The sequence below is a fragment of the Durio zibethinus genome, chromosome 10, assembly GCF_047325235.1.
Source record: "Durio zibethinus cultivar Kanyao isolate XHJ-2024 chromosome 10, ASM4732523v1, whole genome shotgun sequence".
NCBI classification, from domain to species: domain Eukaryota; kingdom Viridiplantae; phylum Streptophyta; class Magnoliopsida; order Malvales; family Malvaceae; genus Durio; species Durio zibethinus.
Genome location: NC_143171.1, coordinates 25446779 through 25518867, shown reverse-complemented (window position 1 = coordinate 25518867; position 72089 = coordinate 25446779). Strand labels below are relative to the sequence as shown.

The 72089-nt window shown below is 31.8% G+C and overlaps 4 protein-coding genes across 4 annotated transcripts in view; 2 read left to right on the top strand and 2 right to left on the bottom strand.

The window, feature by feature from the left end:
* LOC149516600 (uncharacterized) overlaps window positions 1-1082 on the top strand; it is a 5516-nt gene extending 4434 nt beyond the window's left edge. Inside the window, exons 3-4 of the mRNA XM_089766294.1 lie at window positions 1-212; window positions 302-1082. The exon at window positions 1-212 is cut by the window's left edge and continues 90 nt beyond it. Coding sequence (XP_089622420.1) covers window positions 1-212; window positions 302-967 — 878 coding nt within the window. The 3' untranslated portion in view covers window positions 968-1082. The remainder of the gene's footprint in view (window positions 213-301) is intronic.
* Window positions 1083-5948: 4866 nt separating this feature from the next.
* LOC149516599 (uncharacterized) lies at window positions 5949-6455 on the bottom strand. The gene has a single exon (XM_089766293.1). The coding sequence runs from the start codon at window positions 6453-6455 to the stop codon at window positions 5949-5951; it is 507 nt and encodes a 168-aa protein (XP_089622419.1).
* A 135-nt stretch (window positions 6456-6590) lies between these two features.
* Window positions 6591-8779, bottom strand: LOC149516598 (uncharacterized). The gene is made up of 4 exons (XM_089766292.1): window positions 8208-8779; window positions 7923-8045; window positions 7704-7845; window positions 6591-7208 (listed from the first exon to the last, which is right to left on the bottom strand). Exons 1-4 carry the CDS (start codon window positions 8777-8779, stop codon window positions 6591-6593), a joined length of 1455 nt encoding a protein of 484 aa, XP_089622418.1.
* Window positions 8780-43491: 34712 nt separating this feature from the next.
* Window positions 43492-44826, top strand: LOC149516597 (F-box protein CPR1-like). The gene has a single exon (XM_089766291.1). The coding sequence runs from the start codon at window positions 43492-43494 to the stop codon at window positions 44824-44826; it is 1335 nt and encodes a 444-aa protein (XP_089622417.1).
* The last annotated feature ends 27263 nt before the right edge of the window (window positions 44827-72089 follow it).

The following is a 72089-nucleotide window of genomic DNA, read 5'->3' as shown; positions in this document are numbered from 1 at the left end:
AAGCCGGATTTTGGAAGGCAACTGGAACAGACAGGCCTATTTACTCATCTGATGGCACCGAGTGTATTGGTTTGAAGAAGTCCCTTGTGTTCTACAGAGGAAGAGCTGCCAAAGGGATTAAAACAGACTGGATGATGCATGAATTTCGGCTACCTTCACTCTCAGACTCAACACCACCAAATAAGCTTTTAAACAAAAGCCTTCCTGCTAATGTAATGATCGTTGAATTAATTGTCCAATGTTTTCTTTAATTATGAACAGTCTGAAATTATGAGTTTCTTTAATTTGCCTTATTCCACAGGATGCATGGGCTATTTGTAAGATATTCAAAAAGACCAATTCAATGGCTCAGAAAGCTCTTTCTCACTCTTGGATATCCTCATTTCCAGAAACTACAGCATCTGATATACTCCACCAAGGTGTACCTTGCACTAAGTTGAGTCAATTCAGTTCAGAGAACATTTCTTGCAGAACCGAAATGGGATCAGCAATACAGTTATGCAGCAATAGTGAACTACAAAAAGTCTCCAATGCTAGTTTTTCTGCTCCAGATATTCCTTCTTATAAATCATTCAATCCTACAGTCCATAGACCAACTTCACTTCCTGTTTCCAATGGAGACCTTCACTACAACTTCATGTTTTCACGGCTTGATCACATGCTATTAAGCCCACCATTGATCACTGATGTTAGCAAGGCCTCCGACAGTATAGATTTCGGAGGGCAACAACACCAATACAGCGGCTTCTTAATCAGTTTAACCCAAGATATGCAAGGCAATACAGGTGTAGGAGAAAGTGAGGAGGGCACGAGGAAGAATTCGAATGCAACCCCTGAGGATAACCGTTGGGGGACTATCCAACCAATAGGATTTCCTTTCAGCTTGTCTCCAAATCTACCATGGGATTCACCTCAATGTCCAAGTGAGATGTCAACTACTTATTCAACTGACAAATGCTATACTTAAACAGCTGTCTACTAGTTTTGGATTATTCAGTTGGAGCTAGTATGGGCAGCATACCTGTTCACAGTATTATTGTACAGTTTTCACATATTCCAACTATCTACACATCCTAGTCTAATATTTGCTCTCATTTATTTGTTTCCACTTATTCTTCTTTCCTCCACTTGCCAATACAGGAAATTTGTTATTTCCTTTGTCCCACCCACCTTCCTTATTTCCTTTGAAGGGGAATGGAGTCTGCCTAGATGCTATATGAGAATCAAATTAAAAATCTTTTTCAATTCAAACACCTTTAGTTTAAAGTATAATAATTTGTTAAAACACATAGAAGGTCACAAATAATAAAAATTATCCTCCCTTCAGTCTTCATTTCTTAAAATTGTAACAAAGCATTCATTCATCATGACATTATTGTAAAAAGTTGCAAAAATTTTGTCCTACATAAATCACGCCTGAAGAGAAATGGAAGAATTAAGAGTGGCTGCGAAGGCATATTATGAATCAGATCCGGAGAACATCAAGGAAAGGGCAAATGGATTTTTCGACGCCATGAATCCAAACAGAGATGGCAAAATAAGACGCGAGAATTTCATGGTGATGATGAAGCAAAGAAACCATGTACGGATGATGAACAGGGAGTTGTTCAATCTGTTGAACAAAGATGGGACTCGAAAACTTAGTTTTTGGGATGTTTTGACATTGTACTACATTAAAAAAAACTGCTGAAAGGCCATTTTCCGATGGACGGTGTTACAAATTTTAGTGAAACTTTCACTTAATACACAAATAATTCTTTATGTAGTTGGGGCCATCTTGGATGTATAAGATGATGAAAAGAATAGAATAATAATTATTTTATATTATAATTGATTTATATATAAAAAAGGGATAGGATTTTAAGGAAGATTAATTAATTTTTTGATATAAAGTGATTCAATGCTTTCAAAGTGAAGAAATTTAGTTTTAATCCATGAAATTAAATTTACATGTTTTATTATACCCTTAAAAATTACATTAATAATTTAAATTTTATAAACTTTGAAAAATGATAATTTTGATCAATAAATAAAATTATCTTATCTAAATTATTGCACATATTAAACATAAAATAAGATAATATTATTTAATTTAATCATATTTATAATATCAATTTATCCTATCCAAGGATTTAAATTATGGTCAAGGTTATATTTTTGTCGTGTTATGTTTATCATGGTTGCAAATATAACAGAGATCATCGTAGTTATTGTAGTCATGAATTTTTTTTAATTTACACAACTTGATACAAAATGAAGTAATTATAATTATAATTATAAAAATTCTTATTTTGTAATTTAAAAAGTGGTTTATAATATTTTATTTACTTAGAAAAAATTATTCATAATTTTTTTGAGACTATATAAAGTATTTATATTTGATTTAGTAACAAATCTTTCCTTAAGAAAAGTTCATATTTAGTATTAATTTCAGGCAAACTAAATATATATTAATAAAGTAAAACATATTAAATGTCAAGTATCATATATAATAATATTACAAATTTAAAAAATATAATTTTATTAGATTATAAAATGCTCGATTTATTAAGTAATTTATTTGTTTTAACATATTTATTAATTTAACATTTTTACCATAAATTACTTTTTATTTATTCTATAATAAACAACATTTTCAATTATTATTTAATTATACAAAAAATAATCAGAACTAATCTAATCTTAAAAAAATTAACAATAGAAAAATCATTACTAAAATTCAAATATAAAATCATAAATTAATAAATTTTTCTCTAAATAAAAATCCCTATTAGACAAAAATTAAAAAATTCCAAAAAAAAATCCACAAACCCCTTATGCCTTGCATTTTTACCATTAACTCTTCACTCTTTATTTTCCTTAACTTTTCCCCAATCTCCAACCCATTCTCGATTTCCCTCTCATTTTTCACCCAGGTTATCTCTCATCCCAATTCCCACAAACCCAAATACCGATTTCAACATTCCTACACACCCATAATACCAATTCCCACTCACAGTCTCTCTATTTGCCTCTTAACTCTCTTTTATCAAGAGTTTCAATTTAGCACACATAGCAACTTTCACCAACAGAGTCCAGTTTCATTCAACAAAAAATCACAAGAAGCTTTCAAAATTTTCAACAAAAAAAGTAATTTAAGTGTTGCATTGCTTGTGCTTGATGTTTTGTAAGGATGTATTTGTGGATTGAAGTCTCTACCAGCCTAAGATAATTTTTTATTTGAAGATTTTAACCTAAATGATTTTTTTTTTTTTTTGCTTTTTACATAGAATGTTTGAACCAAAAACGAAGTAGCGATTGATAACAGACCGATATTACCACTACTCATCGATTTGCCATTTTTCGTGGTGGCTACCTACCGCTACTGTCGTGATTCAAATTCTCGTCCTTTTTTCGTTAATAGCAGTGGCAGACAATGGCGTTACTATGAAATAGCGGCTGCTACATCGCTACTCCACCACTATTTGAATCTCTGTTCTTGTTCTATTATAATCTTATTCATCAAACACATTTTATAAGTTCTCATGTTATTGAATAGCATAATACCTTACCACTATCAAAAATATATATACCTTAATTTAGCATTGCTATTGCATTTCAAATATATATTTAAAAAATGTGATGAGAAAGTATAATTAGAAATTCTGAGTGTTTGGTGTTACATTGAAAAATTGATGTGAGTAATTGAAATGTTTAAAAATATATTTACAAAATAATAGGGTAAATTTTAGAAATATTCCAAGTGGTTAAGACCGAAATGAAAATTCCCATGAGGTTTAAAACGTAACACTTAACTACTTTTCAATATGTTGTATTATTTTTTTTACTCAAAACCATTACTTTTTTGTTTCTTTTTATTTTTTATTTTTTTTCTTCTTCTTCATCTCAATTCATCCTTTCTCTCTAAAAATTTATCTTTTCTCTCTAAAATTTCATTCTCTCTCTCTAAAATCAAACTAATTTTCTCTCTAAACGTAGACTAATCCACGAATAGCAACTTTCAAACTACCAAAACCTCTACACCACCACCTCCATTACAAGTTAATATCACCACCAGCCTTCATTGTTAACTCATTTTCTCTCACTAAAAATTCATTGGATGTGTGCAAAATGGTTCAACCCTAGAGGAGCCAAACTATAAGTTCTGTTCATTTGCAATGGATGGAAAAATATATAATTAGTTTGTCTGCCTTAATCATGCTTAATGAATTCTCCATATGTTTATTATATATCTCAACATTTGTTGGTTTTTAGTTCTTTATCGTTTTAGTGTCATTACCCATGTAACTATTGCTCGTGTGTATAATTGTGATGTTCATCAATGAAGAATTTGTCAAACTGCTGCTTTTACAACAGCTAAGGATTCATGAACTAAGAATACCATTCCTTAATCTAGAGGTGGAGAGTAAGCTCCTATTCTCCCATTTCGTTAGTAAGGTGAATGGGTTTTCTGTGTATTTCTAAATTAATCTAAAATTTTCCTTCATGGTCTACCCATATCTACTCTTTCCAGTCCTAGATTCTTGGTTTTATGGAGTGAAACATATGCTTATGTTGCTGGGAGCAGTTTTTGATATATAAAACTTTTGGACATACATAAGATGTAACAACTATCTTCATGTGATTATTAGTTTCTCAGAGGTGTTTTATTTTCTATTAAATTGCAGTAAAGCTTTTGGTATAAATTTGAAAATTGGTATGGGGATAACAAGGCCTCGAGCTTGATTTAATGTGAAAGAAATTGTCGGCAAAACTTGACCAAGTTAGATGACAAGTTGTCCAAATAACTGGGTCTTTTAAGTTGCCTCTTAAATGATGTTAGTAGCACCTTATCCATATTAAAAAAGGTTTTCATTAATGAAAGCTTTCAATTATATTTATCTACTTAGGTCAACAATGAAAATGGTGATAGGCTTAATGTATGTGAAATCAGGTGGTTTTGGGGAATGAATTTTTAGTGAGAGAGAATGAGTTAACAATGAAGTTTGGTGGTAATGTGAACTTGTAATGGTGGTGGTGGTGTAGAGGTTCTAGTGGTTTGAAGGTTGTTATTTGTGGATTGATTTGGGTTTAGAGAAAGAATTGGTTTTGTTTTAGAGAGAGATGATGGATTAAGATGAAGAAGAAGAAAAAAAATAAAAATAAAAAACAGAAAAAGTAATAGTTTTGGATAAAAAATAATAAAATAAATCATATGGTAATTAAGTGACACGTTTTAAATCTCTAATGGATACTTTTATTTTGGCCTTAACCATAGAGTATATTTATGAAATTTACTCAAAATAATAAAATATTAGAAATATAAACATGATAAAGTAATTTTTTATGCAAAACACACTTTTTCGCTGCAAAAGCATTTCTTAAGAAGCTTTTTGATTTGGGTTGGAAAATCAAGTTTTTGGATTGAAAGCCAAAAATTTTTATCATTTAGCATTGTGTTTACGTCAAAAAAAGCTTTTGAATGCAAAAACTACTTTCAATAGCAATGCTAAACAAAATCCAAATCACTAAATAAAATATGTTTATCAACTCATCTTACAATTGTTTTACTTTTAAAATATTAAATGTTACTGTTGACTGAAATTTGAATCAGTTAGCATGTTATTAAAATTAGTATTTAAAGGTTGTAAGTTTGAAAAAGTATAAATGTATAATATGTTCTTCAAATAAATAAATATTAAAAAATGATAAATTAGGAAATTTTAAATAAATTAAATGTTACTTTGCTATTAGGCCTACACAAAGAACCTAGTCCTTGTAACACTTTTATTTAAATCTAATAATCTAAAATATAATATAGTAATACAACACGAACACGATTAGAATAAAAGATACGAAAATGACATAATTTAAAATTTTAATAATAATTATGTATGGGTTTCAAAAAAAAAACGCATTTCGACATGAATTATGACATATAATTTTTTTTTTTAATATAAAATCTCCTTTCATTTATTTAAACTTGCAATATCCATTAGTACAGCTAAAGTTTTCGAATCTGGAAAATCCTCTACCCAAAACCTGTCGCTATTTAGCTGCAAACTATATTGTGCAAGTGAATGAGCTGCCTCATTTCCTTCTCTCTTCGTGTGTTCTATCATGCATATATCAAACTTCCTTACCCATCTTCTGCCATCATGAATAATTGGGCCTATGTTGGATAGTACCTCATCCTTTTTTGTCAAACAGTTTGAAACTATCCGAGAGTCTCCTTCAAGCAGAATCTTCCTGCATCCCATTTGTGTTGCAAACTCCAACGCTTTTACTGCTGCTATTGCTTCTATTACACAAGCATCTGATACTAGGTTCACTATGAATGCCACTGCACCTGCAACTTGTCCCCTGTGATCTCGTAAGAGAACTCCAACATCTCCTTTTCTGCTGTGAGAGTATAGAGCACCATCGAAATTGACTTTGTGGAGCGTTTCTGGTGCTGCCTCCCATTTCCTTACCATTGTGTTCCTTTGGTTATTTTTCTATAGAGACTTACTTTTGTATTCAGTCAACAATATTTTGGCTTTCTGCTCAATGGTGTTTTCCGGTTGTGATTGCCCCCTCTTCACATTCGAGTTTCTGTCTTCCCATAATGACTAAAGTAACATAAGAAAATTTTCAATGTCTGTATTTGATAGTATCCTTGCAGTAGTTTCCAGCCACTGTTTGCAACTTTGACTTGTTATCTGTACCATCTGTTTCACATCGTTGCTCTTAGACAGTATTCTGGATGGGTTAGAGCAGTCCTTTAAAGCATGCAAGACAGACTTATTTGTTATTCCACATCTTAGGCAGCACGGATTAACATTGTTGATTTTAGCTGCTAGTTTCTCCATCGTTGGCAGGATTTCGTGACAGGTTCTCCGTGCAAAGAGTTTTACTTTAGGTGGTATCAATGCCCTCCAAATTTTCCTCCATACCACGAATTGGTTTCCTGCATCTGTATCAACCTCGGATTGCACCCGGTACCTATTTTTTACTGTGTACTCCCCAGTTTTGTTAAAATGCCGAATTAATTTATCAGCCATAACCCTTCTACTTAGAGGAATCACACAGATTGCATCAGCTTCAGCTTGATTAAATTCCATCCGTATTAAGTTCTCTTTCCACCTTCCGTTCTCTTCATCGATCAGAGCCTCAATTGTGGCATCCTCCGCAATGCTGTTTGGTCTTGAAATAGGTTCAAAACTTCCTTCTATGGGTAACCATTTGTCCTTCCATATTCGGATGCTTTTTCCATCACCCACTCGTCATCTTATTCCACTAATCAACACCTGTTTCACCTCCCAAATACTTCTCCATATTAGAGATGGTTTGTAACCCAGGTTTGACTCTAGAAAACTATTATGGGGAAAATATCTGGCCTTCAAGACTTTGTAGCATAAAGATCCAGTATCATCGATTAATTTTCAGCCTTGCTTCCCTAACATAGCTTTATTGAATTTTTCCAGCTCGCGAAAGCCCATCCTACCCATAGTTTTTGGCATGCTCATTGTTGACCATTTGAGCCAGTGTATACCTTTCCCCTCTGTCTTATTTCTCCACCAGTATCTACTTATGATGCTTGTTAGTTCTTGCACTAGAGATTTTGGTAGAAGAAAGCAATTCATCGTGTAAGCTGGAATAGCTTGAAGAACTGCTTTTATGAATACTTCTTTTCCTAACAAAGATAAAAATCACCCACGCCAATTTTGGATCAGAGTTTGCACCTTCTCCTTGATGCTTCTAAAAGCTTTCTTCTTTCCCCTTCCCACTAAGGTTGGCAGACCCAAGTCCTTTTCTGAATTTGTGGTTGCATTGATCCCAAACAATCGTTGAAGTGTTTCCCTCTGGCCTCTAGTGGTGTTATTGCTGAAGAAAAGGGCTAATTTATCAAAATTAACTTTCTGGCCCGAGCTTTCTTCATATACCTTTAGCATGTTCTTCACCTTCTCGCCATCTTTTCGCTATCTCTAGCGAACATTAAACTATCGTCAGCAAAGAAAAGACGAGTAATCCGGGGACCAGATCTGCTTGACCTTACACATTGGATTTCTCCACTCCTTTGGCCTCTGGATAATAAGGCAGACAGTCCTTCTGTATATAATAGAAACAAATATGGTAACAAGGGATCACCCTGTCTAAGACCTCTGCTTGGGCAAAACTATTAGTGATGCTTCCTTTGTCTGGATTAGGAGACAGAGCAAACACAATTCGTAATAGTCGAAATCCACCTTGTCTGGAACCGCATTTTGGCCATAATAGCCTCAATGAAAGGCCACTCCACCCGGTCATATGCTTTACTCATATCTAGCTTTAGTGCAAAGAAACTGTTCTTCCCTTGTTTTTTATTCTTTATTGAATGTATAAGTTCATATGCAGCAAGCACATTATCTGTAAGTAGCCTACCACGAACAAATGCGCTTTGATACTCACTAATACACATAGGTATAACAAGTTTCATTCTATTCATCAAAACCTTAGCAATCAGTTTGTAGATCACATTGCATAGACTTATAGGGCGATATTGAGTCATGTTTCTGGGGTTCTTGACCTTTGGGATAAGGACATTGTATGTTTTGTTAATATCATGCAAATGCTGGTGACCATTTAAGACTTCCAAGCAAAACGAAATTATGTCACTGCCAACAACATGCCAATTTTTTTGGTAGAAAAGGGCAGGCATACCATCAGGTCCAGATGATTTTGTAGGGTGCTTCTGTTTGAGTGCTTGGACTATTTCATTTGGTTTGAACTCTGCTAAAAGGAGCTTTTTCATCTCGTCTGTAACTCGGTGGTCCCCCATCTCTAAGATATCTTATATGTTTTGTGATTCTTGGGATTCAAAGAGCTTTTCAAAGTAGTGTTTTGTGATATTGTACATTTCCCCCTCCCCTACACACCATTTTCTATCGTCATCTTTGAGTCCTGTAACTAAATTTCTCCTTCTTCGGTTGTTCACCTGTGTAGGGAAGTATGCAGTGTTCCTGTCTCCTTCTCTCAGCCAGTCCACCTTTGCTCTTTGTTTCTAAAAAATTTCTTCTTTCTCCAGCAAATAATCCAGCATTTTGTTTTTGCCCTGCTTTCCTCACCCATGATGCCATCATCCACTTTTTGACTTTTCAACCAACTTAGTTTATGGTTGAGTTCGTCAATCTGGCGGCTAACATTTCCATAGTTTTGGTCATGCCGCCTCTTCAAAGTGTTGCCTACCTCATGAATCCTCCTTTCCACCGTTCGCATATTGTTGGCTTTCCACTTTTCTGCCGTATTGTTCGTTTTCCACTTTTCTGCTACCACCTCTTCACATTCCAGCTCCCTACACTACATTTCTTCGAAATAGAAATGGTGTTTTTTCGTGCCATTGCCTTGTTTGTTGCTCCCACTTGTGTTTAACAATAATGGGCAATGGTCCGATCTTGACCTTCTTAAGTGTTCTACCCAAAAAATGTGGGAAGATATCACACCATCCTTTAGTAGCTAAACATCGATCAATCCTCTCTCTGATTAAGTCTTCAGCCTTCCAGACTTTTGTCCATGTAAACCATGTACCCATGAAACCCAAGTCTACCAAATTACTATCCTCTATTGCTTCTCTGATGCTGTGATTTGCTTCTCAGGTCGCAAGCACTTCCCACTTTTCTCACTATCATTTAGAATCTCATTGAAGTAACCCACGCACAGCCATGGTCGTTGTGATTGCGATGCTAGCTCCCTTAGAAGCGCCTAGGAAATGTTTCTCAATTTCGGGTTCACCAAAAAAACCCGTTATTCTCCATGTTGGCTTGTCATCCTCAATAAATTCCATATCGATATGGTATCTGGAGAAAGTTCTTAGTTGAAGTTTGTAGTCAGCTCTCCACATCATAGCTAGCCCACCGCTTCTACCTATGCGATCAATTACAAAGCTGTTAGCCATCCTGCATTTCCTTCGGATCCTATCAAACTCAATTGAATTTAAATTTATTTCACACAAAAAGACAACATAGGGACCTTGTTTCTGAACGAGCTTTTTCAAAGCTCTGACTGTCCGTGGGTTCCCAAGCCCACGGCAGTTCCAGATTATGGTTTTCATGACGATTGGCGGGACTGGGAACCAATCACCGCCAATGTCTCTACAAACAGGTTATTGCTGCCCTCATCTGTTTTAAATTTTTTCTCCAGCCCATCAACTTCCATAAGGTCCATTTGGTCGAAGAAATCTTCTGTTTTTCTTTTGTTTCCAGCCGAACCTTTTGAGCCTCCACGTGCGCCTTGTTGCCTTGCTATTCTTTTCCTTTTTGTATTTGTCACATTTATTTTACATGCCCCATGAGCCTTGTTGGTTTCTCCGTGCACGTGAGTTTCCCCTGTGTCATTATTAACATGCACATCCTCTTGTCTTATTCCTGCTTTAGATTGCTTTTCCTGTTTCTGATTTTCCTCCAAACTCTCTGTGGTCTTAGCATTAATTTCTATGTTATTATTGGTTGACATATAATTTTTATTTAAAATATAATATAAATATATAAATTTTAATATTTTATATAATATTAATACATGAATCGTCCTATCTATCTTTATTCATAATCTTTGAAAATATTAAAGAACAGCTAGCATCAATTCTCAAGACTTTAGCTTCAAGTACTACCTAAAGTTTCTCAGAAATATGTACTTTCTTTTAATTGCATGATTGTTTACATGATGGAACAAAATTTGAGTACTACACTCTTTATAGCTTCAAGGGCTGCAGTCTTTACTTCTTCAACTATATTCTGAAACATATAACAACAGCAATGTTTTAAAACACTAAATTTTGCCACACACGCAATGCGTGCGTTGCAGATGGATGTATAAGAAATATGAAATTATAAATATATTTATAAAATATGAAGCAATTAAGAAAAAATACCAAATGAAATTGTGTTCAATTTATTATTAGATATTCAAACGCGTTTGATTATAAGTGATAGCAATATTACTTTACTTATACCAACAAATTACAATATTATAAGTTATTGTCTTAATTATAATAGTCATTAATATATTTATAAGGGATTAACTAAAATTATTTTTAATATGGAATTTTGATCTCTTAAAAAACCAGTAATTAAATATATAAATAGTACTCAAGGATATACCTCATCTTAAATCAAATAATTGTTTTATGTATTTTTTTTTTTTTAATATTGAAGTACTCCCATCAATTAACTTTGGCTTATTATTAGTATTTTTCGTTAAGAATGAGATATAAGAATGAAAATTAATAAGATATGACACACCTTAGACAACTATCAAAAAGATATTTTTATATCTCAAAGGTAAAATTTATTCTAAACCCTTCTTTAGAATTCAAAATTTGATGAACAACTTCGTTATATAGTATAAGTTATCTAAAAACATTCTATCCTCTATCCCATATTTTCTAAATTATATAGAATCCATACTATTATAAAATTATGTCATAGAATTATAAGTCAAAGGATTCATCCTATAATTTATATTGTTTTCATTGATACTATAATTCTTGCTATCGTTGTTTTCATTGATACAATAAAATTGTAAGTCATTTTTAATAATTCTATATTATAAAAACATATATAGTTAATTATAAGTCATTCATATTGTTCTAAATTTTGATATATTTATAATTTTATAGGGGTATTTATATATGGAGTTATTATTTGATATACTGTCAATAAATTTTTTTAATTCTACAAACAAAATTTAAAAAAAATTGACATACATCTTGTTTTTCATATGTTAATTACTTTTAATACTTTGGGATTAATACTTTTACATATAGAAGATATAAATATAGATAAGTATATAATTTCTTTTTAAATATGTAAAAGCAATCAAAGCATATAAATTTCTTATATAGTATTTCAATTAATAATACAGCAAAAGAAGAAAAATATCTCACTTTTCCACGCCTTGGATTTGCTGGAACAATTGCATTGGGTGTGGAGGCCGGAGTGTTAACACTATTTACCAGACGAGATGGAGAGGTACTGGCCTGCATCAAGTCAAGCAGCTAATGCTTGTTATTCTTTATTTAAATGTAGAAACTAGGAAGTTTTGGGTGTTTCTCTTTTTTCTGTTGGAATTCTGTATGGCATTTTCCATTTTGGGATCCGTGATGCAATTTTGATAGTTTGATTGGATAAAACAAAACACAAGGAAACTTTCAAAGCCATCATATATTAAAATTGGTATATATAGACATGGTTGATTTCGACCTATCATAACATATTAAAGATTTTTGAAGTGTGATTATACTTTAGTAATTCAGTATTAGTATATATGTTTTTGATAGTGATGAGGGGTTATGCAATTCAATAACATGAGAACTTATTGTGGACTATATAAAGAATTATTTATGTATTAAGTGAAAGTTTCACAAAATATGCTATATCCTTCTTATAAAAAAGAAATAAAATGTTATTCTAAGTATGTATTTGATGCTATATATGAAAGTCTGCTTAATTTATATTTATAATAAATTTTTTAAAAAAAGTTATATATTTATTGATAAAGACATAAGTTTCTTGAGAAAAGGAGAGTAATCTATAGTATGTGTTTCATACTACATATGCATTATTCGACCAACAAAAGTAACAAAAGAATATATCTATGTTTCTTATTGTGTGAGACCCTTGAAATCAAAGGATATAATATTTAATACCTTCAAGGACTTTCGACTGTTTCTTAAAGTTTTCGTTCAATGTTAGCTATTTTGAAATGTCACCAATGATCATGAATGATTCAATCTAATGAAACATCTTGATAGTAGTTGAATTGAAATAGAGAGATTATAGAAAAAAGGAAAATTATTCTGGTGTCACATTTGGTTGAATTCACAGGTCGACCAATTATGTTTGAAACATTAAACATAATTATGAATGCACAAGTATATCATGTAATGTGATAAAAGAGAAATTGTGAAGAACTTAAAATGTGATTAAATGGATCTAAAATGCTGTATGCTTACTCTACTTATACTTAAGAATTACTATGCATACCTAATAGTTGTATAAGTGATTAAATGTGATTTTGAGTTGCTATATGCACCTAACAATCATATAGCAATTAAGCTCTCAAAGTAAATTGATCGCACAACTTATTTCTATATATAAACCCATTGCAAATAGTAGAAAAAATGATATCTTGATCATGAGGTTTGCTACCATTTTATACAACCGTGAGATGTAGGAAATATCCATCTACAATGGGTGGATAAGTTCCTATATCAAATAACTACCATGAACAGTTGATTAGAGTTGGTTTGAATTTCAAACCAAGTAAAAAACTAGCAATTTCAATGGGTAGGATATGAGATGGGTTGAGGATTCTCCATCTTTATCCTCAATTTTTTATATTATACCCATTCTCCGTACCCATACTCAACATATGAAAAAAAAAAGGAATAGCATTCATCCATAAAATGAAATAAGTGTTATTCATGTGGGACTATGTGATGAGTCACATAGAGAATAAGAAAGAAAAAGAAAGAGATCAACAGAGAAAAAAAAACTCTTTAAAGAATCTATTACATTGGTGTTTAAGGATTTATGCTGTGAACAGCAGACAATTTTTGAATGAGTGATGTGTCCCCAACCAAAATCAAGTCAGCATAACTTTCACAATGCTTTTGTTGTGCTTTTGTAAATCAAATAAATCTTTTGCAATATTTCAATATATGATCATGTTCATATTAATCATCCTTCAAACTTTTATTTCATTGTAATTATTCCTATTAAATCTCAAAAGTGGATGAATAATGTCCAATTGAAATAATTTTTAAAATATTATTCCCTCAAATATTTGTCATTCAATTCATCCAAATAAATCTAAGTAAGAATTTTCTATAAATTAAATTATTAAACTAAAAAAACTTAACAAAAGATTAAATATTTTACAATATCAAGGATTTAATTACAATAAAATAAAAGTTTAGACCATTAGTTTAATGCAATAAAAGATAATTGATTTATTTTTATTTTTGAGTAAAGTTCAATGACTCATTTGAGTATTATCATTTTTTTGTTCATTTATAATTTATAATTTCTCTCAGGATATGTGCATATATATATATATATTTAAATGATACGATTTTCGACAAAAGAAATCTTAACTTAACTCTTCAAGTGATGCATGGTGCTAAATATTGAAGAATATTTCACTTGTCATTTTTTTGTTACGATTTTTTAATTGTTCAATTATAATAATAAATTTGTAGTCTTATATAATTTATAAATGTAGGTTTTATATAAAATTTTGATTGACTTCATATAATTTTGAATTATAATTGATTAATTGTAGCACTACTAGAAAATGAGATTTTAGCAATGACTAAAAATATTGTTGCAAAATTTTTTTATATTTGCAATGATTTTTTATAGTCGTTGTTTATTTGAATTTTTTATATTTTGTACGAAGATAATTTTTGTTATTGTGAATATCTATAAAATTGGTAATGATAAAAAAATTGTTATGAAATCCTATTATATTTGCAATGAATTTAAATTCTTATTCCTAATTAACATTTTAAATATTTTATAGAACAAAAAAATTGTTATGATATCCATACCATATTCATAGCAAAAAGTTATTTCGAAATATTATTAAATTTGCAATGATTTAAAATATTATTACAACGTCTCATATATTTGCAATGATTTTTTATATTGATGCCTATTTGATTTTTTTTTTTTTGTATATTTTATACAACAATAATTTTTGTTGTTTTGAATTCCTATAAAATTGGTAATGATAAAAAAAATTTATGAATTCCTATTATATTTGCAGTGACTTTTTATTATCATTGCCTAATTAACATTTTAAATATTTTATACAATGACAATAAAATTGTTATGATATCCTTGCCATATTCATAATGACAAAAAAACAATAATAATTCATTTCAAAAAATTATTAGATGTGTAAAGACTTTTTTTAGTCATTGTTATATTACACAATGATCAAAATAGTTGTTACAAAATATCTATCATTTTCTTAAAAACAAGAAAATTGTCATTACAAAATCTTTGTAGACTTATAATAATTTTTTAAAAATTTTGCATAATTAAATGGTTTTAATGTTTTAAATACAGACAAAAACAATTGTAAAAAAATTATATTATTTTCTTAATGATTAAAAATATCACTAATAGTAAAATGATGATAACACTAATGTGTTACCTTAGTTTAATATGTAATTGAATCACGATTAACATTTGTTTTATTATTATATGAAAAAACCATATTTTTATAGCTTTTGCCATGTCAATCGTTTACAAAAAAAGTGACATATTTAGTTATATTTTTATTTTCTATTTTTATGTCTTTCTTTTATATTTTATTTGTTCAGTTTTTATAATTGTGAGTATTATTTTATTTTAAATTATAATGCTTAAATGAGCATCAAAATATTTGGATCTTAAAGTTTATTTAGTTGGTTATAGTAATTTAATGTTAAAGAGAATATATATATATATATATATATATATTAGTGACCAAATTACCAAAGTAATATTTGTTTTAAAACTAATTTAATTTATTCTCAAGAGTAAATATGAAACCTAGATAAGAAAAAGACCCATACATGGAATTTGTAAGCAAAGGATAATCAAAATTGTGATTGTCTAGCTCAAAAAAAAAAAAATGAAGGTTGGCTTTGTTTGTTGTTTTGAGTATTTTCTTAGATATGGGCATTTTGAGGCATATATGACTACTAAAAAAGCCAGTCGACTTAAAAAATTTATTCGATAGTCTCTATGGGTGTCTATGAAAGAAAGCAATCTTATGAGCCTATAAGTGAGTATTGCCTAAGGGTTACATATAGAGGTTCCTTTGAGGCCTAGATAGTCATAGTTTAGTCAGTAAAGTTCATTCGGAAGTGGAAGGGAGTTATCAATGGAGAAGGATTTAGAAGGAATGTGGGATAAGCTAAAGTTAATGGAGGAAAAGCGTAGAGGTGTTGTTACAAAAGTGGATGAAAACGAAAGGGGAAGGGAAGAAAGGAAAGCATAGATTGTCGGAACGTTGCTCACAACAAGGCCATATAATAAAAAAGCAACGAAAGGTGTACTAAGACTTCTTTGGAGGGTAGTAAAGGGGTTTGAGATTGTAAATCTAGAAGCGAACATTTATCTGTTCAAATTTGCAACGATGGCCTATAAAAAAAGAGTCCAGGATGGTGCACCGTGGTTTTTTGACAAACAACTATTACTCTTCAAGGAATAAGATGATGGGCTAAGCCCCAAGGATTACATTTTTAATAACACTATTTTTTGGATAAGGGTATATGGCTTACCCTTAGGTCTGAGGGATCAAGAAACTGCACTGAGAATTGGGATGAAGTTGGGGTCCCTAAAAGAAATGGATTTAACTTTGGAGAAAGGAGGATGGACATGCTTTTTGAGAACAAGGGTGGAGGTGAATGTTAATAAACCATTAAGGAGAGCCATTTTACTCACAAATAAAGAGGGTATGAGTAAGACATGGGGACAGTTGAGTTATGAAAGATTGCCAAGTTTCTGTTATAAATGCGGTAGACTCGGACATTTAGAGGATGATTGTGAGAAAAATCCATGCCTTGCTAAAAAATCGAATGTGAAACAGTATGAAAGGTGGCTAAGGGCATCACCGATAAAACACAAACAATTAGCATGAGAGAAAAGAAGCCAAAGACTGAGAGAAGAAATGCATAGAAGAAATCATGAAAAGTAACACAATGAGGGAGGCAAACATCCAAAGGTGGCGGTTGATGGTGGCCTGACTCAAAAACTAAACATGGTCAATCAACGTAAGGGTAGGGATTTAAATAGCGATCGCGATCATGTTTTCAGTTATATCATATTTATCATGTTTTCGGATATAACGGAGATCATTGTAGTTATCAAAGTCATCACGGTCGTGAATTTTTTTTAATTTTGCACAATTTTTTATAAAATATAAAAATTATAAAATATAATTTTTTATAATCATAAAAACTCTTATTTAATGATTTTTAAAATATATCATACTATATTTTTTATTTTTTTAAAAAAATTATTCACAATTTTAGTTAGATTATAATAAAACATTCGTATTTGATTTAGCAACAAATTTTTTGTTTGAGCCAAGTTCATATTCAATGTTAATTCTAAACAAATCAAGATATTAACAAAACATAATATATTAAATACCAAGCATTTATATTTAATAAAATTACAAACTTAAAAATATAATAATTTCAAATTCTATCAACTATAACTATTAATATATATATATATTTCAAATTTTACCACATGGTAAAATGACGAGAAGGATCAAATTCTCTATTTTCATTTTGAGAATCAAGTTGACTCAATTCCCATCCCTGTGGCTTGCCCTTGTTCTTGATGCATTTGAGGTGGAGGATATATTTGAGGATGATACATTTGAAGTGAATGATACATTTGAGGTAGATGATACATTTGACGTGGAGGATACATTTATGGTGGATAATAACTATATAAAGGTGGATAACCATGAGAATGTTGAAAATTAGGTTGTTTCAGTGGATAGTAACGTCCTTGAGTACTAGCAGATGATTCACTATACTCAAAGTTACTAGAATTTAGTCTCCTACCTGAAGATGAAGAACCTCTAAAAATATCATAGTGGTGCTTCTTAGCTTTTCCTTTTGATCGAGTTGTATGTGCACTTTGACCCCTATTAGATTCAGTAGATGGATTTACTCCATATTCTGCCATGTTAATAAAAAGTCTACCAGTAGCAACAAGGCCAAATTTTCTTCCAAGTGGGCTATAAGGTTGATTTGCATCAATATTACCACTAAAATTTACACCATCACCATCACCATAATTTGAACTTAAATCGCCACCATTATCACTCTAACTTGGTGTTGGACTTGAATTTGAATGAGACACATTCTTTTCTTGTGATTGGTGTGACTATTTAACATTCATTTCATTATTAGAATTATTTCCAGGTAACCAATTAGAGTTTTGACCATCTAACTGAGGATTTTCTTTCTCTTGCAGCCATTCTATTAGTAGATCATCATCTTTAAAAATATGGTCAAGGCTAACAGGATTAAAACTATTATTTATCTCATCAATGCTCATTCTTTTTTGATGTCTCATCCTCAACCTCATGTTGTAATGGGTATATACAAGTTTCTAAAGTTTTTCAAACTTCAATCTGTTTCTTGCTTTGGTGTGAATATAGCTAAATGTGCTCTAGTTACGTTCACAATTTATTGCAAATGTTGTTTGACTAAGCACTTTGATTGCTCGTTTTTGTAATTCAACAACACAAGTGCCATATATCATCCACCACTCAGCTGTATAAAATTATTTAAATTAAATTTGAATGTACTATTCAATTAAATAATATAAATAAATTATAATTATTTAATTTATTAATTACCTAGATTCATTTGCTTCCAAGCTCTTTGTGCTTGTGGAGTACCAAATGTTTCATGCTTGTCTCGAAATAATAGCAATTACATCAATTGAAAATACAATAATAAATGAATAAATAAAAAATAATTTTATTTTTAATGCATAAAATAAATGTCAAAGTTAGAAAATAGTATTAAATACTAACCTAATTAATCATTATGATTTGAGTATCTATATAAGGTTCTAATCTTTCAATAACTACTATTGTACCATCAATGTTTCTTTAAGTACATTTTCAAAATGCTCCACTCCAAATTAAAATTATAAATTTAGATAGTAACTTGCCAATAATTCATAACAATATTATATTAAAGTAATAAAAAATAAATATATAAGCAATTTAAGCATAAAAAATAAATATATTTTTTTTAAATACAATCTATATTCTTGGTTTACTTACTAGCTGAATATAAGTCAGAATGCATGAAACTCTATCTATTATCAATAATCTTTTTATATTCAGCATAATAACAAAAATTTTGCTGAATTGCTTGTTTAGCTCTATCCATCACCTCATAAATAAATCTCATTATTGGTTTTTCATCACCATCAACAAGGCACAACACTTTTACCAAAGGCTCATAAACTTTTATTATATCACTTGCTTTTTTACAAAAATCTTTTTCCAAAATGATTTTTCTGGCTTCATAAGTAGGCCTTGATTTTTGTTGTCTCCATTTTGATTCTTTAAATTCGTATATATTCAACAATAAATTTTTAGAGTAATATATTTTAAATTAATATTTTAAATAATGATATCATAAAAAGATGCTAGATTTAAATAGTTATACTAATTACTAAGTATTAATCTTTAAATTGAACATCTCTCTCAAACCTTGCTTTTGCCTTGTTATTTCTTCTAACTATATGAAATGAGTGGCAAATCGGGTAAGAGCAGAATGAAGTATTTGCTTCCCTTGTGTATATTTCTTCATCAAATTAACAGTCCAAATGTGATTATATATAAAATAAGTCACTTTTTTTGCATCATCCAAAATTTTTGCCACATTTTTTTTCTTGCCAATATCCTTAAGGCACAAGTTCAAACAATAAGCTGAATATGCTGTCCAATACAAATGTTGTCTCTTCTTCATTAGTCTTTTTCTTACAGCCTTAAGTGTTGCCTCATTATCAGTGACTATTTGAACAATGTATTTTTCCCAAATTTCTTCCATAGCTTCATCCAATAATCTGTAGGAGAAGTTTGCATCTTTATTACGAACATTTGAGACATTTATAGATTTCCAAAAAAATGGTCCCTTTATTACAGTAAACAAGAAAATTAATGATATGCATTTGATTCAACCTGTTAGTCCAACCATCACATATCAAAGTGGCACCCAATTCATTCCAATGAGCTTTTAATTCATTAACCCATTCATGAATTTATTGATACTCAGACTCTAAATACACATCTAAGACTTCATAAGGTGCTGGAAGTTTCGTATGTTGGCCAATTTTTGCTGCCACAGAAATTAAATTATGCAACCATGGAGAGTTTGCCAACTGAAATTAGTGTCTTTAAAAATGAATCACTTATTTTTGGTTGCTTTGAACTCTTGCTTCTAACTAATTCAGGTATAGCCCCTCTTAATGAAAATTCAGACTCATTTGGAGTTGATTTCCTTGTTTTTTCCTCAAAATATTTAGCAATTGAGCCATGATAGCTTCATCCCTCTTCATGTATGTTACTCCAACCACCAGTTCTTTGTCTGAATTCTTGTCTTTGGTGCCACTCATATTGTGATTGGATACTATCTCGCATGGCTTGTCTAATAGCGATGTCTTCACCAATAAAACCTTCATAGTCATAGTCTTCTCCTCTTAATTGTGATAAGAATTCATCCTTTCTCCTTTTGTTCTCAACTTTCTTTGATTTGCTTTCTTGAAGAAGTTCATCATACTTTCTCTTACTAAACCTATTAATAATATAATTAAGGAAAAGAAAAAATTAGTTGTACATGCTTATGTAATTTTGTAATTTTTATTGAGAAATTAACAATAATATTTTCAAAGAATTATAAAAACATAACATACCAGTAACGTTAGGGCATGGTGCAACATTGCCAGTTTTATAAGCAATGTGTTCCTTGAAACGTGTTATTTCTCCTTTTACAACTTTACCACAAAGTTTGCATAAAACATTTCCTTTGATATTTGGCACAGGTGTTCCAAAATGCCAACCTATATCATCACTTGGTGCACCCTCTATTCCTTTGCTTGGGAACTTTTCACGTGATGGTATGCTTACTATTTTGTATAAAAACAAAATAAACTTATATTTAAAAATATTAATATTACTTATTTCATCATTAAAAATTAAATCTACATTAAATTTTTTAATTTTTAGTTTTTAATCTTAAAAGTAATAGATCATAAAATGCTAAATTTATTAAGTAATTTAATATTTTTTATATACTAATTGATGTAAAAAAAATTTTATCACAAATTACTTTTAATATATTATATAATAAATAGAATATTCAATAATTACACAAAAATAAAAATAAATTAATAAGAATTAATTTAATAGCAAAGAATTGACAACAATATAAATACCAAAATAACAAAAAAATTATTAAATTTCAAATATAAAATTATAAATTAATAAATAATGAAATCAAACTATAATATTTAATTTTAATTATTTTTCATCTAACTTACACAAAAAAATTTATTAAAATTTTTCATCTAAAATCCCTATATATTTCATATTAAATTATTAATCTCTTAATTTTTTCAATTATAAAATATCAATCCTCTAACTAAATTTTACCTAAACAAACTTTTAAAATTACAAAATTTTAAATTTTAATTTTAATAAAATTCATTATAAAATTAAATAAAAAACACCCACCCCACCCTACCCTCCAAGACACCCCACTTCACCCAACCTCACCCCACCCCTCCACTTTACCTTCCAATGCACCCGACCTCACCGAATCCCACCCCACCCTCTCACCTTACCCCCACCTTACCCCCCCCCCCCCCAAACACCCTACCCCACCCCACCCCACCCTTCACCCCATTCTAAGATAAGAAATTAAGAAACCCCCCTATTCTCTTTCAACCCTAAATTTTTCTCTACTCCTCTTCATGTTTTGATGGCATCGACGATCGATCTCTCAAATCAACTCAACCAAACTTCTTATTTTTTCTTGATCTCTCTTTCTCACATACTCTTATCTCTTTCACTCAGATCATATTATCACAAATACAAATATTAGCATTATTCTACAAAAATTTTATATAAAAAAAATGTAACTTAATTTTTTCTTAACTTTTTTTTATTTTGATTATTGATTAAGGATTTGAAGCTAATTTGAATTTGAGTAGTTATTGATTGAATGGCTGATAGTATCTAAGATTTTTTAGATGAATTTTGAAACTGAGGAAAGAAAGAACGAGATTGAGTTATGGGCAGGGATTTTTTTCTTTTAGCTTTTGTCTTTATTTTTGCTTTTACAATCTTCTTGTTTTATTCTAATTTTGGGGAATCTTGGTTGTTTAGTATTAAAACTTGAAAGCTTTTTTTTATTATTATTATAATTTGTGCTAAGTGTTAACGAAAAAAATGGGATAGTGGTAATAATGGTCCGTTGTACACCGTTTTGAGTGTGATTAAATTTCTCAATCATTTTTTCCTTAATAGCGGTGGCGCTACCGTGATTTCACGGCCTCTATTCCACTATAACATTGATATTTGAATCCCTGCGTGGGGGAGAGGGTAACGGTCTGCGGATGGAACAGAGTACTCGTCAATACTATCCCGAGAATGGAGGTGATGAGGATGAAAACGGGCAAAATCTTAGGAGGGAATCTGCAAAAAATAAAGATAATCAATGACTATGATTGATGGTCATAACATGTCTGGTGGAGCCTAGGGTGGAATGGAGTCATTTGACCAAACGGGGGCTGGGAAAGAGAAATGGGTGGACCTTTTGCGAACTAATAATGACTTGCATGGGAGGGACATTCCTGTCGTAGGGCCAAACGGGGGCTGGGAAAGAGAAATGGGTGAAGTAGAAACAATGAAGAAGGCAGAACTGCTAGGCAATGTTTCTGGATCGAGCAAAGATGGGAAGGCAGATTACTGAAAGCATAAATGGAAAAATTGGCAAGAGAACCTAGGGTTGAACAAGTAGGGGAACCATGTGATTTAGGGAAGAAAAAGAATATGCATGAGGAGGAAACTGAAATGGAAATAGCCACAGTGGGGAAAAAGTGCAAGTTAATCGAGGAAATGGATGTGTAGGGTAATACAGAACAAACGATGGAGACTGAGCACCGGTCCCGTCGAGAACAATGAAGTGCCCAGCCTAGAATTGTTGAGGGATTGGGAACCTGGAGCAGGTCGAGCCCTTCAGGACATTATGAGGAAAGAAGATCCCGAGGTAATTTTCTTGTGCGAAACTATCTTAAATAATACAAAGCTGGAAAAAATAAGGGTGAAATGTAAAATGTACGAGACTTTTGGTATGGAAGCACGGGGTAGGAGTGGGAGTTTGGGTATGTTATGGAAGGAGGATAAAAGCATTAAATTATTGGGTTTCTCGAAGTATCATATTGATATGAAGATAAAGGATAAAAAAGGAATGGAATGGAGGTCTACGGGTTTCTATGGAAAATCGAATGTGAGAGAAAGGAACCAACCATGGAACATACTTCGACGGTTGACGTAACAAAGCTTACTTCCTTGCCTATGCTTTGGAGATTTTAATGAGATACTCTATGATAGTGAAAAGGATGGGGGTAATGTAAGACTTGAATGGCAGATGAAAGCTTTTAAGGATATACTAACAGATACGGGATTCTTTGATCTAGGTTTGAAGGTACCGAATATACATGGGCAAGGGAGTCAACAACTGGGTCTGTAATACATCAAAGATTAGACCGAACGCTAGTGAACAGTGAATGGGGTGACTTATTTACCGACTTCATAGTACGGCACCTAGTAAGCCCCATATTACACCATTGTCCTATTTTGGTGGATACGATAGGTAAGCATAAGAGGAAAGCAGTTGACACCAGGAGGAGACGGATGTGCCTGGAGGCAATATGGTTGAAAGACCCAGACAGTAAGAGGGTCATTGAAGATGCTTGGGAGGAGAACCGGGAAAAGGCACTGAATGGAAAACCGAATGGGGCAAGACAAAGGCTGAGGTTGTGGGGGAGGCGAAAGTTTTGTGGGATGCATGAAGGAATCAAAATCCTACACAAACAGCTGAGGGAAGTCAGTGGGCAAGTGCCGGACAGCGAGACCTTGGCTCAAGAATGGAAGTCAAAACAAAAATGAATGAAAAGCTTGAACAAGAAGAATTATTTTGGAGCCAACGTGGAAGAGTGAACTAGCTAAGAGAAGGAGACAAGAATACCAAATTTTTTCATGCACATGCCACCCATAGAATAAGAACAAATCGGATCAAAGGTTTAAATGATGGAACGGGCATGTGGCAAGAGGGAGTTCATGAAATGGAGCACGCAGCTGTGGAGTATTTCTCAAATCTCATTAAGTCCCAGGGGCCCACGAACATGCAGGAGATTCTAAAAGCAATCCCCTCACGTGTAGCAAAGGAAATGAATACTCTACTCACAGAGCATTTTACTCCAGAAGAGATAAAAGTTACCATACAATAGATACACCTTACAAAGGCCCAGGGCTTAGATGGTACGCCAACCCTCTTTTATCATAGATACTGGCACGCTATAGGATCGAAAGTTACAAATTTCTGTCTATCTGTTCGTAATGAAGGAAATAGCTTAGCAGGGTTAAATGATAGTCAAATAGTTCTGGTCCCTAAAACACCCAACCCAACAAAGATGACGATGTTTAGGCCTATTAGTCTCTGCAACGTCCTTTATAAAATTATTGCAAAATCCCTTTCCAATAGATTGAAGTAGATTCTACCCCATTGTATTAATAGAACCAAAGTGCTTTTATCCCAGGTAGGCTTATAACTGATAATGTTCTGGTAGCTTACGAACTAGTACACTCCTTGAGACTTAAATGTAAGAGGAAGACAGGTTGGGCAGCATTGAAATTGGACATGAGTAAGGCTTACAATAGGGTTGATTGGGATTTCAACGAGTCTGCTACGAGGAAATTGGGCTTCCATGAAAGATGGAATTCTTGTATAATGCATTGCGTGAGAACAGTTTTTTACAGAGTGGTGATTAATGGTAGCTTAACAGAGACTATCATCCCGAAAAGAGGATTGAGACATGGGGACCTATTGTTGCCGTACCTTTTTCTCATTTGCACTGAGGACCTCTCGGCACTGTTAACAAAATATCAAGACAATGGTCTGTTGCAAGAGGTGCGACCTAGTGTAAGCGGCCCGAGGATAACACAATCTCTTTTTGCCAATGATAGTTTGCTTTTCATTAGAGCAAACAACATTGAAGGTAAGCGTGTAAGGAAACTACTAAAGACATATGAAAACGGGTTGGGACAAAAGATAAATTATGAGAAATCAGATGCTTTATGCATTATTGCCTTCCCAAGCTTTTTATTTTCCATTTAATATAGACATCTATTTTCAAGCCACATGTGAAGCTCTAATCTATTTCCCTTCTTTGCCATTTGTCCATAATTGTTGAAATGTGATTCTTGTGATCTTGCAACCGATGCTCTAATCCTTGGATCACTTGGCAAAGTGACTCTTTTTCATTCAACATTTTGAGTTTTTTGTTTCTCTTTTCAAGCTCGACTTGCAACCTTTCCGTTTCCTTATGACATTTCACTAATCTTGTTGAAATGGTTAAGTATAATTTCTCCCAATTTTGGCACTCTTGAGAAATTCTGACAACCTCTTCTTGCCTTTCTTGAGCCTTGCCTTTCTAATGATTCATTTCTTTTCAGAACTCATCTATTTCACAATTAAGATTTGGTAACTTTTCCAGTTTTGAGTTGGACTCATGATTTTTTTTTTCTTGGTACAACTCTTTTAAATCATTATTAGCCACATTCCTTTCTTTCCCAACCTTTTTCAATCTATTCCCTCATATTTCTACTTTGTATCTCAGTTGTCCCATTTTCTCATGAAGCTTCAAATTTTCTCTTTTTATTTTCTCTTTTTCAGTTTCTAATTCTTTTCTAACAAGCTCAAATTATGATAATTATGGTTCTACCTAAAGGTTAGCTAATTGATGTGAGCCATCATAGGGAGGAAGTACCATATCTCTAAGCTATTTTGCCCTCAAAATCTAGTAATCAAGGTTGACCTTGTTGAGGAAAGGCCCTAGTCTCAACTTTTGTGTCTTTTTTTATACTTAGATTAAATTTTTTGATGTTCTTAGTGCATTGGAGCCCTTATAATTGAACTTTACTTTAGCAAGGTCGTGAGTAGTAAGAATAAACTATTTTGCACCAAAATGCCTTAGCAACATTAATAGGGCATAGCTCACCACCCCCGTAGTCCCAATAGTGGTATCCATGGCTCATTTTCTCCTCAATATAGTATAAGCACGTGAGGCATCCCAAGCACCATCCATTCTATTTCATCTTGGGTAAGCCTTTGTAAGAATGTGATCCATTCTTCTTTGGTCTTTAATGTTGGCCATTGGCTTTTACAAAATTCTTTAACCAGTTCCTTGCTTCGAAGATATAGCATTGAGAATGCACTTTTCTCACACTTGAACTAACTTTTTAACCATACTTACAACAATAGTGCACATCCTATAAAGCACTTATTCCTATTTTATTGATAGAAGTTTAATGACGTTATGGTTTCAGTTAAGATCAATGGTGAAGGATTGATTGTTTAGGTTTTAACTTACTTGAAAAAGTCCACCACAGTTTTCTCAATATAGCTTAAAGTTTTTAGGAAGACCACCATGCCGTATATTGCCAAAGCAAAAATAGTTATCCTCTTATCATCATCTAAATGCCATTAAACAAAATTACAAAGAAAATCCCGATGGATATCAAGATGTTTGCCTTTAGATTTTATGAAAGAATATATAGTTTCAACATTGAACCCTATAAGTTTCACTAACTTTTTACGGTAACTCTATTTCGGCTTCTAAGTAAACACCTTTTCTGGACATTTTAGTTTTATCCCAAGCAAAATCGAGTATTCCTCAATGGTCGACATCAAATCCTCTTAGTTAAAAGTGAAGCATCTGTAGGATGGATCCCAAAACTATATAGCTGCTTGAATCAATTGTTCCTTAATCATCACCGAAATTAGGGATGCAATCTGTTGATACTTTTCACTAAATCTTTTCTTTCTCTCTTCACTTAGTTAACCCCAAATGACAGACAAATCTTTTAAATTGTTTTGTGTAAGATCCAAATGCACATTTTCAGGCAACCTTGCACATAACCGATAGGCAAACAATCTTCATTCTTTTACTGATCTTTCTTTAACCAAATATACACCTCTTTATATGACTCATATGTGACTCTTATGAATGATGAGCAAATTTGTAGCTCTACAAGATCTATGAAAAGAGATTTTCGGAAGAAAAATGTCTTTGAGCAAATATCTCAATGGAAAATTGCATAATGTGGTTTATGCAAAAAAGAAAGAAAAAAGAAAAAAGGAAACAAAATCGAATTAGTATAAGGATGTTATTCGAGATTAGAAAAAAAATTAATTTTCCCTTAGTCATAAACATTTAGGGTGCTACATAACCAAACAAAATATTAGTGTTTTTACTAATTGCTTGTTATTTTTATGTTCTAAAAAAATTTTTTTTTTGTAAATTTTTGTTTTGTAACAAAGCCCTTTTTTTGTATTTTTTTCGGTTTGTTTGAAACACACAATTTTTTTCTATTTTGCACATTTTAGAATTATTATGATCCTTAATTATTCCAAACTTTGGTGCCTTCTATAATTGGATTGGCGAGGCTCTACCTATGGTTGATCTCTTATGGCGTATTATATGCTTGGTTTGGATCGACACACATCTAAAGGTTTCCAAATTATTCCTTACTATCATCTATATTGGACTAGTAAGACATCTCGATTCTCACCCATTACTGACTATGAATGAAAATGGTTCAGTTTGAGTGAAAGTATTTCACTTACCATTGCAGAGGTTATCACCTCACGAAGGCATAAATACTTTACTTCCTCCTGTAAGGGATAGAAACCAAGTATAAAGCTCATGCATGAGATGCAAAGTTTTATTGTGTGAGGGAAATTAACACAAATGCCTTATAATTTATTGAGAATCATATACATAAAAGAAAATAATTTAAAAGAGATGTTAATTATTCATTATTATTATCATATTGGTTTTTTTTTGTTTTTTATTTTTTTAAACAAATTCAAAATCAAGGGAGTTAATGTTAGATACTGGTTAAGATGTTAAATCATAATTAATTTTTGGCCTAATTCTTAGAAATACTTCCCCAACGAAGTTGTTAAACTGTCATAATAATTTTAAAGCCACTTGACAAATTTAAAAATAAATGGAGTTTCCACTAATCTTTTTTGGCTATGTGTAATTGGTTACGTTTTAAAAATTAATTACAATTTATTAAAAGATAATTTTTAGGTTTGTAAAAACAGTTTAGGTTTGAAAGTTGATTATACATAGAGAAGAATTAGTACCCCCACAGCGCCTATTAAAAAATGGTACCAATTAATTATATGTTATCCTTTAATTTTCAACAAAAAGGTCTAAATTTTGGTATTTAAAAATAATTCCCTTGACTACCTTTATTAATTTATTTTCATTTTTATTTTTGTTATTTCACCCCTTTTTTCTTTTTTAAAATTTTTTCTTTTTTAAAATTTTTTCTTTATTATTATTATTATTATTATTAATAAATTTTATTTAAAAAAATTAGAACCTTATTATTGAAAAAAACTCTAAAAATGTTTCAGTACGTTAGTAACATTGAAAGAATTTTTCTTACTTAAGGATTTCTTAGGAATCACTATTTGGATTTCTTTAAAATCTTGTCCTCGGAGGCTTATGTCTATTTTTTAAAAATTAAATGATATGCAAGTGATGCAAATGATTAAAAATTAGGGTGCATGTTTTATTTATTTCTCTTTTTTTTTTTAAAGAAATTTGTTTATTGATTTTTTATTATATATTTTTATAGATTTTTTAAAAGAAAAGAAATATTTTTATTGTATTGAAATTTATTTTTATAAATATTCCAATATACTGGTAGTATTAAAAAAATATTTTAACCTAGGGATTTTTTATGTATCATTATTTGAATTATCTTAGAATCTGATCATTAGATAAAAATTTTTCTTTTTTCTCTGTTTGTTTACGAGTAATTTTTTTAGAACAAATATAGTTTTTCTTTTAGAAAAATTTGTTTATTAGTTAATGCATTTTTATTATTTACTATTTATTTTTTTAAGTTGAAGAAAAAGGAATTTTTATTATTATTTAAACCTTTTTATAAATATTCTAATACTGTAGCAGTATTTAAAAAAATCTTATCACATAGAGATTTCATAAGAATCAGTTCATTAATTTCCTTAGAATCATATTGTTGGATTCCTTTTCCTCAATTTTTATTATTAATTTTAGTTAAACTTTTTTTATTTTATAGAAAAAAAAAAGGAAATTTTCATTATTATTTTATTTCTTACTTTTTCATTTTTCATTTTTATTATAAACGAAACTTTTATTTTTATTTTTTAATGAAATTTAAAATTATAAAAAAAATTTAAACTCTATTTTTATATAAAGAATATTTTGGAACATAAAAAAATACTATAAAAATATTAATAAAAGAATAAAAAAGTAAACACAAAATACAAAAAAAAAAACCTAAACTAGACCGGTCAATGATCTAAAGCGGTTCAGGTTCAACGGTCTATAGCTGTTGCCTGTGATTCAAGTGGTCTGGAGTTGTTTTTTATGGTTCAAGCTGGTTTAGATATGATTTTTTGAGGTTCAAGCCAATTTAATACCAATTCAGTCAAACTGATCAAAATCTAGTCAATTATCACATTTTTTAATTGAGTCACGCAAATCTCGGATTGATGTCATAACATATAGATCCGTGAACTTACCGTTAGATATAGATTAAAAGAGTCGCTACCAATCTTTTTTGTTTAGATATGATTGGTCACCTGATAGAATATATCATATTTAAAGAGAAGTCCAAAAATTCACTTAGGTATTTTTAAATAATAAATTCTTGTCCATAAAATCATATTTTAGGTTCAGAAACACAGTTACACGTGAAGAAGGTTATAACATCCATCCAAAGGATGATATTAGTTTAATTTCAAATTATCCAAACCTTAAAATATTCTTATAATTCTACCAAATTGTTTAATTATTATAAACTAATCCTAAATTTGCTCTAATAGTTTGATAGCAATTTAAAATAATTTTTTCACCTTAAGAGTATTCATAAAGACTAGTGTCACATTCTGAAGAGGTTTTATTGTTGGGTTCATTAATATATTTTTATTCAAGAAAATAATTAATAAAATTTACCAATAGTTTGATAAGATTTACTTTGATGTAGATCTCCCAATAGTTTGATGAGATTTTCTTGTAAATTTATTTTTAGAAAATGTATTAAATCTTTCAATAGTTTGATAAGACTTAATTTAAGATGCAAATCCTCCAATAATTTGGTAGGATGAAAACAATATATTTTATTAGTAATTTTTTTTATAAAATTGATTTATGAGGTTCTCCAATGATGTGGTAGAATTCATAAAAAATTTAAATTTATGAAAAATCCTTCAATAGTTTAGTAAGATTCATGAATTTATTTTAGAAACATTTTTTGGTTATTATTTTTAAATAAATAAAATAAAATTCATAAAGGTATTTTTAAAAAATAAATAATAAAATTTTCAATTTAAAGTAATGACTAAAATAGTAATTAAAGATGAAAAAAAATAATAAGTAAAAATAAAAATTCTAAAAATAAAATTAAAATAAAATAATCAAATCAAATCAAAATAGAAAATAGGATGAAAGAAAAGAAAAAGAAAAACCTGCGATTGGGTTAAGCTTGAAGCGTGGATCTCTACGTAGGTCACCGGGTTCAAGCAAAAACTTCAAACTTCAACCAAAAAATTCATCCTAAACCTAGAAAAGTTTTCAGATTCTTAAAAACCCAATAGAAATTTCAAAATAAAAAACCAACAAAAAAACCTCAGCAAAAACTCATAAACTCAACAGAATATGGAATCAAACTTAAAAATTAAAACCCAAATTTAGGAAATTGACAAATCAAATCAAATTCAAAATGAAATAAATTCACAGAACCCAAAAAAAAATCTCAAAAATTGCTTGAATGATTTCTGTTAAAAACAGAAAACTAAGATCCCTAGTATTTTTCCCCTTTTTGTGTGTGGTTAATTAGTATTTATATGGGGCCTTCTGCTAAGAATTTTAGGGATTTGCATTGAATGGAAAAGATTGCAAATTTGATTATGCTTTGAATTGATTTTTTTCTTGATTCTCTTTAAAGCTGATTTAATTAATTTCTAGAATTGTCTTGATTTTCCTTGATTTTTAGAATCCCTTAAAATTTCTCCAAATTAAATCTAACTTTGATTCTCTGATTTTGTTTCTTTTCAATCCTCCTTTAATATCTAAAGATATCGTGTTTAAGTTTTAATTATCGAGATCATCCTTGATTAGTGCTCAAATTACTCCACATGATTAATGATTTATGATAAAAATTTAGAACCAGATATATAAAATACTAAAATATAAAAAAAGAGAAATAAATAAATAAGACAAACAAGATATAAAAAAGAAATGTAGGAAATTGAACTATTGGGCTTGGATTAGATCTAGGCTCAATTGGTTTGAGTCTCAAACTAAATAGGGTGTCTACAGCTGGGTAACAAATTCACGTGGATCCTTCCCTAACCAAAATAACATCTTTTTAACTCTTCCCTCTCCTATGAGAACCAAAATTTTTTTCAACTAATTTCTTCCCCCCTTTTACAAAAAAAAAAAAAAAAAAAAAACAAACCTCAAAACCAAAAAATTTCTTCCACTTTTTTCCCAAAAAATGATGGGTTGTCGTCATGCACTTTTGTTCATCGTCATCATCGCCAATCACCAAAAAACTTCCAAAAGTCACCAAAAAACTCCTATCAACCTCTTGATTCTCATTTTGAGCCCCGTTTTTCAAAAAACTCTCTCCAAATACCAAGATCTGTTCTCAAAGTCTCGGTTGAAAACTCCTTTTCTTTTTGTTTTTTCATTTTTTCATTTTTTATGGTTTGTTTTTTTTTTTTTTAGTGTTGATTACCTGTTCCAAAGGATGTGGATTTTGTTTTTTACTTTTATATTAGGAAAAGGTTTTTTTTTGTTTGACAGAAGATTTCTTTTATGGGTGTTTTTTTTTGGTAGAGTTTTTCCCTTATTCTTTCTTCCTCTTTGTTTTTTGCTTGATCTTTAAATTTATAGAATTGGGAGGGGAGATGAAATCTCATAATTTTTGAGATTCTGAAGGGTTTTCATAGGGTCACCAGTGGCCTATGTGCTACCTAAAAAACTATCGATGTGACTTTTTTTTTCCATTTTAGCTTAAACTAGATTTTTGAAGACTTGGCCTTATTTGCCATGGCTGAAAGGGGAAAGGGGTACAGGCAAAAGGGTAGGGTGGCTCATGGGTTGCCAATGCCATGCACGACACCCATAGTCATAGGCCCTTTTTTTGTTTTTAATTACTTTTTTATTATTTTTATTTTATTTGCTCTTTTTTAAAAAATAAAAACTTAGCAGCTTAACTGGATTTTGGGCCACAACTTTGGGCCAAAGATAAAATTCTAGTCTTAAGCCCAATTGAAATAAAATTTGGGCCCAATATCCACTCAATTGAAATCAAGATCTGTTTTAGACAATTCGAACAAAATTGGGTGTTTACACATTTCTTGTGCAAACAAACCATCTATTAATTTATTTTATTTTTTAAAATATCTTTTAATATATTGGTAAGATTTTCTATCAAAGATTCTCCTCCAATATATTGGTAGGATCTTACGGAAACTATTCTTTTTCTTTTAAATCTTAATTAAAAATCATAAAGTTCTCTAATCTATTAGTAAAACCTTATTTTTAAAATCACAAGCTCTTTAATATGTTGGTAAGGCTTTTTGAAGACTATTTTTTTATTTACCTTGAAATTTAATTTTTATGAAAAACTCATAAGGTTCTCCAATCTATTGGTAAAACCTTATTTTTAAAATCACAAGCCCCCCAATATGTTGGTAAGACTTTATTCTATTGAAGAATTCATTTCTTGGGAATTTAAACCCTCCAATATGTTGGTAAGGTTCATTTTCATTCAAAAATTCATTTTTTTTTTAAATTTGAAGCATATATTGGCAAGGTTTATTTTTATTCAAAAATTCTTTTTTAGAAATTTAAACCACCCAACATGTTGGTAAGATTCATTTTTTATTCAAAAATTTATTTTTAGAAATTTGAACCCTCCAATATGTAATAAGATTCATTTTTATTTGATTTGATTTTATTTTTTTATAAAAATTATTTACAAATAAATAAATACATAAATAATAAAATAAATAAATAAATAAATAAAATAAACAAATAAATAAACTACTAAATAAATAAAAATAAATAAACAAATAAACAATTAATAAAGAAAATATACAAATAAATGAAAAATAAATAAATAAATGAAAATGAAATTATACCAACAAGATTGACTCGGTTTAGTGGCTGAGAAGGTGCGGCTATAAGCACAGAGGATAACAGGATATGGCACGGCTAAAGACTAGTTGGCTCGGCTTAGAAGCTCAATTAGCTTAGGAGGATTGTGAGTCGTTGGGTAGTGCGGTATGGTTCGAATTGGGTCAATGCAAAACACACGGATCTTAGGGTTTAACCTTACTCAAAACGACACCGTTATAGGACATTGTAAAACTTGCAAATTTGTTTTTTCTTTCCTTAGATTTCTTTTTTCTTTCTCTCCTTTCTTTCCCTTTCTTTGCTTCTCTCTCTAAAGCTTATTAACATCGATCAAAAGCTTTGTCAGTTTTTGAAAAATATTGTTGAAAATTGAAAAAAATTGTTAGAGAGTCATCGAAAAATTTGAAGTTTGTCGAAATTTTGGTTGGGTTCTAGAATTTCTAGAATAAATCTTAGAAATTTAGAAAAATTTGCTCCAAAACATCAAATTAGACTTTTAGCTCCTGAAATCCTTAAAAAAATACCAAATTAAGTTATCGAAAAATTTGAAGTTTGTCGAAATTTTGGTTGGATTCTAGAATTTCTAGAATAAATCTTAGAAATTTAGAAAAATTTGCTCCAAAACACCAAATTAGACTTTTAGCTCCTGAAATCCTTAAAAAAATACCAAATTAAATTCTCTCAACTTAAAAACTCTAAAAAATCCTTCTGCTAAAAACTTTTCTCTTTTTCAAAATTTTGGATGCTCTTTATTTTCTCTCTATTTGTTGCTGCTATCTTTCTTGTTAAAATGCTATCTCTTATTGTTCACTATGCTTATTGTTGCGTGTGATTGTTGTGTGATGATTTCAAATCTATTTATAAGGGAAGATTTAGCAAAATCTCAATTCAATTAGGATTAAATTTATTTCAAATAAACACCTAGATTATCTTTTGAAATCAATCCTATTGTTTATCACCTAAGAAAATATCATCCAAACTTCATCTATTTGATTTTTTTTAAAAATAATTAGATAATTTAAAGAAAATATAAATGGAATTTGAAGATAAGGATATCAAAGAAATTAAATAAAATTAAAAATAACAAAAAAATAAAAATAGATAAAGAAATAAAAAATAACATATGTATATATAAATTTAATAAAAATAAAATAAAATAAAATAAATAAAAAATTCAATTTATAGGTTCGGACTTTGAGTAAAACAAGATGTTTGTAGTTATATAAAATAAAAAAAAATTACTATCACAATGAAGGTAACTATTGCTATTGTATCCGTTACACCGATAATTATTATTACATTCACAATCATAATAAATTTAATGTGACCGAAAACGTAACCATGACCTTAACCAAAATTCTTCTCCACAACATTTTCAGGCAACGAATGGGTGATTGTTACTGCAGCCACTAATAATCTTCCTCACTGTGTGTAAGTAAACGAGAGATTGAGTATCTGTATGCCACCTAGATCCAAGTCAAAAAATTCCAAGAATACTCATGGCCGATTAGCTGCCAAAACCAACAAAAATCTCTATCTTTTACTTTTCTCATTTATTGCCTTTTTTACTTTTGATAGTGTATTTTTTGGGTTTTAGGGAAATTAGTTTCTTTTTGGTTTTTTTGTGATGGTTTTCGAATGAAAATAGAGTAGGACTTTTTTATTCCAGATGGAATTTGATGAAGGTTCTGCGTATTTGGCTATTTAGGTGGGTGTGGTGGTTTCGGTGAGCAAAGTGTTGAAGGGGTTTTTTGTGTTTGCTTTTGGGTGGATGACGGTGGTCATGGTATAGCTTTGATGGCTTTTAGATGAAATTGGTGACGAGTTTGGGTTCTTTGCTAAGTGGGTGTGCTAGTAGCACAAAGGTACTGTTGGTGATGGTAACAGATTTTGTTTTTGAAGTTTTTTTTTTTTTTTTTTTCAAAATTTCCCCCTCTGTTGATTTCTCTGTTCACTTTTATAAGTAGTTTCAAATTTTAGGTTCATGAGAAAAAACGAAAAGTAGGTAGAAATATGCGGGGTAAGAAAGAGGGTTGTTGGCAGCTTAATTTCGACTGCAATGATGGCTGGTAGGGTGGCTTGACGATTCAAGGGATAGGTTGGCTGAATTGCAGGGCTGGTAGACATTGTTGCTGGTGGTTTCATGCACGGTATCTACTTGTGATTTGATTTTCTTTCAATTTGTTCATATATTTATTTTATTAAAATTTTTATTCCTTTTTTATTTAATATTCATTAATTAATTAAATTATTTATTTAATTAAAATGCTATAGATCTCAACCTAACTCTCGTAAAACGAGAAATTTTAGCATTGTATTATGGAGTTTGCCTCTTACCTTTCATTTAATTAAAGCATTAATTTGATTGCATGAGTCTGGAAGTTTGGGCTTTAAGCCTCAAATGACTTTAACTTTTAAACACAAAAGATCCATTTAATTAGAAGTGGATTGAAATTAAATTTTGGCCCATGTGATTTTAGATTGGAAAATTTGGACTCAAGATTATCAAGTTTGCACAAGTCCAATATCAAACAGCTCTGATTAGAAAGCTCAAATAATCAAAATTAGGAACATCCGAATAAAACTCGAAATCCATTTTAATTAATCCGGATGTTTAAACAACCGCTTACTTAACAGTTAAGCAATGACGTCACTTTTCTTAAATTTAATAGTTGGTACAATAAATAACCCAATAGAATGCCAGACGACTTGCAAGGGGCGTTACCTGTCAAATGTCAGTTACCATTTACGCTGCATAAAATGAAATCACATGAGTTTTCCCATCCCTTTGAAAGTATTGCACATACTCAAATCTCTCGTTTACACACGCACAGGGGGACACCGTCAAGGAAGATCATCAATGGCTGCAGCCGCGATCACTCATTCGTTGCCTGAAGATATTGTGGTGGATATTCTGGCAAGATTGCCTGTCAAATCTCTAAAGTGATTCAGGTGTGTTGGTAAGTCTTGGTGTTGCTTGATTCAAAGCCCTCAATTTATTACTGCCCACTATTCTTTTAGTAACAACAAGACCTGTCTCCTCATCAAACAACTGAATTTTATACAGAGAAAGACTATGGTCTCTTTTATTTCCAATCAAACTCTTGATGTTGTTGCCAATCTTGATATACCATCCTTTACCGATGATCCAATGAGTATAAATATCCTAGGTCATTGCAATGGCATAATTTGTCTTTGTGACTGTGTTAGTGGTATTCTTCTGTGGAACATTGCGACTAAGGAATTTAAAATTCTCCCTATGTGTCCTTTTGAGTGTCCGCCAAGCTATGAAAATACCATTGATGTTATCCTTTGGAGTGTCCGCCAAGCTCTGAAAATACCATTGATGTAGCTGGTCTGGGTTATGATTCCAAGAGAGATGAGTATAAAGTAAATAGGATTGACACATTTTGGGAGGGTGATTTCGACAAAGTCCCCCGAGGTAACCGAGTTGCTTTGTACGACTTAACTACTGATTCTTGGAGAAAGTTGAATGACAACTTAACTGCTGAATTCTTCCATAGTTGTGGGAACGATCAAGTCTACTCCAACGGATTTTATCACTGCATGGCAGTTGTTGATAGTGAAGAATTGCTCCTCTCATTTGACATGAGTGATGAAGTTTTCGTCACAACACCATTCCCTGATGGGAGATTGGGTAAGAACTGTAGAACAACACGCTATCTTACCTATTTATTGGAAATCAACGGATCACTTGGTGGGTTACTTTGTCATGATTATTATGTGACAGATGGCTGCTATGATTTATGGGTGTTGGGTGAACTGGGTCTAAAGAACTCTTGGACAAAATTATTCACCATTGAATCTCTTCCTCCTGCCACTACACCATTAGAGTCGGCAGCGATGGTGAAATCTTCTTTGTTAAATGTCGTAACGGTCTTGAGACCGTCAGACGTAAAAATAAGTTTAAAATCGAAAAAAATAAAAAAAAGAGGGAGTCGTCATCAATCTTTATTAGGGTGTAATTGGCTACCCAAAAGTTTATCTTTTTAATAAAATTATAAAAACGAGTTTAAAGTCTATCAAAAAGATAAATTTCGGTCTGCGAGAAATCAGGTTGGGTCCGAAAGTCAGTTACGCGTGGGGAAGGATTAGCACCCTCACAACGCCCATAAATTGGTACTATTTAATTATGCGCTATTTTCAACGTTGGATAAAAATGGTTTTAATTTGAAATTTAACATTAATTCCCTACATTTAAAAATATTTTTGCTAAAATTTTTATTTAGGAATATTGAGAAAATCTTTAAGTTAAAAAATTATCTTAAAATTCTCCAACATCTGGGCAGAATTTAAAATAACCATTTTCGCTTAAGATTTAACACAACAATCCTTAAAATGAAATAACACTCTTTACAAAAAATTATTGGTGACTCTCCAACATCTAGGCAGAGTATCAAGAATTATTTTTTTTTTAATGTTATTTTATTTTATTTTGTAATATTTCAAAAAGATTTTTTTTTTAGTATTATTCCTTTTTTAAAAAAAATATTTTATCAGTAAATTAAAGAGAGAATAATGCAATCAATTATCAATGATAACATGCTAATGTATATCATGCTAATGAATGTCATGTAAAATGAAATGCAATTTAAGAGTTGGATTCTTAAATATAATGAGATCATCCCGACTCTCCAACATCTAGGCAGAGCTTAGGTTCGACTGTTTATATTTAGGATCCCAATTTTTATTATACTTTTATTTATTAATCTTATTATTAATGCGATTTAAGAAATCGTGTGAAAAGACTTCACAAAGTAAAATTTCCTAAATACCCCATCATCTAGGCGGTATTCGGGAACAAATTGCTTCAAATAGAATTTTCACACGTGTCCTTAGGATTTTTTTAGGACTTTGGATTTCAAGGATTTTGAATTTTAAGGGGTTTTGGATTTAAGAAGATTTTGAAAATTAAAAATTAGTGTTTAAGGTTTAAGCAAAACACGAACATCTCTAAAAAAAGATCCCCATCATCTAGGCGGACTTTCGGAGCAGGTTCAATTTTTTTATAATTTTTTAAAAATTAATCAAAAAATTTCTTATGTTTATTTATGAAAAATTATTAACAATAATTCCTCAACATCTAGGCGAAATTATTTTTTTAGAAAAATATTTTTATTACCTCCAACATCTAGGCAGGAAAAATAATAAAAATTATTATTATTTTTTAAGCATTTTAATATATTTTTAATTATTATTTATTTTTAATTTTATTATTATTAAAACAATTAAACATTTATTCCACCAAATTTAAGAATTTATCATGCATAAATATAAAACTATATTTAAAATAACAAAAATAATAATATATAAAAAATTTTAAAAATTCAAAAAAAAATTTTTTTACCTGAACCGGACTGGTCAACGATCGGTTCGGCCGGATCGAAAAGGGATCGGTTCGACGCGCGGTTTAGCTGAACGGTCTACGGTTCGATCCGGCTCAAACCGGTTCAATTGGACCGACAGCAGCTGTTGGAAGAGCAGGTCAACGAGTCGGGTTGCGCGGATCCCGGGTCGAATCCGGGTCCACGCGCGGATCTCCCTAGCCTAAAACGGTGTCGTTTTGGCTTGTTGCTTCCTATATAAGGTTAAAAAAAAAATTTTTCAAGTCATTTTCTTTGTTTCAGAAACAAAAACGGGGAGAGAGAGAGAGATGGGGGGAGAGCTGCTGTCGCCGCCGGACTACCGCGTCGGCCGCCGCCTAGGTTACCGCCGGCGGTGGTCGCCGGTGACCGAAAATGTCAAAATGCTTCCAGAAACTCCTTTCAACGAGATTTTTCTAGATCCGATGTCCGTTTTACCAGAAACGGCCCCGATCAGCGTAGATCGGGGCTCAAAGTTTCTGTTTCCTTTTTCTTTCTCTCTCTTTTTTTTTTATTTTTATGAAAAAGACACTGATGATTTCTTTGCTTGTTTACAGGGCTTTCTGGCGCTGAGGTTCCTCCCTACGGGAAGGACTGTTTGACTTTTTTTTTTGTTTCTGTTTTTGTGTTTCTGTTTTCGTGGCTGGTGTGGGTTGAAGGATTTTCTTTGGTGTGTTTGGGTGTTCGAGAGGGTATTGTAGGCAGTGTGTCTGGAGGTGAAGAACTGTCCGAAAGATTACGAGAAGGGATCTCTGAGAGAGAGGTTGAAGGAGGTTCAAGAGGGCCTTAAGGGGGTTCGAGAGGGCTTCCTCCTTTTTTTTTTTTTGAAAGGGTTCAGATCCGTATTTGAATGGGTTCAAAAGGAGATCTAGGTGGCTGTAGGGTAGTTAGTTGGTGGCTATAGGGTGGCTATAGGGAGGCTGGTCGGATAGTTGGTCAGGTTGTTGGTTGGGGGTTGGTTGGACCAATTCGACGTCGTACCAACCCCTTGACTTCTGTCTTATTTTCATTTCTTTTGTTTGTTTATTTTTTGTTTTTTGTTTGTTTTGTTAAATATTATTATTATTAAAATAAAACAGTAGACCCGGACAAAATTGGTGTCTACATTAACGAAGAAAGCAACTTTCTGGCGTGGCATCATCGAGATAACAAAGAGATAAAGACACTCCAATTTGAAGGAACTGCATTAGAGCTAGCAATGTATACAGAGAGCCTAGTTTCTTTCAGGGGAGGAACTGCATTCAACCATTAATTTTCATTTGCTGATACTTACAATTTAGTTATGCTTTTACACAATGTTCAACCTTTTACTATCAAGATAAACTGTATTGTTACCTTTGCATTGAGAAACATCTGTTAGATTTTCTTCTCTCATTTTCTTTTATCTTACATGGCATTCAATTTTCAGTCTTTGGTTTTCTAATGAATATATAGACGTAGGCCATTGGAGTTTCTTGCTATTGCCTAAAGATGGTAACGTCAGTGGTTTTTAGATGGATTTCATGGCTATTACAAGGGTGAATGCTACCTGGAGTCGATAGAAAAGTGCCAATTTGATTGACGGAACCTCACTTGTGCATCTTTGACAATATAAACAGTACAACAGGTTTTGTTGTTTTCGAATAAACTTGGGGGATTAAGTACAAATTTCTTGGTTGTGCTTAATTTGTCCTAGTTAACGCATCTATTTTCTTCGTTTTATGTTTAAAGTTGATGGTTTTGATTAAAACAATTCGTGGTGGAGCTTAATTAATCTAACTTTGGCCTTTTCTGGCTTTGTTGAGTTGTCTATATATCAAATTTCGTGGTAAAACTTGAACTTTATAATTAGTTTTACACTTGTAAGTAATTTTGATTGAGAGAATCAATATATTTGTATATGTTTAATATTTATTTAGTATACGTGAATCAATAAATTGGCTTATTACTATTTAAGGTAATATTGCTCTAGAGAGTCAAAATAATTTTTCGAACAAGAATTCCTTACAATTGCATTGTGTATAAAATTAATTTTCATTGGAATACAATTTGAGCTCAGGTTCAGTTTGAATTATAATAATTTATTAAAAATTATTTTTAATTTAAGTTTAATCTTTTTGAAGCCTAGGATCATGAAACTAAAAAGGTTGGATTTATTTATTTATTTGGTGCTAAAGGTTGGATTTATTTGCATCGCTATCGACGCAAGCAACCGGGTGAATATAAATCCTGTGGTAATAATTACCTTATGTATGGTAATAATGCTATTGATAATTGAGATATCTAAAATCATTTTCAAACAAGCGAAATCGTAGGCTTGCACTATGAGTAAATTACTATAAAAAACAATAATTTTATCCTTTTAAATCAGGTTTTTTTAATTTGATGATCGATAGAGTGAATAGATTAATTTTGATTTTTTTTTAATAAAAAATTTTCTTTGTTAATGCACATATTGTGATGTTAATTAAGGGGTATTTTTTTGCTCCACGTCATTTCAAAAGAGTAGCTCATTAATCAAGTAAAGCACCATCAAAATTTGCCAAATAATTTTGCTAGTCGTTAGTATTAACATATATAAATTATAAATGATGTTCAAATTTTAGAGCTCTCAGTAGGAGTACTTACATGATATCTAGTAGCAAGCTATTGACCAAGAATTAGACGGTCCAAGATTTATAATTACATATTTTAATTCCAAATATATATCCAGATAAAAAATTCTGTACAATTCTTATATGCATTATTATTATTATTATTTTGGTTACACTTATATGCATTATTAAAGATTACATAATAAATGCCTCGTGAAAAGGTTATTTTACAATAGTATCCAACAGTTGGCCTCCACCAGCAGCGTTAGCTTGAGTTTAATTAGACTAAATTAGACTATAGGCCCCACCCTACTAGAATATATCTATTTTCCCCCCTATATTAGTCACTTAAATGAACTTTGATAAAAGGGACCATAGTCTTTCCATGTATATAATTTTCATATTTGATGAGGAGGCATGTATTGTTTTTATTAAAAGAATTGCGGCTTCTATTTAGCAGTAGCGACATTTTCTGCCACCATTATTCACCTACGATGGGGTTGTGAACGGTAATTACACTCACAATGGAGTTTTGTAACATCAAATAATGGCATAACGATCAATAATAATTATATCGAGATGCTATAGTAATTTTTCATATTTTTTAAATCAACTCATACAATAAACAAAATCAAACCAAAGAAGAAAACCCACCCTAACTTCAAACAATTAAATTAAAATCCAATAAATTTAAGCCTTAATCAAACTTTAAGAAAAAAGAAATTAATTCATGGCAAAAACACAAATACCCATTTTTAAAAATTTGAGTCGCGGATGGTTTAAAAAAAAAGTTCTCATATAACCTCCGTACTCGTCGACTTTCGGCTATGCTCTGTGTTGTCTTATCCAATTTTGATTTTGAGAGGGATAGATAAATGAGACATGTCGGTTTAAAATCTTTCCAATGAGAGACAGTGAGGATTTGAGCAAGACATGAGGGTGGTCGGTGACTCAAAATGGGGAAGAAAAGTAGAGACAGAGGAGGAACAAGAAACAGAGAAAAATGGGATTGGCATTTGGCAAGCTGAAAACTATGCTGGCATGCTCTACTACTAGCGAGAAAAGAAGAAAATGGGTTTGGAAGAATTTGGTAAGACTGATATATTTCACATGGTTTTAAAGGTTAAAATTGATTTTTTTTTTCGATTTTGGTGAATGATTTGAGGGAAAAGTAAATATGGATGGGAAATAGATATTTGAGAAATTTTTAGTAATTTAAATAAAATTTTAAGAGGAATGTTAACTTTTAATTAGTTAATTTAATTTTGTATAATTTAATACATGTATAATAATTTAATTTTAAAAAATTAATTTTATTATGTAACTAAGTTTTTATGTCGGTGCTTTGCACGATTAATTTTGTAACATAAAATCATAACAAATGTGCAAATGGAATTGACAATATGGTTTCAAGAGTTGTACCAACAAAAACATAATAATTTATTTATTAAAGTTTATAATAATTTGTTTTTTAATACATGAAATTGTAACATGAAAAATGTCAAACTAAATTATTTGTGAAAATATACCATTAAAAACGTTTTCATACACAATGTTTTATATATGATATTTAAACCTATTAACGTTTTTTAAAATCACAATTATTAACTCTTATGGTGAAATCTCACAAAAAAGGCCACATACAATGAGCCATGATTGAAAACTTTCGACAAATATAGGTCAACATATTTCGATGATTGTACTTGATTTTTATGAATTGTCATTGCGTAGCATGGCTTCTGTTGATTTCTTTGTTCACTTTTATAAGTAGTTTCAGATTTTAGGTTCATGAGAAAAACCAAAAAGTAGGTAGAAATATGCCGAGTAAGAAGGAGGGTTGTTGGCAGCTTAATTTCGACTTCAATGATGGCTAGAGGGTGGCTTGGCGGTTCGATGGATTGGGTGGCTGAATTGCAGGGTTTGCAGACACTGTTGCTGGCGGTTTCGCATCCGCGTTTAATTTTATTTTATTTTTCAAAATTTTCTTATTTTTATTTTATTAGAATTTTTATTCCTTTTTTATTTAATTTTCATTAATTAGTTAATTAAATTATTTATTTAATTAAAATACTATAGATTTCACATCAACTCTCATAAAACGGAGAGCATTAGCTTTGTACATCGGAGTTTGCCCCTTACCTTTCATTTAATTAAAACACTAATTTAATAGCATGAATTTGGAAATTTGGGCTTTTAAGCTCCGAATGGCATAAGCTTTTTAACTTTTAAGCACAAAAGACCCATTTAAGTAGAAGTGGATTGAAATTAAATTTCGGCCAATGTGATTTTAGATTGGAAAATTTGGACTCAAGACTACGAAGTTTGCACAAGTCCAATATCCAACAACTCTGATTAAAAAGCTCAAACAATCAAAATTAGGAACATCCGAATAAAACTCGAAATCCATTTTAATTAATCCGGATGTTTAAACAACCGCTTACTTAACAGTTAAGCAATGACGTCACTTTTCTTAAATTTAATAGTTGGTAAAATAAATAACCCAATAGAATGCCAGACGACTTGCAAGGGGTGTTGCCTGTCAAATGTCGGTTACCATTTACGCTGCATAAAATCAAATCACATAAGTTTTCCCATCCCTTGAAAGTATTGCATATACTCAAATTTCTTGTTTACACACGCACAGGGGGACACCGTCAAGGAAGATCATCAATGGCTGCAGCCGCGATCACCCATTCGTTGCCTGAAGATATTGTGGTGGATATTCTGGCAAGATTGCCTGTCACATCTCTAAAGCGATTCAGGTGTGTTGGTAAGTCTTGGTGTTGCTTGATTCAAAGCCCTCAATTTATTACTGCCCACTATTCTTTTAGTAAAAACAAGACCTGTCTCCTCATCAAACAACTGAATTTTATACAGAGAAAGACTATGGTCTCTTTTATTTCCAATCAAACTCTTGATGTTGTTGCCAATCTTGATATACCATCCTTTACCGATTATCCAACGAGTATAAATATCCTAGGTCATTGCAATGGCATAATTTGTCTTTGTGACTGTGTTAGTGGTATTCTTTTGTGGAACATTGCGACTAAGGAATTTAAAATTCTCCCTATGTGTCCTTTTGAGTGTCCGCCAAGGTTTGAAAATACCGTTGATGTAGTGTGTCCTTTTGAGTGTCCGCCAAGCTATGAAAATACAATTGATGTAGCTGGTCTGGGTTATGATTCCAAGAGAGATGAGTATAAAGTAATTAGGATTGACACATTTTGGGAGGGTGATTTCGACAAAGTCCCCCGAGGTAACCGAGTTGCATTGTACAACTTAACTACTGATTCTTGGAGAAAGTTGAATGACAACTTAACTGCTGAATTCTTCCATAGTTATGGGAACGATCAAGTCTACTCCAACGGATTTTATCACTGTTTGGCAGTTGTTGATAGTGAAGAATTGCTCCTCTCATTTGACATGAGTAATGAAGTTTTCGTTACAACACCATTCCCTGATGGGAGATTGGGTAAGAACTGTAGAACAACGCGCTATCTTACCTATTTAATGGAAATCAAAGGATCACTTGGTGGGTTACTTTGTCATGATTATTATGTGACAGATGGCTGCTATGATGTATGGGTGTTGGGTGAACTTGGTCTAAAGAACTCTTGGACAAAATTATTCACCATTGAATCTCTTCCTCCTGCCACTACACCATTAGGAGTCGGCAGCGATGGTGAAATCTTCTTTGTTAACGAAGAAAGCAACTTTCTGGCGTGGCATCATCGAGATAACAAAGAGATAAAGACACTCCAATTTGAAGGAACTGCATTAGAGCTAGCATTTTATGCAGAGAGCCTAGTTTCTTTCAGGGGAGGAACTGCATTCAACCATTAATTTTCATTTGCTGATACTTACAATTTAGTTATGCTTTTACTCAATGTTCAACCTTTTACTATCACGATAAACTGTATTGTTACCTTTGCATTGAGAAACATCTGTTAGATTTTCTTCTCTCATTTTCTTTTATCTTACATGGCATTCAATTTTCAGTCTTTGGTTTTCTAATGAATATATAGACGTAGGCCATTGGAGTTTCTTGCTATTGCCTAAAGATGGTAACGTCAGTGGTTTTTAGATGGATTTCATGGCTATTACAAGGGTGAATGCTACCTGAGTCGATAGAAAAGTGCCAATTTGATTAACGGAACCTCACTTGTGCATCTTTGACAATATAAACAGTACAACAGGTTTTGTTGTTTTCGAATAAACTTGGGGGATTAAGTACAAATTTCTTGGTTGTGCTTAATTTGTCCTAGTTAACGCATCTATTTTCTTCGTTTTATGTTTAAAGTTGATGGTTTTGATTAAAACAATTCGTGGTGGAGCTTAATTAATTTAACTTTGGCCTTTTCTGGCTTTGTTGAGTTGTTTATATATAAATTTCGTGGTAAAACTTGAACTTTATAATTAGTTTTACACTTGTAAGTAATTTTGATTGAGAGAATCAATATATTTGTATATGTTTAATATTTATTTAGTATAGGTGAATCAATAAATTGGCTTATCACTATTATGTTATTGTTATACATTTTGTCATAACCGTTTTAGAATTGTTAGATGAATTTAAAAATAAATGAAGTCGCTATCATTTTTTTTTACTAGATGTGATTGATTTTTTAAAAAGATTAATTAAATTTATTAAAAATATAATTTTTGGGTTTGCAAATATAATTTAAATTCGAGAGTTGATTATGCGTAGGAAATAATTAGTACCTTCACTACGCTTTTTGAAAAATGGTACTAATTAATTATGTGTTATTTTTTAATTTTGACAACAAAATCTTAATTTGCGTATTTAAAAATAATTCTCATGACTACCTTTATTACTTTATTTTCATTTCTAGTTTTGTTATTTCTTCTGCTTTTCTTTTTTACAAAATTTTCTTTATTATTTTTATTATTTTTAAGATTAATCCATTTTATTTTAAAAAAATAAATTAGAACCTAATTATTAAAGAAACTCTAAAAACATTCCAATATATTAGTAACATTGAAAGAAATTTTCTCACCTAGGAAGTTTTAGGAATCACTACTCGAATTTTTTTAAAATATTATTGTCAAAGACTCGTATTTATTATTTAAAAATTAATTATGATATGCAGGCAATGCAAATTATTAAATACTAGTGCGCATGTTTTATTTATCTCTTTTTTTTAAAGAAAATTGTTTATTGATAATTTTGTATTATATATATTTTAGAAGAAAAGAAAGATTTTTATTGCATTGAATTTTTTTTTATAAATACTCCAATATATTGATAGTATTAAAAAACAATTCTCATTTAGAGATTCTTAAGTATCACTACTCATATTAACTTAGAATCTCATCATTAGATAAAAATTTTTCTTTTTACTCTCTTTATTTACAAGTAATCCTTTTTAGAACAAATATAGCTTTTCTTATAGAAAAATTTGTTTATTGATTTTTGCATTTTTATTATTTACTATTTATTTTTTTTATTTTTTTAAATAGAAGAAAAAGGAATTTATATTTTTATTGAAAATTTTTTATAAATACTCTAATAACTAATATCATTTAAAAAAAATTCTTACCTAGAGATTTTGTAGGAATCACTATACAAATTTTCTTAGAATCTCATTGTTATATAAAATTTCACTTTTTTCATTTGTTATTATTAATTTTAGTTAAACTTTGTTTATTTTATAGAAAAAGAAGGAAAATTTATTCTTATTTTATTTATTACTCTTTCATTTTTTAGTTTTATTTTTAAAGTAAACTTTTATATTTATTTTGTAACGAAATTTAAAATTATCAAAAATTTAAACTCTATTTTTATATAAAGAATATTTTGGAACATAAAAAAAACTAAAAAAAACTAAATTAGATCAATCAATGGTCTAGAGTTGTTCAATGGATTAGAGTGGTTTCCTGCTATTCAAGTAGTCCAGAGTGATTTTTTACGATTCAAATCGGATCAAATCTAGTTCAATACCAATTCAGTTGGACCGATCAAAGTCTAGTTAGCTACCTGTCATAACGTCTAGATCCGAGGATCCATCACTAGACATTGACTTGAAGGAGTCACCACCAATCTTTTTTATCTAGGTGCGATTGACCACCTAAAGAGTCTGTTCTTTCAGGGAATACCTAAGTTTAAGGGTCCCTAAAAGAATAGGTTCAAGTCTATTAACTAGAACAGGATTCGAGAGTTCGGTTACGTGTGAGGAAGGTTATAACACCCTCACAACACCCATCAAAAGATGGTACCAGCTTAAATTTGTGTTATCCAATGAGCCTTAAAATTTTATCAAGTAATTAATTATTGGAAATTATTCTCAATTGACTCTAATACTTTTAGCAGAAAATTGAAAAAATTCCCTCACCTTAGGATTATGCAAGAAAACTACTGTTTCACTTGTAGAGGCTCCATCGTCGGATTATTTAACATTAAAAAATAAAAAAGAAGAAAAGAATGATTGTTTTTGTGCAGGAAAAATTGATACTTTCAACTTTTCCCCAAAATATTTTTTAGAAATTTTAATCTCGAGGAAAATTGATACTTTCAACTTTTTCCCAAAATATCTTTCGAAACTTTAATTTCGAGAAAAATTTATACTTTCAACTTTTCCTTAAAAAAACTTTTTTTTAAATTTATTTTTAGGAAAAATTGATACTTTCAATTTTTTCCCAAAAATATTTTTTGGAAACTTTGATTTTCGAGGAAAATTGATACTTTCAACTTTTCCTCAAAAATATTTTTTGGAAACTTTAATTTCGAGAAAAATTGATACTTTCAACTTTTCCCCAAAAATATTTTTTTTGGATTTTATCTAAAGAAAATAAAATAATAAAACAAAGTGGAAATAAAAAAATAAATAAATAAAAGAAAAGTAAAACAAAAATAAAAATAAAAATAAAATAAAGATAAAAGAATATTAAATAAACTTAATCTAATAATAAAAAATAAATTAATTAATTAATTAAAAAAAAACTTGGAGCGGCTCGGAGAATGGCTCGGCTCGACTAACGGCTCAGGGAGGTAGATCATGTGCGGGTCGAAAAGCGGGTTGACACTCGGGTCGGGTCGGATCTTGGCAAAGCGCGCGGATCCTCTGGGTTATTTAACGCAAAAACGATGTTGTTTTGGGAGGATATATAAGGCCGGTTCCTTCAATTTTTCAGCAGAAGCCATCTCTCCTCTCCTCTCTTCTTTCTTTTTCTCTCCCTTCTCTCTAAAACTTCTGAAGAACTCCGATTGAATATTCATCAGATTCTGAAAAATTGGTCGGAATCTAGGTTTTTCGTCGAAAGTTTACCGAAAAATTGGTCAGTTTCTGAGAATCTTCACCGAAAATTGGGCAGCTAGCTGAAAACTTCAAACTTGGATGGAATTATCATCAAAAAATTCAACTTTCGTCGAAAAGTTCATCGGAATCTGAAAATTTTCCAAAATTTTTCAAAAAAAAAAAATCACAGAAAAATCTCCAAAAATTCCCCCCGATTCCTAAAGCTATTCTAACGCTTTTAAAACCCTTTTAGCTTTCAAAAATCTTCTGTCTGGTTTTTTCTTCCTCAGCTAGTAGCTTCTTTCTCTCTTTTTTTCTGTGTGTTCCTTCTGTTCCTGAGGATCCCTTTTATAGGGATTGATCAGAAGAGTTTCTGATCAATCCCAATTCCTCTTTGGATCGGGATTCAATCATTGAATCCAACATGGACTTTTCTGATTGAATCCCAATCCAATTTTAGCCGAATAAATCAAAGAAATAAAAAAATAAAATAAATCAGATAAATCAAAAAATTAACAGATAAATTAAAATTAAATAACAGATAATATATAATCTGATATACATATAAATATTAACAGAAAAAAAAAATAAAGATATATACATATTAATAAATAGTAGTAATAAATGAGTAAATACCTAAGATAAAAATAAAAGAAAAAAATATAAAATAATAATAAAAATAAAAATAAAAATAAAAATGTAAAATACAAAAAAAATAAAAATAAAATAGACTTACCTATTTGGACCAGGCCCAATTGATTTGGGCTTGGACCAAATTGAGTGTCTACAACTGCCCCTCTTTGCACATTTTCTGTAAAACAGAAATTGCGCAAAGATGTAGACATCCAGTCAAGACTCAACTCGACATTTTTTATTTTTTTGTTTTTTGTTTTTTTTGTTTTTGATCAAAGCTCCTCTAAGCAGAGGCTCAATGACTTTGAGAAACATAAATGGCTCTTCCAATCAGAGGCTCAACGACTTTGGAAAATAAATGCTCTAATCAGAGGCTCAACAACTTTGAAAAATAAATTGCTCCTCTAAACAGAGACATCACGACTTTGAAAAGTAAATTGCTTCTCTAAACAGAGGCACCACGACTTTGGAAAGTAAATTGCTCCTTTAAACAGAAGCACCACGACTTTTGAAAAGTAAATTGCTCCTTGACAATCATGTCCAAAGGAGTTGAAAATTGTGTTTGAAGGAATTTTAGGAGATTATGCCCAAAGGTCTTATAAATCAACCATGATACCAAAAGACATCCTATTTCAAGAATTAGGAACTTACCTAACAAGTTTCTTCTCAAATTTGAAAATATCTTCACATCTGTCTTCTTTATGTGGGATGTTGGAATACTCCTGCTTCTTGAATTTATATACTATATTTTCCTGAAAGTAGTATATGCTATGCAATGCATATGAATTTCAATGCATGCTATGCAAATGTTGGCCAATTAATTCCTATTCAATGTATGGTACTCAAGTTTCTCAAGCTCTTTTTTTAGGCATCAAGCCCTTTTGATTCTTCAAAGATCCAATTACACTGCTCTTCTAAGATCGAGCCAGTGTAGCTCTTAATTGTCTCTTCCACTCACATTCTTCCTGTAAGAAATCTCTTCCCAGATTCAATGTCCTAATCAGGAACTGAACATCTCGATTTTGCCTTTATCACTCTTGACTTATTCAATGTAATATAAAAAAAATCTTTCATGTTGTTATTCATTCATCAATCTTTATTTCAAACTCAAAAAGTAAGAATGCATTTGCACATTTCTTCTATGGTGGGGTACTAAGAAGAAAGGAATATGAATGGTTGAGAAACAGTCATAAGAAAAAGACACAAAGAATGAAATAGAATGTCTCTTATTAGCAAAATGTTGGCTAATTTCAGCCAAGGGAGAATTACAAGGATAAGTATGGGGACAAAGCCCAAAATGAACAATCAGGTAATCATGATAACACATCTCAAAGTTTTTTCTGAAAACCCAACCTTCTGATGTATTTAACAAACTTGGAACTCTTCCGAATTTGCTAGCCTCCATGTCAGCGGACTTTTAAATTCGATGCTGTATTCTCCTTATCTAAGCTGCCTTTTCGGGTTTTCAACTTAGACAAACCCCCTATGACTCAAACCGTCCTTTTAGGGTTTTCGCCTTGAGTCCTCCTTTTTCATTCACTTTTTTTTTCTTTTTTTAAATTTTAAATTTTAAATTTTTTAAATTTTTAATTGTTTCATTTTTTTAAGCATAGTATTTCTTCATAGCATCAAAATTTATAGGATGGGGTAAATCATTTCCATCCATCTTAGTTAGTATCAGCGCTCTACCCGAAAAAGCCCGTCTCACGACATACGGTCTTTCCCAATTCGAAGTCCATTTTTCTCTACTATCGTGTTGGATTGAGAGAATTCTTTTCAAGACCAACTCTCATTCTCGAAAGCAATGGGGTCGAATCTTCTTATCATGAGCCCTCATCATTCTTCTTTGATATAGCTGACCATGGCACAGTGCAGTCAATCTCTTTTCTTCTATGAAATTTAACTGCTCATAATGTTCTCGAATCCATTCAGCTTCTTCTAATTCAACTTTTTTTAAAACTCTCAAGGAGGGGATCTCTACTTCCACTGGTAGTATAGCTTCCATCCCATAAACAAAAGAAAATAGGGTTACCCCAGTAGAGGTGCGAACTGACATTCGATATGCATGCAATGCAAATGGCAACTTTTCATGCCAATCTTTGTAAGTCTTGATCATTTTTTCCAAAATCTTTTTTATATTCTTATTGGCTGCCTCAACTACCCCATTCATTTTGGACGGTATGGTGCCAAGTTATGATGCTTGACCTTATATTGAGCACATATTTCTTGCATCATCTTACTATTTAGATTCTTGGTATTGTCTGAAATAATTCTCTTCGAAAGTCCATATCTACAGATGATCTCTCTCTTTATGAACTTGTAAACCACAGATCGTGTCACACTTGCATATGATGTTACCTCTACCTATTTTGTGAAGTAATCTATCATCATAAAAATGAATCTATGCCCGTTAGAAGCCTTTGGGGTGATTGGACCAATGACATCCATGCCCCATATTAAGAATGACCATGGTGGTGCCATAACATGTAAAGCAGATGACGGAGCATGGATCTTATCAGCATATATCTAGCATTTACGGCATTTACGAGCATATTCAATGCAATCATTCTTCATCGTCAACCAATAATATCTTGATCTCATGATTTGTCTCGCCATCATATGTCCACTGGTATGTGCCCCACATATTCCATCATGCACTTCTTCAATGATTCTCCTCGCTTCAATCTTACTTACGCACCTCAATAATACTTGATCCCTGCTTTTTTTGTACAGGACATCCCCATCCAGGAAAAAGCTCATAGCCAATCTTCGGATGACCTTTTTATCATTTTTTATTGCTTGAACTGGGTACTGCTAATCCTTAATATACTGTAGGATGTCATAATACTATGGCTTTCCATCTTCTTCTTCCTCTACATTAGAGTAATAAGCTGGTATATCCTTAACATCTAACTTGATGGGTTGAATATCAGTATTATCATTAATTCGAATCATTACAGCCAGAGTAACCAATGCATCAGCAATCAAATTCTCTTCTCGAGGTAAGTGGTCAAACTGGATATCTTCAAATTGTTTCATCAACTCTAGAATATACTTATGATATGGAACGAGTTTTGAATCTCTCATCTCCCATTCTCCTTTCAACTGATATATAACTAGAGCTGAGTCTCTAAACACTTCAGTGCTTTCACTTTTCTATCTATAGCAGCTTGTAAGCCCATGACACATGCCTCATATTCAGCGATGTTATTTGTGTAATTAAAATTTAACCTTGCTGTTACAGGGTAGTATTCTTCTTTTGGAGAAATCAGAATTACCCCAATTCCATGCCCCAAGGCATTAGCAGCTCCTTCAAAGTACATTCTCCAACATTTTTCTCCATGCTTCCCTTCCTCCAGTTGGAAAATAGTCATTAGGTCTTCATCAGGGAATTTCAACTTTATTGGGTCATACTCTTCAGTAACACGATCTGCAAGACATTTTGCTATAGCACCCCCTTTTATTATTTTTTTGGCTCACATATATAATATCATATTTTGAGAGCATTACTTGCCATCTAGCAATTCTTTCAAACAAAGAAGGCTTCTCGAAGATGTACTTAATTGGATCCAGTTTCGCTATGAGCCACATAGTATGATAGAGCATATACTATCTGAGTCTTTTGGCAGTCCACGCTAATGCATAACACATTTTCTCCAATGAAGAATACTTGGATTCATATTCCATGAACTTTTTACTCGGATAGTAAATAGCTCTCTCCTTTCAGCTAGCCTCGTCTTGCTGCCCCAGTACATATCCCATTGAATTTTCACATACAGTTAAATATAAAATTAAAGGTTTCCTTGGAACAGATGGTACCAATACTGGAAGGTTCGATAAGTATTGCTTAATTTTATCAAACGCCTCTTGACATTCTTCATTCCATTTCTCAGGATTATTCTTACAGAGAAGCTTAAATATGGGATCACATTTGTAAGTAAGCTGAGAGATAAACCAAGAAATGTAGTTCAATCTCTCCAGAAAACCTCGAACTTCCTTTGGTGTGCTGAGAGGTGATAGATTTTGAATGGTCCATATCTTATCAGGATCAACTTCAATTCCTTTTTCACTGACCACAAAGCTTAGCAACTTTCTTGATTTTACCCCAAATGTGCACTTGGCTGGGTTTAATTTGAGCTGAAATCTTTTCAACCTCTCAAATAACTTTCTGAGGCTAGTGACATGATCTTCATCCTCACAAGACTTTGTAATCATATCATCTACAAACATCTCGATCTCTTTGTGCATCATGTCATGGAAGAGTGTTACCATGGCCCTTTGATATGTTGCTCAAGCATTCTTTAACCCAAAAGGCATGACTTTGTAGCAAAAAGTTCCCCACATAGTCACAAAAGTAGTCTTTTCCATATCATCTACAGCCATTTTTATTTGATTATACTTTGAAAAAGCATCCATAAAAGAAAAAATTAAATGCTTAACCATGTTATCTACCAGTGTATCGATATGAGGCAAAGGAAAGTTATCCTTTGGGCTAGCCTTATTCAAGTCTTGATAGTCTACACACATTTGTACCTTTCCATCTTTCTTAAGAATTAAGACTATATTGGCTACCCATTCTGGATACTTAACCACTTGTAGAAAACCTGCATCAAATTGTTTCTTCACCTTTTCTTTAATCTTTAGTAGCATTTTGAGCTTCATCCATCTCAGTTTCTGCTGAACTGGCTTACATTCTAGCTTTAGGGGCAATCTGTGCTCCACTATCTCTATGCTCAGCCCTGACATATCCTGGTAAGACCAAGCAAATACATCTACAAATTTTCGAAGTAAGTTTGCCAATCGTTGCCTATCTCTTGATGAAAGTAAAGTGCCCATTCTAACTTTTTTCTTATTCTCTTCATCTCCCAGATTCACTAAGTCCACTACCTCCTGATGAGGCTCAATTGGCTTATTTTCTTGTTCAATCAATCTCATTAGGTCCAGAGGCATAACATATTCTTTAGAATTATTTTCATTGTCAAGGTCATCAGTGTTAATTGAATTCTCAAAACTAATCTCTTGATTGTTATCATGATTATCTTCATGTTCATTTAAAGACCTGAAATTGAATGAAATGGGATATGTTGGCAAGATGTGCTTGGAAAGATGGAAATAATGAAGACACAAGAAGAAATGAATGAAAATGCATCATTCCTATTTTTTATTAAAAATAATAAAAGACAAATAGCCCAAACAAAAAAATCACCCTAATGCCTTGGGCAATAGCTATTTAGATGTTACAATTACATTGTATTAGTATCAAAAGTCACAAGCATCTCGATGGTACTCCAATTATTCAACTTATAATCTGACGGACAAAGGCGAACTCACTCCTCTTGATTAAGTCCCACTTTATCTTCACTTATAGCATTCACATTATGATTTGGCAAAGAATTGCCACTAACATTCAGTGCAGTCACCCATCCCATATCAAAGCAAATAATCTCATCCTTGATCAACCGTTGCACTTTGTGTTTCAGGGTGGTGCAATTTTCAGTTGAGTGACCAGCAATCCTATAATGGTAGTCATAATGGGCTGTGGGATCGTACCATTTGGGGTAAGGTGGCTTGAGGGGTTTCAATTTACTTGAAGCAATCAAATGACTGTTGTAAAGCTCCTTATATCTGTATAAGTCATTAGAATTGGGTCAAACACAAGTTTCTCACAAGTAATTTGTTGCTCCCGCGAACCATCTATGGGGTTAGTTGGGCGATTTTGAGGTCTTGGGGTAGGATGATTGTTAGGACTGTACATGGTATTTTGAGGCCTATGAGGGGTTTGATATGTTTGGGGGTATGGTGATTGTACAAATGGTTGGTATGGGTGAAGGAAAGTGTTATTTACAGTAGGATAATATGGCAGATATTCTGGTGGTGAGTAGGGTTGATAGCCTCCAAATTACTGTCTATCAAAGCTCACAGCCTGAGCTTTAGTTTCTTTCTTTTTCGAAACTCTCTTGCTAGATGCTTCATTTTCTTCTAGCTTGCCATTCTTGATGGCACTCTCAATAATTTCTCCCAAAATTACCATATCAGCAAAGTTTTTCGTTGCATTTCCTATCATCTTTTCATAATATGGAGGTTTTAAAGTGCTAACAAACAGCACTGTAGTCTTTTTTTCAGTCAAAAGAGGTTGTACTTGAGAAGCAGTATCCCTCTACCTCTTGGCATACTCTTTAAAAGACTCGTTTGCCTTTTTTTCTAGATTCTGTAAAGATAAACGATCAGGGGCCAAATTGATAATATATCGATATTGATCGATGAAGTCATGTGCCATATCGCTCCAAGAGCGAATGCAAATTCTGTCCAGCTGAACATACCATCTGGTCGCAGAGCCAGTAAGGCTATCATGAAAGACATGCATTAATAGTTTTTCATCATGAACATGAGCTGTCATCTTTCGATAATACATTGTGATGTGAGTTCTAGGGCACTTTGTACCGTCATATTTTTTAAATTTTGGTACTTTGAACTTATGAGGAATGACCACATTAAGGACTAGGCAGAGCCCAGCAGCATCAACTGACCCATAAAAACTAAATCCTTTCACAGCCCGTAGCTTTTGCTCTAGCATACTAATCTTGGAACTTTTCTGAGTTTCCACTTTTATCTTTTCTTTCTCCTTCTCTTTTAAATCATCTAGATCAGGAATTGGCTCTACCACTTTTTCAGTAAAGATAGGATTTCCATAGCTATTATAATGCCCTGGGTTAGAGGCTGACGGTATTCCAGGATATGTTGGATATGTGAAGTGCTACAGTGGAACCTCTTGAGCAAACTGGGCTTGAGATGGGCCAAAACCTGAAAGATATAAAGAGTCAGCCACTTCTTACAAAGAGGGAACTTGTTGGCTTGCATTTTCTTTAACTCTCTTTCCTTTCTTCAGGTTATTAAGAGCATCCAAAATCTTGCTTAACTCACTTTCCATCTTCTCTTGTGCTTTTTCTATTTTTTCAAATTTGTGAGAGTTTTTTTGCTCCATTTGTCTGGCTTTGGATCTTGTGTTGTATCGATGGGCAGGGTTATCGCTAGATGGAGCTATCCTTGAACCTTGAGTACCATATCTTAGAATTAGTAAATTTGCATGACTATCACATAGTTACTTTGTTAAGTGTAATGAATAAGAATGCAATGAATGAAAAATGCATGTATGCAAAGAACATTTTTCTTAAAAACGGTATTCAACTAAAAGATTTCATTTATTCCAAAAAAACTTTTATCTACATTGAGTTTATCATCCTAGAATTATAGCCATAAAATTATTTGATCTGTTCATACTAGGCCTTGGCTTCTTCGATGGAGTTCAACAGATGCTGTCTATGTTCTCTTACTGGGGTCACCATTTGTCTTAATGCCTTTGCCTCTTTCACCATCTCTCTTGCCTTGCATACCCCTTTACAGATTTGGGTTGTTAGGTGCTCAATGTATTTTTGCCTTCCTAAGTTCTCTCTTTTACCACACCAGACTTGGTATGATAATTCTCTATGTTCTCTAACTAATGCAGTAATGTGGTCTCCTTGTTCATTCAACTTTTGACTTAGCCTGCTCAAATAACTGTTTAGCATGTTAATTTCTGCCTGTGCTTCGGTACTTTCTTCTTTCAATTCAGCATACTCTTTCTTCAATCTTGTATTTCCTCAGTCAACTCGATAATGGTTATCTTTTTGGCCTTTTCTCTCACATATAATCTTTTATGCTCTTAGTGTAGCTTTGTTAGATCTTCAATAGCTATATTACGTTCTCTAACAATTTTGTAAACTTTAACTTCATAACTTTTGGCTCTATCTTTCCACTGAGCTTTTTCTTCTTGAAGCTTCTGGATTTCTTGCTTTAACTTACCTTTTTCAGACTCAAATTCTTTTATTGCAAGCTCTAATTCTGATGGTGTCTCTTCAAGCTTTTCTTCTGTTGGTGGTTGAGAGATTTCATAAGTGAATACCATTTCTTGTCTTCTTTTTGTTCTCCAAACCAAGTACCCTGGGGTGATTTATCAGTAAATGGCCCAAGACTCACTCTTCGGGGATTTTTCCATGTTTTAATTATCTCATTCATCCTCTGAAATGCTTTTGGCTCACTGTTAGAGAAATCTAACTGATGAAGCCCATAAGTCATAGGAATGAACTGTTCTCCCCCAAATTACCTTCTCACTAGGAGTGGTGCATAATTTTTCACTCCTCATAAACTAAGAAGTGGAACCACTGTACTATCCCCACATTGGTACAACATAGGCTCACGATTCATCCATGGGGCCAACCATCTTACCTTGGCGCTTTTCAACTCTTGTAGGAAAGTTATCCATTCTTGTTTAGACTTTTGTTTGGACCACCCACTTTCACAGAATTCCTTAATCGGGACACAATTACGGATATAAAGCTTCAAGAAAGCACCATTTCCCTGTTCAAAATGGTTTTTCATCCATAAGTATAATAACTGTATGTAACCTATGAAGAGCCCTCCATTCCGATGACAATAACTCAAAGATCTAATAGTCTCTGCTAATATTATCGTTGAAGGATTACAGCCATTGATCACACTCTCGAAGAAGTCAACCACCGCTATCTCAATATATCCCAAAACCTTTAGAAAGATCACCAGTCTGTATATGGCCAAGGCAAATATATCTAACCCCCGTTCTTCATTGGCATGTTGCATCAGAAACTCATGAAAGAACTTCTAAGGTAGGCAAACATGTTCTTGTTTCTTCTTTGTATGAGAATCCACAACTTCCTTGTCTATCCCCATGAGTTGAGCCAGACCTTTACGAAATCCTGACTTGTGTTTTTTTTACATATATCTGGTTAGGAGCCTTGAGGTGCAAACCCAGTAAAATAGAATATTCTTCAATGGTGGGAGTCATATCAACTTTATTGAAGATGAAACACTTGTATACAAGATCCCAGAATTGTGTTACAGCTCTGATTAGTTGATCATCTACTACTACTGCTGGAAGGTGTGCTATATGACTGTGTCTCTGGCAAAATTGCTCTTATTTTGACGAGCTCATCTTCTTTCAGATATCAACCAAATCTTTTAGATTGTTCTGTTTAATAAGGATAGATGTTTCTTGAGACAGAGTAGAATCATACCCGATTGGCAAGCAATCTTTCATCTTCAGTTGAATCTTTTTTGACTGGGCCCTTACTTCATTGGGTATCCCACAGGGTGCTAATACAGATGAAAAACAAACTAGTCGTTCAGTGGAGTCCATGAAAAAATTTGTTGAAGACCATTTTTCAAGCAAATATTCTTTATGCAACTTTATGACATGCATATGAACCAATGCAAAAGAATAAGAAAAAGGTTAGTATACCCAGAAAAAGAATAAATAAATAGCTAAGTAAATTTAAACATCATATAGAGTAAAAGGAATGAATCCTATGCTTTTGGTTGATTCTAAAAGAGAAGAGTGATGGCTCTATCTATAGGTTAGACACACTTAAGGTTCACTATATGTGGTTTTAAGGTCAAAGTCTAAAGGTTCCCAAATTGCTCCTTACATCATTGTGCATCATAGACTAGTAAGGCACCCTAATCCTCACCAATTACAGGCTACAAGCGGAAAAGGTTCAATTTGAGTAGGAGTATTTCGTTAGCCACTACGGAGGCATTAGACCTCATAAAAGTAATAGGTACTTTACTCCCTTCTAGAGGGACGGAGCTCGGGTGTAGAGCTCATGTTATGCACATGCATATGAATGACATAATTAACAAAGCAAATAAACATGAATGAATAATAACACATATATACAACAAAGTTTAATTTTATTAAGCTTTTGGATAACATAAATTATTTGCTGGCCTGACTCTCAGTATCCCTAGTGGGGTCGTCAAGCTGTTATAACGTCTAGATCTAGAGATCTATCGCTAGACATTGACTTGAAGCAATCACCACCAATCTTTTTTATCTAGGTGCGATTGGCCACCTAAGGAATCTGTCCTTTCAAGGAACACCTAAGTTTAAAGGTCCCTAAAAGAATAGGTTCAGGTCTACTAACTAGAACAGGGTTCGAGAGTTCGGTTATGTGTGAGAAAGGTTATAGCACCCTCACAATGCCCATCAAAAGATGGTACCAGCTTAAATTTATGTTATCCAATGAGCCTTAACTGACTCTAATACTTTTAGCAGAAAATTGAGAAAATTTCTTCACCTCAGGAGTATGCAAGAAAACTATTATTTCACTTGTAAAGGCTCCATTGTCGGATTATTTAACATTAAAAAATAAAAAGAAAGAAAAGAATGATTGTTTTTGTGCAGAAAAAATTGATACTTTCAACTTTTTCCCAAAATATTTTTTAGAAATTTTAATCTCGAGGAAAATTGATACTTTCAACTTTTCCCCAAAATATCTTTTGAAACTTTAATTTCGAGAAAATTTGATACTTTCAACTTTTCCTCAAAAAAACTTTTTTTGAAAATTTATTTCTAGGGAAAATTGATACTTTCAATTTTTCCCCAAAAATATTTTTTGGAAACTTTGATTTTCGAGATAAATTGATACTTTCAACTTTTCCTCAAAAAAACTTTTTTTGAAAATTTATTTTTAAGAAAAATTGATACTTTTAACTTTTCCCCAAAAATATTTTTTGGAAACTTTAATTTCGAGGAAAATTGATACTTTCAACTTTTTCTCAAAAACCGTTTTAAAAATTTATTTTTAAGAAAAATTGATACTTTCAACTTTTCCCCAAAAATACTTTTTTTGAATTTTATCTAAAGAAAATAAAATAATAAAACAAAGTGGAAATAAAAAAAATAAAATAAAGAAAAGAAAAACAAAAGGAAAAATAAAATAAAGATAAAAGAATGTTAAATAAACCTAATCTAATAATAAAAAATAAATAAATAAATAAATTAAAAAAAAACTTGGAGTAGCTCAGAGAACGCGGCTCAAAAGGTCAGCTCGGCTAACAGCTCAGGGAGACAGATCACGCGCGGGTCGAAAAGCGGGTCGACACTCGGGTCGGATAGGATGTTGATAAAACACGCGGATCCTCTGAGTTATTTAATGCAAAAACGGCATCGTTTTGAGAGTGTATATAAGGTTGGTTCCTTCATTTTTTCAGCAAAAGCCCTCTCCCCTCTTTCTCTCTTCTTTTTTTTTCTCTCCCTTCTCTCTAAAACTTCTGAAGAACTTCGGTTGAATATTCATCGGATTCTGGAAAATTGGTCGAAATCTAGGTTTTTCGTCGAAAGTTCACCGGAAAGTTGGTCGGTTTCTGGGAATCTTCACCGAAAACTGGGCGGCTAGTCGGAAACTTCAAACTTGGCCGGAATTGTAGCCAAAAAATTCAACTTTCACCGGAAAGTTCACCGGAATCTAGAAATTTTTCAAAAATTTCCAGAAAAAAATCACAAAAAAATGTCCAAAAATTTTCCCCTGATTCCTAAAGCTATTCTAACGCCTCTAAACCCCTTTTAGCTTTCAAAAATCTTTTGTCTGCTTTCTTTTTCCTCAGCCAGTAGCTTTTTTCTGTGTGTTCCTTTTATTCCTGAGGATCCCTTTTATAGGGATCTCCCAGCCTCTTCCCAAAAAATGATAGGTTGTAGTTGTGTGCCGCCATTCATTGTCACAGTCATCGATTTTTAGCCACCATGTTGATCACTGAAAACCTTTCAAAAACTACCAAAAACTCCTCTTAACTTTTTGATTCTCATTTTGAGCCCTTTTTTTTTTAAGAACTTTCCCCAAAAGCCCAGATCTGTTCTCAAAATTTTGGCTACAAACTCTTTTTTTTTTTCTTTTTTTATGGTTTGTTTTTTCTGGCATTGGTTCCCTACTCTAAGGGATGTGAATTTTGCTTTTAGTTTTTACAGATTAGTAAAGGGTTTTTTTTTTGTTTGACAAAAGAATTTTTTTTAGGCTTGTCTTTTTTGTAGAGTTTTTCCCTCATTCTTTCTTCTTTTTTATTTTGTGTTTGAGCTTTAAATTTATAAAGCTAGGAGGGGAGATGAAATCCCATGATATCTTGGATTCTGAAGGGTTTTCAAAAGGTCACCGGTAGCCTTCACACTGCCAGGGCAGTTGCTAATGTGACTTTCTTATTTTCCATTTTAGCTTAAACTAGATTTCTTGAAGACTTAGCCTTATCTACCATGTTGAAAGGAGAAAAAGGTGTAAGTTAAGGGTTGGATGGCTTGTGGGATGCCAGTGCCATGCATGACACTTATAATTATAGGCTTTTTTTAATTACTTTTTATTATTTTTATTTAATTTGCTCTTTTTCTTTTTAAAACTTGAGCCCTTAACTTGATTTTGGGCTATAACTTTGGGTCAAAGATAAAATTTGGGCTTTAAGACCAATTGACATAGAATTTGGGCCCAACATCCATTCAATTGAAATTGAGGTCCATTTTAAACAATTTGATCAAAATCGGATGTTTACAGTTGTCTTTCTTTGCATATTATTGAGAATCAGGAAAAGGACAAAAACAATTATAACAATTTTATCCAGAGTCGAAAGAAAATTTTTATTTTTTTATTTTGTTTTGTTTTCTTTCTTTTTATTTTGATTTTGATTTTTTTTTTTGTTTTTGTTTTGATTTTGTTTTTTTTTTTTTTTGTTTTGAAGCAAATCCATAAGTTCCTTTCATCAGAGGCTAAACAATTTTAAAAATTAAACTAAAAGCTCCTCTTATCAGAGGCTCAATAACTTTAAAAATTGAATTGAAAGGCTCATCCTATCCGAGACTCAACAACTTTAAGAAAGCTCCTTTTATTAGAGATTTGACAATTTAAAAAAAAATTCAACTAGAAGCTCCTCCCATTAAACGCTTGATAACTTTAAAAAATCTAATTTGAATGGAATTTGGAGATTATGTTAGAGATTTCACAAACCATGTCTGACAAGTTTCTTTCAAACAAAGGTCCATGTGTTTTTGGAAATAATTCAATTGAGGGTTTATGACACTATCACCCCTTGGTTAATTTTTAACTTCAAAAATTTAGTCTAGACACTACGTTTCTTTTTTATTGAGTGTATGTAGGGAATATGATGCGAACAAAGCAATACCATGCATTTTCAGTTGTGGTAACAAGGTTTTCAAGAACCTTTTTTTTTTTTGTCTTCGATTTTTTCCTTTTTCAATCTTATATATTCAACTTTAGAACTGGCTTTCAAAATCTTGATGGTTGAAGAACCTTTTTGGTAGATCAAAGATTCATTCTTTCAAACCCATAAGGTACCAGTTTTTTCCTTGATTTTCTTTAATTCTCATTTTTGTTCATTTTTTCATGTTACCTTTGAATTTTTTTTCAATGTAGTGCAAGCATTGTCTAGACAAACCTTTCACAATTTCAATTTTAAATGCAGTACATCAATGTTTCCTTTATTTGTTTGAGAAAACAACATAATAGAGAGAAAGGTAGGCTAAAGAAAAAAAGATATTCATTACTAAATGATACATAAGTAGATTTTTGTGAAGGGTCTACACAACTAGGCATTTAAGAGCAAACTACTAGGGAAAATGTTGGGATGGGGACAATTAATTTCAAAATAATGAACATTTAGAAACTTTAAACATTTATCCAAAATTTTTATTTTTGAAAATCTTGCCATTTGACATTCTTGATTTTAGAACACATTATATTAAACTTTGCCCTAGCATGACATGATCCCCAATTGATGCTGACACCTTCATGTACCTAAGCCACCTTTTCAAGTTTTTGACTTAGGTATCCCCTTAAATCCAAACCACCATTTTTGGGTTTTTTATTTGAATTCTATTTTTTTTTATCTTTCTTTTTTTTTAATGCATATTGGGTTTAGCAATTCATCATCATCCATTTTTGTTAGATTAATGTCCCACTTGAGAAGGTTTTCTTTGCTATGTATGAACCTTTCCAATTTGGCATCCATTTTTCTTGACTGTTATACTGGATTATAAGGACTTCTTCAAAACCAGTTCTCTTTTATGAAATCACCTAGGCTAAATTCTTTTATCATGGGCTTGCATTATCCTTTTTTGGCATGACAAAAAGCTATTAATCTTTTCTCCCCAATAAGATTCAATTGTTTATAATGACTTTAAACCCAATTAGCTTCTTCTAATTCTACTTTCATTAAGATTTTTATTGAAAAGATTTCTACCTTAATTGGTAGCACGGCCTCCATCCCATATACCAGTGAAAATAGAGTAGCTTCAGTAGAAGTGTGGACTGAAGTTTTGTAAGCTTGCAGAGCAAATGGCAATTTACCAATCCTTGTATGTGTCAATAATTTTTTCTATTATCTTCTTAATGTTCTTATTTGCAGCTTTCATTGCCCTATTCGTCTTTAAGTGATATGGTACTGAGTTATGGTGTTTGATTTTGAATTGAGCGCAAACCTTTTTTAGATTTTGTTGTTCAAGTTGTGAGATTATTGAAAATGATCATTTTTGAAAGCCTGTAATGACACACTATCTCTTTTTTTATGAACTTATGTACCATCATTAATGTCATATTAGCATAAGAGGTTACCTATTTTGTGAGTTAATCAATCACTATAAAAATATATTAATGCCTATTCAAAGCTTTTGGAGTGATGGGCTCAATCACATCCATCCTACGCATAGAAAATGGCCATGGTGGTGCCAAAACATGTAAAATAATTGGAGGACGTGTATCTTATCTGCATATATTTGACATTTATGGCATTTCTTGGCATAGCTGATACAATTATTCTCCATTGTCAACTAGTAATAGCCTGCTCTTATGATTTATCTAGTCATTATGTGACCATTTACGTGAGCCTTACAAATCATTTCATGCACTTCTTCTAATATTTTTTTCGCCTCCATAGTATTTACACATCTTAGCAACATTTGAGACTTTTCTTATATAAAATCTCTCCAGCAAGAAAAAATACTATTGCCAATCTTCGGATAATTTTTTTGTCATTTTTTGATGCATACTTTGGGTATTGTCCATATTTGACATATTTCATGATGTCGTAATACCAAAGTTGTCCATTCACCTCATTTTTAACTTTTGAGCAGTGTGCCAGTGATTTATATATGTTTAATTTGATGGGTTGAATATCTACATTTGTATTTGTCTTGAACATTACAGCTAGTGTTGCCAATGCATAAGCAATCTAATTTTCTTCTTGAAGGACATACTGGAACTGAACATCTTTAAATTGCTTGATTAATTCGACAATGTACTTTTGATATCGGACCAACTTTGACTCTCTAGTTTTTCATTCACCTTGTAATTGACAGATTACCAAGTTCGAGTCTCTATAGATTCTAATACTCTATGACGTATGCATCGTATTCTACCACATTATTAGTGTAGTTAAAATCCAAACTTGCTATGCTTAGATAGTAGTTTTCTTCTGAAGAAATTCAAACTGTCTTGATTCCATGCCCCAATGCATTTGAAGCTTTATAAAAAAATATTTTCCATGGTCTTCCATGGGCCTCACCATTTCAATTTGGAATATAATCTTTAAGTCTTCATTAGGGAAATCAAACTTTATGGGTTCATAGTCATCAATAGTGCGATTTGCAAGAAATTCTATAATTGTACTTCCTTTGATTGACTTTTGTGCCATGTTCACATGTCGTATTCGATGAGCATAACCTGTTATCTAGTTATTCTTATTGAAAAAGATGGTTTCTCAAAGATATATTTAAGAGGATCCAATTTTGCTATCAGCTAAGTTGTGTGAAACAACATATACTACTTAGGTTTGTTGGCTACCCAAGCTAATGCACAACACATTCTTTCTAATTGATAATACTTAAATTCATAATCAATGAACTTTTGGCTTAGGTAGTAAATGGCTTACTCTTTTTTGTTTGTTTCATCCTGTTGCCCTAATACACATCTTATAAAATTATCATGCACCATTAGACACAAAATCAAAAGTTTTCTTACAATAGGTGGCACTAAAACTATTGGGTTTGATAAATATTCTTTGATTTTCTCAAAAATCATTGACATTCTTTATTCCATTTATCGAGGTCATTTTTTTGATCATCTTAAAAATAGGATTACACTTGTAAATGAGTTAAGAAATAAAGCAAGAAATGTAGTTCAGTATTTCTAAATCCTTTTACTTCTTTTTACTTCTATGAAAGGGATAAGTTTTGGATGGCATGTATTTTGTTGAGATCCAGTCAATTCCTTTTTCACTGATCATGAACTAACAACTTTCATAATTTAGCCTTAAATGTGCATTTGTTGGGTTCAATTTGAGCTGAAAGTTTTATAATTTTTTAAATAACTTTCTAAGATTGGCTTAATGGTCTTCCTTTTCACGAGATATCATGATTATATCATCCATGTACACCTTTATCTCTTTATGCATCATATTGTAAAAACAGATCATTATTGCTCTTTGATAGATGGTTCTAGCAATTTTTAATTTGAAAGGCATGAATTTGTAGCAAAATCTGTCCCACATCATCATAAATATAGTTTTCTCCATATCAGTAAGGGTCATCTTAATTTGATTGTATATTAAAAAATTATCCATTAATAAGAATATGGAATGCTTCATTGTATTATCTACCAAAATGTCAATGTGAGGTAATAGGAAGTTATCCTTCGGGCTTGACTTGTTCGAGTCTTGGTAGTCCACACACATTTGAATTTTTTCATCATTTTTAGGGACTGTGACTGTATTAGCCATCCACTTTGGGTATTTAGCCACTTTTAGAAAACCTCCATCAAACTACTTTTTCAACATTTTTGGCTTTATATGTCTCAATTTTTGCTATACTAGCTTACATTCTAGTTTTAAAGGCAAGTGATGTTTTATAATATTTATGTTGAGTCTTGGCATATCTTGGTACGATCACGTAAACATGTCAACGTACTCATGGAATAGTTTTTCCAACCTTTGCCTTTCGGTACATTAAAGTGCTGTGTCCACTTTATCTTCTTTCTTGTTCTCTTTACTCCTAAAATTAACTACATCTAGAGCTTCTTCATATGGTTTGATTGGTTTTCTTTCTTACTTTACTAGTTTAACAAGTCAGAGGATAGAGTGTAATCATCTAATTTTTTTTTCATTATCAAGCTCATCAATATGAATAAGATTTTCAAAATCAAATTCTAGATTATTGTCATGGTTATCTTCATGTTCATTATTTGGATAGTTGAAAAGTGTATATTGAAGAAATATAGATAGATATAAAGGTGTGAAAAGTTTAAATACAAGAAAAACAAGAAACAAAAATGCATTGATTTTGTTAAAATGAAAAGATAAGCCCATGTATAAAACCTCCAAATGCTCTTGGGTTGAAGCATTGGAGAATTAATCTCACTATATTACTTTGAAAAAGACTTAAAGACAACTAGCAACTTCATCATTTTCTAATTGTTTAGCTTGGTTCCATGGGGTGTTGATACATAAACACCTTATCTTCTTTAGTTGTCATCTCTTCCTCATTCACCATACTAATTTCTAGCTCGAAAAAAGCCTATTTTATGTCCAATGTGGGTTCTCCCCTTGCAATCTTTAATGAATTAAGATAGATACATCCACCTAAGTAAATGGTATTATAGAAGTAAGGGAAAACCATCTTTTCACCTTTTGATTCACGTCTATTGAGGTGAGCCATTCTTTTCTCTCTCTTTGTAGTAATGAGTCTCATTTTTTTCTATTATATTAACCTTGTATCCAAACCGAAATCTTCTTTTGTTCTTGCATATCTTTGGTGGTTTCTTGATTCCTTGTAAGTTCACTTCTAAACCTTTTCCAAAATGCCACTTTTTTCCAACTATTTACTTGACCACCATCTCTATAACCTTCGATAAATGTGGAGTTGGTACCTTTGATCCTTTTCCCATGTAAGCTGTATTGATAAATTCAAAAAATATGAAAAAACATTCTATTACCTTTTTAATAGTTTTCATATATGGAGTACTTAAGGGTTTCCTTACAAACATGTTTATTTTTAACAATGATCTTGATTTTCTGAGGTAAAAAAGATGGTACAGCACTAGCCATATGAATCCATGGCCTTCCAAGTAAAGAACTATCTGATGGTGAAATGTTCATGACCTGACATTCTATAGTAAATGTACATGGCCCTATTTCTAAGGCTATCTCAATGTCCCTAAGTACTTTATGTTAATAACCATTCAATGCCCTTACGATCATATGACTTGGCTTTATATATGATATGTCAACGGGTAACTTTTTCAAAGTGGTGATGGCTATGACATTGATCAATAAGAAACTTGCCTATGATGTGGTTTTTGCACTGAATATAAATGTGAAAGGCTTTGGTACTACTTCAAACTTTCAATGGGATCTCATTATCATTGAAAATAATGTAATTCGATGCAGTGATGTTTTCCATGATGTGGCCTACATTTTCAATTGATATATTATGCTCTATATATGTTTCATTTAACATTTTTAATAAAGCTTTTCGATGTAATTTAGAGTTTAACAATAAAGAAAATAGCAAAATATAAGCAGGTGTTTTGTTCATCTGTTCAATAACACTATACTCACTATGTTTGATTAACTTCAAAAACTCACTAGCTTTTTCCTTAAAGATTGACTTCTTATACTATATTTCTTGGGTTACTGTCGGCTGAGTTTTTTTTTTCTTTTTTTGACAATGTTTTTTTTGCTTTCTTTTTTCGAATCTTCTATAAGGTTTTTGGTGTATAACACCCTCCACTTTTGGTCATACCACATACTCTGGCAATATTAGTAATATCTAGATTGCTTGAGCTTAAACAACCATTCTATATTTGGCCTACAATGCCATAGTCATATTTTCACGACACTACTTTACTATTTTAGTATGGAAAATGATTAGGAACATTGATGGTAACAACTGGCTTAGAAACAAAAGGACATTATTCTTTTGTTGGAGCTAGTTTTTCATTGTAAAATATAGTCATCAGCTTGAACATGACTCTTAAATGTGCATTCCTTAAAAGTTCCTCTTCTATGGCATTAATTTAATATTTATCACACTTATAAAAAAACTTAATCAAGGATGAGTCCATTGTTTGTAGCATCTGATGGAATGCATTGCAATTCTGAATGAAATGCCTTATTGCCCTCATATGATATTTGGTAGTTTGATCTGGATCATCCTCTGTATGGCTATCAGCTTAGTTTGAGTCTGAGGGATGAAGGGCACCGACCTTTACCAATACATCAAACACTTTTTTTGAGAAAAGTCTTAATTTCATTTACAAATCTCTTAATGTGTCACACCTTACCATTATCAATAACGTTACTTGTTGGGTTAGCATGATTTGGCAAATGATTACCACTTATGTTTAGTTCTCCTCTCTTTTCAAAGTTTAAATAATCATTTTTAACCAAACCCTGTACTTTTTACTTGAATGCTACATGGTTTTTTATCCTGAAATAGTAATCACACCTAGCATTGGCATCATACCACTTTGGGTAAAAAGGTTTTAACAATTCCTAATAGATAGATGTGACGAGTTGCTTGCTGAGAAGTAGGGGATACAAGTTGATATATGACACGAAAATTAGATCAATGGGTGTCTTTTTTTAACTATTTCTTTACCTTTTTTAGAAACTTATTAAATTATTTAGTTGAGTGGGGGTTGGTTTATGGATAGATGAATGGGCACTTGAGGCTGAAAACTTAGTCAAAACCCTTATTATGGCATTGGTTGATAAATGTTGGGGTTTGGCGAAACATGGTTTATGGTCAAATAGTAAAAGAGTTAAGTTGGTTGGGGATAGTATATGACAAAATTACTATTTTGGTTTCCATCATGACTTACAGCTTAGACATCTTTATTCTTTTTAATTACATTGCTCTTTTTTGCATCTTTTCCTTTAAGTTTTTCACTTTTAATCATATTTGCAATGATCTCCCCTAATATCAATATGTCTATGAAGTTCTTTGTAGCATTTCCCATAATTTTTTCATAGTGTGGCACTCAGAAAATATTAACAAACAAAATGGTTATTTTTTTTTCTATGAGGGGTGGTTGAATCTGGGTGGTAGCATCTCTCTATCTTTATGTATACTTTTTAAAGCTTTCAATGGTTTTTTTCTCTATGCTCTATAAGGATAGGTGATTTGCAGCCAAATCTATAATATGCCTATAGTGGGTGATGAAAGCCCTAGCTAACTTTTTCCATGACTTTTGTCCAATTGGATATATCATGTAGCAATTAATCTAGTGAGGCTATCTCAAAATATGTGTATCAATAGTTTTTTATCATGAGTGTGAGCAATTATCTTTCTATAATACATGGTAATGTGGGTAACCAAAAATTTAACCCCACATACTTTTTAAATTATAGGACTTTGAATTTAGTTGGAATGACTACATTAGGCACCAAGCACAATCCAGTCGCATCCATCGAGCTATAAATATCCATTTCTTCAATGGCTCGTAGCTATTCTTATATAAGGCTCATCTTATGTAAAGATTCTAGGTCTTTCTTCACTTCTGAAGCATTCGTTTTGAGTTTTTCTTATTCTCTTGGGTCATCTAGATCAGGAAATTAATTGGATCTGACGATTTCATTTCTACTACTAGGGTGGTGTGCTTTTGAAATTGGGTAGGTCCATGTGTTGCTAGCATAGCAGTATAGGCAAATAGATATCCTCCCATAAACTATGTATGTTATGGCTATGCTCTTTGCAAAGTCAGGGCCCAATGTGGGGTAAAAATTGAGGGATATGAGGGATCATCATCCTTTTGTTATGAGTGCCTTTCTTGGGGACTATCTTTTTTCGCCATTTCTTTCCCTTTGTTTATCTTAGCCATCATAGCCATCATTGTGGATAATTGTTCATTTATCTTTTTTTGCACTTTTTCAATCTTATCCATTTGGTTTATTTGCTTTTCTTTTATGGCTTTTGCTTATGATCGAGTGTTATATGAATGATGGATAAGTTGATTTGAATACTTGACCCACTAAGCTATCCTTAAACCTTTATTACCATATTTTTTAAAAAAAAATTAGAATGCCATGTATCAAAAATTTTTTATTCAACTTGTTGTTTTTATTTTTTATTTGTTTTATTGTTATTTTTTGAGAATTTGATGGTTATTAAAACAAATATGGTGCACATGACAAATGAATGTAAGTAAGGGATATTTGCTCTTTGACAAATTTTAACACTAGAAATTTTCATTAATTTCGAACAATTTTGGTTACATGAAGCTTATCATTCTAGAATTGTAGCCATAAAAATATCTAACTTGCTCATAATGATCTTTAGCTTCATCTATAAATTCTACTATGCATTATCCATATTTTTTTATGGGATTAACTTCTCACCTTAATGCCTCTACCTTTTTGACCATTTTTCTTGCCTTTTTCATTGCCTTGCAAACTTGACTAGTCAAATGTTCTATGTATTGTTGCCTTCTTAAGCTTTCTATTTTCCATTTGATACAGGCATCTATTTTCAAGTCACATTTGAAGCTCTAGTCTATTTCCCTTGTTTGCCACTTGTCCATAATTATTGAAATGTGATTCTTGTAATCTTGCAACTGATGCTCTAATCCTTGGATCACTTGGCAAAGTGACTCTTTTTCATTCAGCATTTTGAGATTTTTTTTTCTTTTTTTCAAGTTTGACTTACAACTTTTCCTTTTCCTTCTGACATTCCACTAATCTTGTTGAAATGGTTAAGTATAATTTCTCCCAATTCTAATGCTCTTGAGAAATTATGACAACCTCTTCTTACATTTCTTAAGCCTTGCCTTTCTAATGATTCACTTCTTTTTAGAACTCATCTATTTCATAGTTAAGATTTGGTAATTTTTCTAGTCTTGAGTTAGACTCATAATTTCTTTTTTTTTTTCTTAGTACAACTATTTTAAATCATTATTAGCCACATTCTTTTCTTTCCTAACCTTTTTCAATCTATTCCCTTATATTTCTACTTTGTATCTCAATTGTCCTATTTTTTCATGAAGCTTCAAATTTTCTCTTCTTATTTGCTCTTTTTCAGCTTCTAATTCTTTTCTAACTAGATTAAATTATGATAATTATGGTTCTACCTAAAGGTTAGCTAATTGATGTGAACCATTATCAGGAAGAAGTACTATATCTCTAAGCTATTTTACCTTCAAAATCTAGTAATCGAGGGTGACCTAGTTGAGAAAAGGCCCTAGTCTTGACTTTTGTGTCTTCTTTAATACTTGGATTATTTTTTTTGATGTTCTTGGTGCATTAGAGTCCCTATAATTGAACTCTACTTAAGCAAGGACATGAGTAGTACGAATAAACTATTTTGAGCCAAATTGCCTTAGAACCATTAACAGGGCAAAACTCACCCTCCCCACAGTCTTAATAGTGGTATTCACAGCTCATTTCCTCCTCAATATAGTATAAGCACATGAGGCATCCCAAGCGCCATCCATTCTATTTCATCTCGAGTAAGCCTTTGTAAGAATGTGATCCATTTTTTTTTGGTCTTTAATGTCGACCATTGGCTTTTACAAAATTCTTCAACCAGTGCCTTGATTCGAAGATACAGCTTTGAGAATGTACTCTTCTCACACTTGAACTAACTTTTTACCCATACTTACAACAACAGTGCACATCCTATAAAGCATATTTTCCTGTTTTATTGACAGAAGTTCAATGACCTTATGGTTTTAATTAAGATCACTAGTGAATGATTGATTGCTTAGGTTTTAACTTGTTTGAAAAAATTCACCACAGTTATCTCGATGTAGCTTAAAGTCTTTCGGAAGACCACCATGCCATATATTGCCAAAGCAAAAATAGTTATCCCTTTATCATCATCTAAATGCCATTAAATAAAATTACAAAGAAAATCCCAATGGATATTGAGATGTTTGCCCTTGGGTTCTATGAAAGAATCTATAGTTTCAACCTTAAACCCCATAAGTTTCACCAACTTTTTACGGTAACTCGATTTTGAATTCTAAGTAAACACCTTGTCCGTACATTATAGTTCTATCCTAAGTAAAACTGAGTATTCCTCGATGGTCGACATCAAATCCTCTTGGTTAAAAATGAAGCAACTATAGGATAGATCCCAAAACTATATAGCTGCTTGAATCAATTATTCCTTAATCACCACCAAAATTAGTGATGCAATCTATTGATACTTTTCACCAAATCTTTTCTTTCTCTCTTCACTTAGTTGACCCCAGATGATGGACAAATCTTCTAAATTGTTTTGTGTAAGATCCAAATGCACATTTTTAGGTAACCCTAACACATAACCGATAGGCAAACAATCTCCATTCTTTTACTGATCTTTTTTTACCAAATATACAC

What these genes read in the sequence shown, in the direction of transcription:
- LOC149516599 (XM_089766293.1), bottom strand. Translation starts at nt 6,455, where the DNA reads ATGGTAAGGAAATGGGAGGCAGCACCAGAAACGCTCCACAAAGTCAAT.
- LOC149516598 (XM_089766292.1), bottom strand. Translation starts at nt 8,779, where the DNA reads ATGGGGGACCACCGAGTTACAGACGAGATGAAAAAGCTCCTTTTAGCA. An exon ending in AAAATGCGGTTCCAGACAAG is followed by an intron (nt 8,046 to 8,207) that starts GTGGATTTCGAC and finishes CTTATTATCCAG; the next exon opens with AGGCCAAAGGAGTGGAGAAA. An exon ending in AGCGAAAAGATGGCGAGAAG is followed by an intron (nt 7,846 to 7,922) that starts GTGAAGAACATG and finishes CCTTTTCTTCAG; the next exon opens with CAATAACACCACTAGAGGCC.
- LOC149516597 (XM_089766291.1), top strand. Translation starts at nt 43,492, where the DNA reads ATGCCAGACGACTTGCAAGGGGTGTTGCCTGTCAAATGTCGGTTACCA.